This window comes from Mya arenaria, chromosome 13 (assembly GCF_026914265.1).
Source record: "Mya arenaria isolate MELC-2E11 chromosome 13, ASM2691426v1".
Classification (NCBI taxonomy): Eukaryota; Metazoa; Mollusca; class Bivalvia; order Myida; family Myidae; genus Mya; species Mya arenaria.
Genome location: NC_069134.1, coordinates 9,218,642 through 9,290,730, shown reverse-complemented (window position 1 = coordinate 9,290,730; position 72,089 = coordinate 9,218,642). Strand labels below are relative to the sequence as shown.

At 36.0% G+C, this 72,089-nt stretch overlaps 4 protein-coding genes across 14 annotated transcripts in view; 1 reads left to right on the top strand and 3 right to left on the bottom strand.

Moving 5' to 3' along the window:
- The window catches only part of LOC128213870 (FMRFamide-activated amiloride-sensitive sodium channel-like), an 18,900-nt gene extending 16,973 nt beyond the window's left edge, over nucleotides 1–1,927 (bottom strand). Inside the window, exons 1-3 of the mRNA XM_052919940.1 lie at nucleotides 1,501–1,927; nucleotides 1,379–1,398; nucleotides 1–147 (exon numbers count right to left, since the gene is read on the bottom strand). The exon at nucleotides 1–147 is cut by the window's left edge and continues 32 nt beyond it. Of these exons, the coding sequence (XP_052775900.1) occupies nucleotides 1–147; nucleotides 1,379–1,398; nucleotides 1,501–1,927 (594 nt within the window). The remainder of the gene's footprint in view (nucleotides 148–1,378; nucleotides 1,399–1,500) is intronic.
- A 4,399-nt stretch (nucleotides 1,928–6,326) lies between these two features.
- LOC128213415 (uncharacterized) lies at nucleotides 6,327–15,327 on the bottom strand. The gene is made up of 2 exons (XM_052919080.1): nucleotides 13,937–15,327; nucleotides 6,327–8,840 (listed from the first exon to the last, which is right to left on the bottom strand). Exons 1-2 carry the CDS (start codon nucleotides 14,328–14,330, stop codon nucleotides 6,586–6,588), a joined length of 2,649 nt encoding a protein of 882 aa, XP_052775040.1. The 5' UTR covers nucleotides 14,331–15,327; the 3' UTR covers nucleotides 6,327–6,585.
- Nucleotides 15,328–23,857: 8,530 nt separating this feature from the next.
- On the top strand, nucleotides 23,858–53,708 carry LOC128213417 (kinesin-like protein KIF2A). 9 transcript variants are annotated; one of them, XM_052919085.1, is made up of 23 exons: nucleotides 23,858–24,043; nucleotides 29,931–30,025; nucleotides 34,852–34,935; nucleotides 37,230–37,325; nucleotides 38,781–38,813; nucleotides 39,928–39,982; nucleotides 41,356–41,478; nucleotides 41,852–42,002; nucleotides 42,355–42,458; nucleotides 42,767–42,929; nucleotides 43,234–43,324; nucleotides 43,612–43,681; nucleotides 43,883–43,971; nucleotides 44,231–44,448; nucleotides 44,791–44,837; nucleotides 45,294–45,382; nucleotides 46,890–47,003; nucleotides 47,347–47,414; nucleotides 47,738–47,867; nucleotides 48,146–48,247; nucleotides 48,549–48,621; nucleotides 50,127–50,189; nucleotides 50,380–53,708. In XM_052919085.1, exons 1-23 carry the CDS (start codon nucleotides 23,986–23,988, stop codon nucleotides 50,457–50,459), a joined length of 2,196 nt encoding a protein of 731 aa, XP_052775045.1. In that variant the 5' UTR covers nucleotides 23,858–23,985; the 3' UTR covers nucleotides 50,460–53,708. The 9 variants fall into 9 exon arrangements, with proteins under 9 accessions (XP_052775045.1, XP_052775044.1, XP_052775049.1 ...); XM_052919084.1 differs by having other exon boundaries at nucleotides 41,353–41,478; XM_052919089.1 differs by lacking the exon at nucleotides 37,230–37,325.
- Nucleotides 53,709–53,844: 136 nt separating this feature from the next.
- On the bottom strand, nucleotides 53,845–70,572 carry LOC128213420 (asparagine synthetase domain-containing protein 1-like). 3 transcript variants are annotated; one of them, XM_052919096.1, is made up of 15 exons: nucleotides 70,423–70,572; nucleotides 66,115–66,315; nucleotides 64,016–64,138; nucleotides 63,672–63,788; nucleotides 63,251–63,419; nucleotides 62,242–62,393; nucleotides 60,522–60,630; nucleotides 59,535–59,718; nucleotides 58,926–59,012; nucleotides 58,270–58,410; nucleotides 57,695–57,839; nucleotides 56,750–56,817; nucleotides 56,456–56,539; nucleotides 54,749–54,839; nucleotides 53,845–54,308 (listed from the first exon to the last, which is right to left on the bottom strand). In XM_052919096.1, exons 1-15 carry the CDS (start codon nucleotides 70,480–70,482, stop codon nucleotides 54,117–54,119), a joined length of 1,923 nt encoding a protein of 640 aa, XP_052775056.1. In that variant the 5' UTR covers nucleotides 70,483–70,572; the 3' UTR covers nucleotides 53,845–54,116. The 3 variants fall into 3 exon arrangements, with proteins under 3 accessions (XP_052775056.1, XP_052775057.1, XP_052775058.1); XM_052919097.1 differs by having other exon boundaries at nucleotides 59,535–59,694; XM_052919098.1 differs by lacking the exon at nucleotides 70,423–70,572 and adding an exon at nucleotides 69,288–69,395.
- Nucleotides 70,573–72,089: the final 1,517 nt, after the last annotated feature.

Below are 72,089 nucleotides of genomic sequence, written 5' to 3'. Positions count from 1 at the left end.
ATCTTGGAGCACTGACGCCGTGTCCACAGTGCCGTTGAACGCGTCTGGGTTCTCTTCGTTGTCAAACTCGTGAACGTCAAAGTATTCCTGATCATATTCGGTTATGTTCAGACTTTCGTACTCGTTTACGAACCGTTTACGACGTACCTGCCGTGTAAAACGCATGCGTCATGTTTATTTGTTTTTAATTAAATTTTCCCCAAACCGTTTAGTTTTAATAATTCTAAGCACGGTTTTCGCGAAGGTATTTTAGCGTCTTATTCTTCACTCAAATCATGCTTGTGCCCATTATTATGTTTTATTGCTTGAACATTTCCGGTTCATTGGACAAGGGGTGAATGAAATTAGTCTTGAATAACTTCTTACAATGCATATAAGTATATACAAAAACAATGTTCCACTTCCAATGATTGATATGGCAACCTACAATTAGAATGGGGCTTTATAACATAATAACCTTTTTTAAAGTGACACTCTTATTCAAAAATCAATACATACACATGAAAAACAGACATCAATTTTTACTGATAAACCTTTTTCTACTTACTAAATAATGCATTTATGGAAAATATTGAGAACTGATAACAAAATTGTAACTGTGTATTTAATAGCAGAAAGCACAAACATATTAAATGATTGGTGAATGCTAAAAGATTTAGTGTGGTCTACTATGGTCTCATATTGCCTGTTTTATGCATATTTCTTTCAAATTTAACTCGGTATCCTTCATAAAAAACATTTTTTTCGACATTTATTCATCTTTATTGGAACATTAAAACAATATCATTAATAATGGTAAATCCTATTTGGGAGTAAGAGTGCATCTTTAAGGCGCAAGTTCAAAAACTGGGTGAGGTGATCGGTTAAACGAGATCTGCTTCAATAATTTATACTTTGCTCAGTCTATTACTCATTGAATACTGAATAGTTATTTCAGCTTTGAGAAAATATGTTATGATGTTTTATCTTATAAAATAGAGAAATAAAGCATATGTCTTAATTTAGTTTATATGAAACATATCTCATTCAATGTATGATTTAAACATTTTAACATTGTATTGTAAGAATATTATATACAAGATATATTTAAACGAATTAAATCGAAAGCATATACTGTTTCTCTCCTTATTAAGTTTGTGTTTTCAGTTTTTTTCAAATTGTGCTGAAATAATTTGAGAAAAAGAAGGAAATCCGGCGGACGCTTATAGAAAGATAAGTGAAGGTGAAGATGCGTTAGAATGTATAAAGACTTTGAAAAAGCCTTTATTAAACTGTGAGAAACCAGTGACATTATCAAAGTAAAAGAAGAGTAATACAGAAATATAATACATCAAAGCAATCGAACAAATTGTATATTATATGTTTAAAAAAGTCCTACATTTGTTGGATTGCCGGTTGGTGCTGGTTGAGTCTGGTCTCCTGTTGGCAGAGAACTCGTGCTGTTTTGCATCACTGCGGCTTCCCCTGTTGGCCCCGTCGTCGTCCCTCCATCAGCCACATACGGATCATAATCGTCTGTGAATTGGCCAGGAACTAAATTCTCCGGTTCTAAATCACGTATCAGTCTTTTTAGTGGCCCACCACCACTGAAATGATCCAATCTGCCTTTATGGAGAGTGTTGGTATTACAAATGGTTACCTGGGGAAAACGTAAAGGGGAAAAGCCAAGGGCAACATTTGTTGTCTTCGGCCAGCCATACCACTGGTCAAACAGATACCATAGGTGGAGAACCATGGCCGTGATAGCGCAGACCAGCAGCACACTCCAGATCACCTTTGCCCACCAAAACCTCGCTGTATTGATATACGGCACGCCAACCATTGACGTCTTCTCCGCAAACCGCGTCATAAGACGCCGGAAGCTCTTCCTTTTTCCGGTCGAATCAAGGGATGCGCTGGATCCCGTCCTTGGAAGAGGTCGTTCCATGTTTCTGATAGTTATCTTGGTTCACGTATAAACTAGCCGGTATTGTGTTCTTAAGCCATAATAAGGCACAAAATATTATTTCAACTAATTCTATTTTATTTAAAAGCCGTTTCCTTCTAATATATAACCTTACGTTCACACAACTTTAAACTGGTAAATATATATAATATTTCTGAATAGTAGTCCAGTCATGTTTTCTCAAACTAATGTTGCAAAACGTTAATTTGTCAGTCTTAATATATGTAACTTTCAACAATATACATGTACATACTTATACTATGAGGCTGTTACTTGACTAACACTCTAACACGAAGTCAAAAATAAGGTATCGTCAGTTCATCGGACATGGTTGAACAGTTGCTGTAAATATAAAGTAGTTAATTATTTATCAAACCGAATCCAAATTTTGAAAAGGGAACGACTAGTTTGACATCACAAAATCACGAAAGAAAAAAAAATGAATCACGATGTATTCGTTCGGAAACTGTTCGTACATTTGTTTTCAAATCCACGCATAAGTTACCACGGTTAAACAAACATCCCGTCACGAAACTATTCATGCAACGATACACTTTCTTTCAAATGCAGAATAATGATGGCATTAAATATATTAAAGAATGTTGACGATAATTCATTTGAAAGAATCTAAATCAACTTGAAGAATCAACTTGAAGCTAAAAATTTACACTGTATACGCATTTTTTATCTAGTGAGATTTCAAGGTATCACACAATAATCAAATAATAAATATACTATTTAAAAGTAAATTGGCGTTTCTGTCGTGATATCTCTTAATCTTCTAAACAGTTGATTTAGCAATGTTCTTCTTGAAACATAGGTGTATAGACTTTTAAAAACCTTAAGGCCCCCGATCAATGATTCTGGAATTTTCCAAACAAGTTAAGACCAAGGAGAAGCGGGAGCAATATAAATACTTGAACATTACCATCCATTTCAACATAAACACCAATGGCGGAGCAAAAATAAACACACTATAACATTAGCACCAATGGCAGAGCAACAAACGCACACAATATAACATTAGCACCAGTGGCGGAGCAACAAACACACTATAACATTAACATCAAAGGCGAAGCAACATACACACTTTAATATTGGCACCAATGGCGGAGCAACAAACAAACTATAACATTAGAACCAATGGCAAGAGCAAAATAGACACACTATTACATAAGCACTTATGGCGGATCAACAAACAAACTATAACATTAACATCAAAGGCGAAGCAACAAACACGCATTTATATTAGCACCAATGGCGGAGCAACAAACAGACTATAACATTAGAACCAATGGCGGGGCAATATCCGCACTGATACATCAACACCAATGGCGGAGCAATATCCACATTGGAACATTAGCACCAATGGCGTACCAATATACACACTTGAACATGAGCACCAATGACAATGGGGATGAAATATTCACACTGTAACATTAGCATCAATGGCAATAGGGATGGAATATTCACACTGTAACATTAGCACCAATGGCAATGGGGATGGAATATTCACACTGTAACATTAGCACCAATGGCAATGGGGATGGAATATTCACACTGTAACATTAGCACCAATGGCAATGGGGATGGAATATTCACACTGTAACATTAGCACCAATGGCAATGGGGATGGAATATTCACACTGTAACATTAGCACCAATGGCAATGGGGATGGAATATTCACACTGTAACATTAGCACCAATGGCAATGGGGATGGAATATTCACACTGTAACATTAGCACCAATGGCAATGGGGATGGAATATTCACACTGTAACATTAGCACCAATGGCGGAGCAATATACGCACTTGAACATCAGCACCAATGGCGGGGCAATATACGCACTGGAACATTAGCACCAACTGTGGAGCAAAATACGCACTTGAACATTTGCACCAACGGCGGGGCAATATACGCGCTGGAACTTCAGCACCAATGGCGGAGCAATATACGCACTTGAACATTAGCACCAATCGCGGAGCAACATATGCACTGGAACATTAGCACCAATGGCAGGGCAATATACGCGCTGTAACTTCAGCACCAATGGCGGTCCAATATCCGCACTGGAACATTAGCACCAATGGCGGAGCAATATACGCACTGGATCATCAGCACCAATCGCGAAGCAATATACTGACTTGAACATCAGCACCAATTGCGAAGCAAAATTCGCACAGTACCATTATCACCAATGGCGGAGCCAAATACGCACTGGAACATCAGCACCAATGGCGGGGCATTATACGCACTAGAACATCAGCACCATTGGCGGAGCAATATACGCACTGGATCATTAGCACCAATGACGGTGCAATATCCGCACTGAAAGATTACCACCAATGGCGGAGCAATATCCGCACTGGATCATTTGCACCAATGGCGGTGCAATATCCGCACTGAAACATTAGCACCAATGGCGGAGCAATATCCGCACTGAAACATTAGCACCAATGGCGGAGCAATATCCGCACTGGATCATTAGCACCAATGGCGGGGCAATATCCGCACTGAAACATTAGCACCAATGGCGGAGCAATATACGCACTGGATCATTAGCACCAATGGCGGAGCAATATCCGCACTGAAACATTAGCACCAATGGCGGAGCAATATACGAACTGGATCATTAGCACCAATGGCGGAGCAATAACCGCACTGGAACATTAACACCAATGGTGGAGCAATAAACGCACTGAAACATTAGCACCAATGGCGGAGCAATATCCGCACTGAAACATTAACACCAATGGCGGAGCAATATACGCACTGGATCATTAGCACCAATGGCGGAGCAATATCCGCACTGGAACATTAGCACCAATGGCGGTCCAATATCCGCACTGGAACATTAGCACCAATGGCGGAGCAATATACGCACTGGATCATTAGCACCAATGGCGGATCCGCACTGAAACATTAGCACCAATGGCGGTGCAATATCCGCACTAAAACATTAGCACCAATGGCGGAGCAATATCCGCACTGAAACATTAGCACCAATGGCGGAGCAATATACGCACTGGATCATTAGCACCAATGGCGGAGCAATATCCGCACTGGAACATTAGCACCAATGGCTGTCCAATATCCGCACTGGAACATTAGCACCAATGGCGGAGCAATATACGCACTGGATCATTAGCACCAATGGCGGATCCGCACTGAAACATTAGCACCAATGGCGGAGCAATATACGCACTGGATCATTAGCACCAATGGCGAAGCAATATCCGCACTGGAACATTAGCACCAATGGCGGTGCAATATCTGCACTGAAACATTAGCACCAATGGCGGAGCAATATTCGCACTGGAACATTAGCACCAATGGTGGAGCGATATCCGCGCTGGAACATTAGCACCAATGGCGGAGCAATATCCGCACTGGAACATAAGCACCAATGGCGGTGCAATATCCGCACTGAAACATTGACTCCAATGGGGGAGCAATATACGCACTGGAACATAAGCACCAATGGCGGATGAATATTTGTATTCATAACATAAGCGTTCATTGCAATTAAAGCTGCACTCTCACAGATTTACCGTTTTTACAACTTGTTTACTTTCTGTCTTGGAGCACATTTTTGCCAAAATATCTGCAATCCAATATAAGATTGCTGACAAAAGATTAGATCGCAGATTTGCATATTTCCGTTCGAAAATTAATGTTTTATGGCTTAAACCGTTACTAACGGTTTAAGAAAAAAAAGCATAAAACATTAATTTTTGAGCTGAAATATAAAAATCTGCGATTTAATTTTTGTCAGCAGTCTTATATCATGGGTCCATGGATTTTCGCAAAAATTGGCTCGTTCCAAGACAAAAAATCCTATAGTTGACAAAAACGTCCAATCTGTTGGAGTGCAGCTTTAAGAAATAAGTCAAAATATAGAGAAACTCATCCATTTCGTTTTGAGATGAAATGATGACTATTAACTTTTAGAAAACGTTTTCATACAAAAAGTGTTAAATTGAGTTAGAAACTTGAAGGGGGCCGCATTTGTTTGAATTATATACTTTTAAAACATAATTGATTGTAACTGTGTATTTAATAGCAGAAAGCACAATAATATTAAACAATTGGTGAATGCTTAAATATTTAGTGTGGTCTACTATAGTCTCATGAGGGGGGAAAACCCTGTTTTATGCACATTTCTTTTAAATTTAACTAGGTATCCTTCATAAGAACCATTGTTTTCGACATTTATTCATCCTTTTTGGAACATTAAATCAATACCATTAATTGTGGTAAACCCTATTTGGGAGTAAGAGTGCATCTTTCAGAACCAACTAAGATGTGTCCGATATGATATCGCTCATCTAATAAACGCATTTATTCAAAGTACATGGTAACCATGGAAGACGAATACCTTTTGAAGTATATCATTTTATTCAAAATATGTGCTTATCAAGGTTTAAATAATCACGATATGTTGAAATGGGGGTATATATACTTAATGATCAATAATAAATAAGCAAACGTAAAACAGCATGCAATAGGTTTAACATTGTCAATTGAAATACCGAGAATGATCGGGCAGACGCACGATCGTAATAAAAAACTGAAAGACATCATATAATAAGTTCTAAGTAAATAACCACTACTCAAATGACGTAACATATTTCATTTTCATTTCTTTGGTCGCCAACCACTAACAAAGTCTAAAATCTTTTTCACGTCCAATGCATTCAGTTCGGGAAATCCTTCCTTAAGAAGCTTGACGTCAAGCGTCTGCAGCATGTTTCCATCGATCTGTTCCCGCGAAAACCGTATCACAACGCGGTCCTTCATCCCGATATACCGGAGCGACTTGCTCACCTCGAGCACAGACAGGGTGGATATATCGTCGGGCGGGATCCAGCCGTCGTCATGCCATTCTGAGTATTCAGAGTAGCTGTAATCACTCTCTCCCGGAAGAAGTCCGTACTCACCGCGTGAGTTGATCGAAATCGCTGAGTCATCGCCGTGTTTCGGAAACGAGTCGCTCAGCGCGGCATTAGAGTTTGCGCGACTGTATCTTCTAAAACCAGGTTCACTTTCTACGTAATGGTTACCGAGACGTCCGTATGGATTCTGTTGGGCGTACACGTAAGATTTTATACGATCGCTATCAACCACCCTGCCGTACATTGGTTCAACAGGCTGATCATTTCCGTCTAATTGTAATGGTTGACGTAAGTCACGCAGAGAATCACTGTTGCCAAACACGTCCATTGCCGTCCTCATTTTACGTACGTTGTGACTTCTGATGGTAGCGTTTGTCTCCATGTTAAGATTTTTCTGTGACCTTGACTTAAGCTTTGCAAACCCTGACAATGACTTGGCCCCTATTTCAAAGTCGTCATGAAAGACTCTATTGTCATGTGAGCCGCGTCTGGGGATGGAACGTTGGTAGGACCCCGGTGTGTTTGGTAACTGTCGCTTGCCGTAAGGACTGCTTGTAACCGGCGTCTCATCAGCACCCTCCGCAAGGGCATAGTCAAACAAGTGTTCAATATTCTGTACAGTGTCGTTATTATCACAATTAGACCGACTAGGAGGTGATGCATAATCACTTTTGGCTTTTCTGGCACGAGATATTCGAGCGTAGTCGGGTTTGGGGGCTGTAGGCGGTTTCCTCTTAACAACATTGTCGTAGTCTCCCTTGGATTCCTCGTTTAGTTCCCTGAACCGCGCCGGCGTCATGTAGCCGTCGTCATGGTCATGGTTCTCTGAAGTTCCCTGACTAAGATAAAGGTGTGGAGGTCGAGGGGCAAGCGGGAGCTCCTCGTAGTCATTCTCTTTCGTGTACTGGGTTCGTTTTGTTGGACTTTTGGTTTTGCTTGGTATTGGAGGCAAGTCCCTATCTTGCATCGCGCTACGTTTGGTGGACACAGAGTACCCATTTTCTATATCCAGTTCCTGTTTTGATTGAGACACGCCAGCTGCTGGAGATTGGACGGAATCTTTAACAATTGTTTCATCAGATGGTTTAGATTTGGCATCGTCACTTTCGCCATTAGCATAAAAGTCTTCGAACGTGAGATCACTTTTACTGAGTCTAGAAGAAAATATGCCCTCTTCCTGTAATGCCTTTAAACTAGCTCGTTCTTTTCTACTCTTCGAACGGACACTCAACTTTTCTAATATAGCACTTCCTTTTGATTTCTTAGATTCCTTTATTCTAATTGGCAGAACAATTTCAGGTGCATCTACTATGTCATTTGCATTATCAATGAGTGGATCTGAATTTGAAACAGTAGTCAAACTTTTCTGTCTCTTTTTCCGCTCTTTTGTCACTTGTATATCTTGATCAACGGGTAACTGAAACGTCTCTGAGACGTGTTCCACGTATGGATGCCTAGCAACTAGCACCGTTTCTGAGTCCTTTAAACGTTCTAAAAGTAACACTCCACTAGGCACATGGTTATTAGCTTGAGCATCGGAATGAATAAGTTGAACCTTGATTGGTAAATTAAATGCACTTATTAAGTCATGGAGATTGTACACAGCGTCGAAATTAGTATTAGATTGATCGCCAACGGGACTAAAGACACCAGTCATTATCAAAGGTACCATAATTTCACGATTATCAGCATCAAAGCATTGTAAATATTTGAGGTCCTGCTCTTTCTTTCCAGAATTCTTATTAGAACTAAATATCCGTTTAAACAATGTCTTTTTCTTTGTCCTTTTCTGATCCATGTGAACTATACCGGTAGTGAGGACCTCCCCAGGACGAATCTCCCAGGGAACCCAGCTGTTGACGCCGTTTTCCATGCTCAGCTCGTACCCAACTATGGAGGTTCGCACAAGGAACTGTTTTGGCCGGAGACCGACTATGGCGTTGATGGTGTCGAAATACTCAACGGGCTGACCGTTATCTGGCAACACTTCAAACCAGCCTGGAACGATATAATGGTTATATTGTAAAGTTAGAGCAATATTTACCATGGAGGGGCGGGGATCCTGGGTGAATTGTGAATGGTCTTCTTATAGTAATAACAAGTAATAATTAAGAATAAATCGGCATAGCGCATTCTAAAAATTATTAAGAAGTTTTACTTGGGTGATGCTTTTTATGAAATGACTATACCAGTAACACTTATATCTTGTAAATTAAAGCAACCGTCGGTGGTGATTGATTTAACTATGTTGTTTACAAGTCATTTTGAGAGGTGAATGTCTTTGGAAGCTAAAATTTTATGTTACAAAGTATGAGGTATGATTAAAAAGCTGTCCGACAGTTTATGGATAAATGAAAGGATGGGGTCACGATTTATCTATGAACTGTATCTAGAGTATTAATGTATCACATGCACGAATGAGCTTGTCAAATTATTATGCTCGGTGACCTCGAATACGTTTGATTTAATTCAAAAGGGTCTTGACTACTGACGAGTTATTGCAGTTACATATACTTTTTTATATAAGCTGATATTTTATTTAAAATAACCCACTTTGCAAGCTTTCAATGCATAAAAAGCATGCTTGTAATGATGTTAAGGTGTATACTTGTTTCATATCCTTTCTCTGACATCATTTCAAATGATACCAAACTGACCATGTGGGGGTCACCAAAATTCAGGTGAATGTACAATGTATGCCTTAACAGGTGGTTTAGCTGCCATACAATCCTGTTGTACGCATGATTACATTTTTCAAACACTACGAACTGAATGTATGTTTAAATATTAAAGAGCTTAAAATAAAATTTCGACAAAAGTATACGTGTGCTTTATAGATGTACATTAATATATATGCTTTTATGCTGCTTTGATACAAGTTTTTATAGGCAAATCGGCATCTTGCCTTTGAACATTTACACATAGCATTACATATCGATATGGCCAAGACACAAACGTACTTAAACATATATTACAAATATGAAAATAAAAGGCATATGAGAACGTATATATATTGACAAATGAAATAAGTAATATCATAAATTAATTTAACAAATGATGGTATTTGTCATAACTTGCATTTTTCCAAAGAAGATTACTCGATGAAGAAGAACTGGTACTGTACCAATACAAGTTACATTATAATTTCAATGAGTCTTTCAAGTGTTTGAATGATACGAGATTGAAGATTTATCGTCAGTGAAGAATGTGCTACCGTATGGACAAATAATTATAATGATAACTACCATGGCGCACGTAAAGTTGGCGGTATTTCAATCCAGATCATAAATTAATGATATGTACGTATTTCATAAACAAGGGAATATCAAACCACAGTGATCAAATGGGTCACCACAGGTGAGAGCTAATGGCCAACCCTTTTCAACTCCTGGCAAGGAGTCATAATGTTAGATTTAAACTTTAGTTAGTATTGATCATCAATTAACTGGTTTTATAAATACTAAAGTTAAAGGGACACTTTGTGTCATTTTGAAACAAGTTGCAAATAACTGAAATACTGAGTTTGTCAAAATACACGTATGGATCTATGTGAGAAGATCATTCTTCTCCGAGTCCAAAACACTTTTGCAAGTGGTTTAAGAAAACAAACATGTTGTAAATAGTTCACTTCTGTACATAAAAAACATGTATTATTATTATTATTATTATTATTATTATTATTATTATTATTATTATTATTATTTAGCATTTAGCATCCATTGTCTCGATGGCGTCAATCTCTAAGATTTAAGTTTAGCTTAGCCGGCCTCAACCTCATTACGTTAGCTTTTTTTTATTTTATTGCGCCAAGTAAGGGGCCGCAGCGTTACGTGGTGCAGCGACTACTGGCAATCGGATTGTAATGAGATTGAGCCGGACTTGACGTTTCGTCCCCCTTCGCCCAAGCAGGTCATAAGAACTCCCAATTTTACTTATCAAACACAGTTGTTACAATATCACTCCAAATGTTCTTTTAAATAGCGGAAGCCGTGGAAAGTTGAAATTTATTTTCTTGTTTCATCGTTAGATGACAGCAGATTATCTTGTCCTGCAAACACAACTGTCACTGCTATCTTGTCAGACAAGCAACTGTTCAAACACCGCAAAGATACCGGTTGGTGGGCCCAGCCACTTAAATGTTTCATTTGGGGTTTGACCTCTTTTTTTACTTTCTTTAAACGCTTACATTACATGTTCAGTTCCAACCAAATGTCCACATCAGCCATGCAAAAATAGATCCTGAAATTTCCGGAAATTCACTTTATGTTAGCATCTTAGTGAATTATTTAAAAAAAGAACATTGAAGTTATGCGCTTTATGTATGGATACATTGCCTGCAAACAAATACAGATTAGCTGACACCGTATAAAGTTCGTTAAATGATACTTGATCAAAGCTGTATAGATGCTTTAATATTTTGCTAGGCGTCATGGTTAACAGGACACCGATATCAAAGAAAATAAACTCTGTATTGTGACCAAATAACATTTAACCATTTTCTCACGGTAGGCCATACTTAGATGAAACAGGGAACGAGGACATTTAAGTAAGTATTTTTCAATTTCAAGCTTGTGTTATTTCGAAAGAAAATGCACATATAACATGTCTTCAATCACATCGTTTAAAACTAACAAGTGCCCAATGTTTATTTATGACTCCTGGTATTAATGTATGAGTAATATTTATTTTTGGTCTGCTAAACCACCAAGTCAGCAAGTCGGATGCATGCATAGCTGTATGGAACGCCACAACGGCTTTATATTATGATATATTATGCTATTAAGTCAAACTGGCATGCTATTATGTCTAACATATATGTTATGCACCAGTCAATTGTAACCACGGCCTCCCCAGGTCCGGGGAATAGCGAGGACTTTGACTTTCGGTCCAGCCAACCCCGGGTAAAATCTCCGCCCTGCGGGAACGAACTGATGGTCAAATCTGCGCAAAATGCCCCCGCACCCCAGGGAGCCTAAGTAAGGCAAATTCCCCGCTATATTTTGCACAAAGACACAACCACCGCATTCACCCGGCACAGCGGGGCCACCTGAAAGATAATAAACACGGCCCATTTCCCCGGCTATCCCCGGTATACTCACGGACCTGGGGGCCGTGGTTACAATTGACTGGTGCATTATTATAAATAAAGGGAATGTTATTTTGTCTAACTGTTATTAGGTTTAATTGAGTTGTTATTACGTCAAACTGATGTTTAGTTATGTCCAAAAGACGTATTGTCCAATTCCGTCTTATCATGTTTAGAAGACGTTATGTTGTTGTTTTATCATGTCAGATCACAATGTTGTCTTGTCTGATTGATACGTTAACATTTCTCATTAACATGTTACCACGCCCAATTGACGTTGCATTTAGTGATCATGAAATCAAAAACATAACCATATTTTGACAAAATAACATGAAAAATTAACAAGATGGCACGCTCTGTGGACAAGACGTCTAGATGTCAATTAGACAAGTTCACGTAATTATCACAAAAGTCGACATTGTAATCTGATATGATATAATATCGATAAGACATATGTAACATGTCGGTTAGACGAAATGACATTTCGGTTAGGCATAACAACATGTCGTTAAGACATAATCATATGTCGATTAGACATAAATAATATGTCGGTTAGACATGATAACATGTCGGTTAGACAAAATAATATGTCGGTTAGACATAATAACATGTCGGTTAGACATAATAAGTTGGTAGACATAATAATATGTCAGTTAGAGATAATAAGTTGATTAGACAAAATAATATGTCGGTTAGACATAATGATATGTCGGTCTGATATTATAACATGTCAGATAGAAATAATCACATGTCGGTTAGACATAATTTAATGCTTTTGAGGAATAAGAACATTTAAGCTATTATGATAACGTGTCAGTTAGACATTATCACAGGTCTGATAGACATGATAACATGCTAGTAAGACATAATAATATTTCATTTAGACATTATAACATGTCTGTTAGACATATTAGTGTGTCAGTTAAACATAATATCATGGGATGTCACAATATCAGACAGATGTGGCGTTCAATACAGGTGTGTCTGGTGGTTCCATAGTTCACAGTATATGATTAATCGATTGAAAGCGGCAACTATAACTAAGATAATATTGAGTTGATATTAGTGACATTGTAATTTGTGTGCCCCTTGTGGTCCATCGAGCATTGTGTGTATACATTTGTCATTGAACATGCACCAACTCCCATCTATATAATGAGGCATTTTTGTTTTTATTTATTTGGGTAATCAAGTTACATGTATTTACAAGTTTAAAATTGAAATTGTCGATAAACCTGTATTATATCCACTGCAAAAAATATAATGAAAAATAAAGGAGAAAACTTCTCCAAAAACTAATGTACCTGTTAAACCAATCTTGTTTTACATACATACGCGACGAAAATGGGCAATATTTTGAAAAGAATAAATTATTGTATATCTGAAGAGTGCTTTAAATCGTCTTGATAGAGTTTACCATTTCAAATGTATGCGTAAATAGACCATAAATTTGTCAAATACTGGTAAGGACTAGGCAAATATAGTTATGGTTTAATTAAGAAATGCATATTTAACATGTTTTATTTTCTTGAGGAATAAAACATTTGACATACGGCAGTATTTAATATGTTCCCAACTTAAGTATTGATCCATTTACAAATTATGCAGACCGCCTTTATGAAAACAATTCTGACAAAAGAAGTATCGCATTCGTTAAAAGACAATCAACGCTACAGAAATAGCTGAAATACACCCATTCACACAGCTCTATTGTAGTGTCATCAAGAGTTAAACAGATTACAAAGGAATGCCATTCAAAACAAAAAAGGGCAATATAACAAAACATTTTTAAATGAAGTTATTAAAGAGTAGCTATATTCTCATATTGGCATAAGGAATTTGCCATAAATTGATAATTGTTCAATGATTTATGATAAAGGTATTTGAATACTTAGGATAAATAAACTTTCTTTTTGCAATACATAAAAATACTTGTTCATGAACGAATGAACCCAATGACGAACTGACGACCATGACGCTCTATTTCATCTACCCCCGTGACCTTTACCTTTCTGTGCCACGTTAATATCCACATGTTTGTCCGTCCGCGTGTACTCGTTCGTACGGCGTTCCCACTGGAGGCGAGTGGCAACCACCATCTTGTGCCGCCGGAGCTCTATCACGTGAAGAATCTCGTCGTCGTTTGTGGGGTTTCCGGTAAGACCCGCCCCCGGATTCGTGGGACTCGAGCCCGGGGATTTCTGTGGCATGTACTTCCTAATTACGGAGCCTTTCACTTTCACAAGGCACGGGTACTTGCCACGAGTTATGATGTCCCGTAATGAGCGGGATTTCTCTTCCCAACTTTGAGTATCTCCATTTGTGAAAGAAGACGCCCCGTTCCCGGTGCTACTACCGTCGCCCCCTGTCCGTCCGTACGTAAAAATCTGACCGGTATTCATAGTGAAACGTTTTCAGTATCTGGAGTTCAACGTGCAGCCAATGCACGACCACAGTACCTTGCCAACATTGGGCCACAGAACAATCCCTACATTATTTCATCTTCAAGAGACATTGTCATTTTAATACTATCAGGTCAATATATGATACCTTATCGTCACTTTACTTGAGTTCAAAGATACATCCTGGTTAATTACACTTTCAATGCTATACATTCCAGAATGTACAGAACTCTTACCAGTAAAGAACTGCTAGTACCAGTACTTGACAATAATATATCTGATTATCATCTAAAATCATGTCAATTAACGATGGAATCCAGTTGTCTTGTATAAAATGATCATTATTTTCCATATGAGGTGATTATGAAAACAGGTAGCTATCGATCGTTAGATAAAATCCTTCCACTGTATCAATATTTTCCAAATAAAGAACACTGCAACGTTTTCCTATATAAAACCTGGACTACACGGTAGTCTGAAGCATATCTCTTCTTTAAGCCCCTTAAAGCTCCCTGTTATGAAGCTCCTATTGTTCGGCTACATTTCCAAAATGATTTGTATCAACTTGACACACGTTTAAAGTGACAGTTTGTCTGGCGCGGGTATGGAATATACACAAAAGCCAAGTCCCAGGTTCACTGTTTACCGTGTATATTTCTTGTCTTAAAAGTTTTTACTAAATCCATGTTTAGGGTATCTTATGGTTATCATCCGTAATGTTTGCTCAACGACTGGTAACGTGTCTGCGTATATACACTTTAATTCTCTATTCCATACTCGTTTACATTAAATTAGTAAATCCTTTAAGCGTTTAACCTTTTGACCAGTGTCTTATAAACATTAATCCTCCATGCTTTGTTTTCGGTGTGGAATCTGAGCTCCTCTTTTACATATTATTGTATATTAAACCGATGTATCGCATACTGTACATTTCGTATACGTATACATGACTTCCATATTTAATTCATTTAAGAATCAACGAAGCGGGTTAAACCGAACCTTGGGAAATTCCGCCTATAGAACAAGTTAAGAAGAGAAAATCGATTAAATCGATCTGCAAGTAGGTGACGGGTATCGTATCAAAGTGAAATGACATGAAAACAAGCAGTAAACAAAGCGGCGATATATGAAACGTCTAATTGGCGCTATAATTGAATATGGGCTGCAAGGACATGCAACAGATGGGAAAACGATATAAACGGAGAATTTGTAATAAAAAGTACACGTATAAGTGATATTTAAACGAGTTGGTGCAGGACAGAAATTCATTAGAAGGGGTCAATTAATTTGAAGAGAAGCCAGGAACAAATTGCATAAACCAGACTATGTATTATATATAAATTTCTCCGACCAAGCTGGCTTTGCGTAATTTTTACAATTAAACAGACATACGGTGTGAAACACCCCAGTCAGCAAAATCATACCTAGCCGATATCTGATTGATATGATTTACATATACATGGGATGGTTATCCACAAGGATATGGGACCTTACTTTCTTTGCCCATCTGATAGGGCCGATGACATGTTGGCTTCACATCGGACCGATTTTGGACCTACATGTGTATATCGCCGCTATCGAAAACGCTACCGGACCTATTTTGCTTTGCCCATCGGATACAAGTCGTGCCGATATCAGATGCACAACAGGCCGATATCTGAGACATATATCCGACAAATATCTTTCATTCTGTATGAAGACACCTGTGCTAATCCATTCACATATCCTTAAATAAAGCAAAAGATATTAATTTCGTAAAAAGTGGTTTTGTAGCAACGAAGAGTGACATCTAAACGTTACACCATCGAGAAAAGAAAGTGTAGGTCAGCCCCGGTTAAATAAGGGCCAATCGTACTCAGTGCCCGTCACCTACTTTCGGTATTTCGCCAACAAGGGAGGCTCAGAGTCACGACTAAGACTATCATGCCATCCAATGATAATCAGATCCGAGTGAGTCGATAATCAGATCCGAGTGAGTCGATAATCAGATCCGAGTGAGTCTACATCATGATACGAGGATTTTGTATTATAATATATACTAGCAACGTGTATACAGTTTCACTTGCCGTTTTCAGTTATTATTTTATCAGGTTGTTTTCGAGACTTTCAAAATGCTCAAAATGGAGATGATTATCAATCAAAGTAATATCAATACAGATCCTGTAGAATAAATTAAATCACCCGCGTATTGTCGGCCTGACGTTTACTTATAGTTCATAAGATATCGGTTCGACTTGTATTCGATGAGTTAAACAACATACAATAAGCCAGATATTGCTTTAGATATGTTTATGCTTTATAAGTGAACGACATATATCCGATATCGGCTTGATATGATTTTGTGATATAGGTTCGACTTCGGTTCAATGCGTAGCCGACAAAATAGCAATGAAGGTTCAATATCGTCGTCGATATCTTTGCAAGATATCAGTCCCGTGTTGCGATGCTTTTTTCTATTAGTTTAAAAGCACTCATAAAATATTCAAAATACATTAAAAGTCTATTTTCAAAAGTATTCTTAAATTCTTAAAAGTTCTATGTCAGTTATTGGGCTATGCTGTATGGGACTACAGATGATTTAAAGTTAGAATATTATTATATTCTTTGCACCAGAATTTTGTAGCGCTCTTTTCATATGCGTGTATACAATAAATGTTCAAAATATGCCTGTAACGTACAGTGTGCTGTCTCTCCGGTCCGCGCGTTGTTGAGTGTTTGATCTTAGGATGAAAATAAAAATAGGTAGAGTTGTTCCTTGTTCAACGAAAGCTCATCAGAATGTAAATAAGCAAAAAGCCAAAGAAGTGTGTAATTTTGAGCAGACGAGGTTGACTTTCATTTGGAGCTTAGATAAAAAAATAGCAAAGAAAATTTACCAGGATAATAATAATAAAACAGATTTGGGAATATGTTTAAGTCATAACCTTAAATCGTTAACATTTAGAAATGCAATAAACAATACACAAGATACAATATTCATGACATAACAGTACAAAACAATGAGTTGGTGACCTGTAATAAACGCCTATAGTTTAGGTTACACATGGTAAAACATGATTTACAAAAGCCGTTTATATTCATGAGGTAGTTTGTGAACTTGGCAAATGTATTGTTTTGTTTTTTCACACTGCCGCTGTTTGCTCTTCATAGGACTTGTGGCATACATCTCAAAAGGGCTGAAATCGTTATAGTATGCTTGTTTGTTGTTTTCTCCCCAATAATTGTTGCTTTTTTCCTGTCTGGTAAGTGGGTTTTGAAATTGAGCCTGGTGCAATATGACGGTGACAGTGACAACGTAATCAAGACGGACAATGGTGGAGCCATGTACGTACTATTACCTTGCTTAATGTCTTCGGTAGTGTTAATTACACACAAATATAATGATAACGTTTATGGTAGTCTATGCTGCATTGCCTATACGGCAAAACAGTTTTTATTTGTAGAGCCCGGGGCATACAACAAAGTACGGCGACCGGTTATGACTATGATTAAGTTTTATGTTGAGTGACCCCCCTTTGCCTGTTATGATTTTAGCTGTTTGGTCTTAGGATCTCAGGCTACGCTAAAAATGACGAAGACAAGAAGAAAATGAGATACTCTTTTATGTTTTCCCTGTTTTTGCTTTTATATTAAGTATTTGTATGTCAACGAATAACTTTTATAAAGTTCTATAACGACACTTTTAAACTCCGATACTATTGAAAAGTTACGGTAACGTTTCTATTTAGAATAAAGTAATTCATTAATAATTTCGCATTTAAATAATTCATTTAACTTTTTTGTTAGGGCCAAGTCAGACTCTAAGGTCTCCGAAAGGAACTGAGAGACATTCTCTCGCCTTACGTAGTTCCCCACTCGCACTACGGCCCTCCCAGGCTAAATAGTACCACCCGATTAACGCATGGATTGTGAAGTTCTTTGGCTAATTCTTAATTTTAATCATTTAGGGTTCTTATTTTGGAATGTTCTCCAAAGGTCGCTTCTATAAGGAAATATGTTAACGGTTTTCAGTGGATAAATGAATCTTTATTTCCTCCAATACATGAATAGTTGAACAGAGTTATATTTACAACCATGAAATGATATATACATATAAGTAGTTATATACAAACCAAGAGTACACAATCACTTACTGTTACAGTAACATAAACGTGTTTTAATAGAGTTATATACGAACCCGGGCTGTCCGATTAACAGTCCAACGCTTTACCGACTGAGCTAACCGGGCGGACATACGGGGTGATAATAATGTCCACACACTTACATAGTTAATCTAGCTAGAAAGCGAAACCCTAAAATAACTAAGCGTGTTTTGCATTGTACCTGAGGTTCAAATAAGCATGAGTTCAAATATTAAATAGAAACTATATAACATTACAGCCCGAGCATATTGCAAATGAGTATTGCAATATATACGTTTTTCATTTCGTGATTATCGTTGGTAGCCGTGGCTATACCTAGTAGGTTTTGGCATTGATTTTTCACACGGTGGAGAACCTACGTGACTTATTTGGTAAAGTGCACGGCAACAAATGTCAACAAGTCTCGATTCAGGTAAGGTTTTTAAAGATAACTTTCTTAATATTTGGATATTTTTTGTGAAATAAAGACCATAAACCCCACAATTAAGAGCTCTATCCACGGTAATAAAGAACTTTCTCTAATATCCCAAAGTTTTCCTGAAAATCTTGACCAACTGATTTTTCAGAGTTGAAATCTAAGGCAAAGTACACGGCTTTTGACAAATCTATCGCTTTACTTCATGTTAGCCGTAAATAATTCATACACACATCTTAATTTAAGCAAATTTTATGTATTTTAAAGTTTTCAGCGTGTATTGTTGAACTTCTTATAGTTATTTCAAAGGCGAAAATGAACTAAAACCAAATTGATAAAGTACACGGACATTTTAGGTTTGATAAAGTACACGGTCGTTTACAACCTTCAGTGTATATATTCATTATTTCACTGACTGGTGTTAAAATGAGTTATTATAAATTAATTTATTATTTCTATTCTTCAAATTCATTATTGAACATTGCTCCATGTTTGAAAAGACTCATTGTAATGGAGTGACAATGAAAGAATGAACGCGTTTTAACAGTTAAACCGACGGAGTCGCCTAAATGATGGGCTCATTTTCATGAATCATGGAAACATGTGTTATAACACTAAAATTCAGTCCCGTATTTTAACAGTTTATTCGCAATTGACATATAAAGGGCTTGAAGTTTTTGTAAAGGGTGTTCCTAATCTTTTTCGTATCGTATATGTAAAACGTGTTTGTATTCATTATACATGGTAAACAGTAACACATAACTGCTTAATAACTATTCATTTTGTCAATTTTGAGAAAGAAAAGTGTTCTTGTACTTTTAATGTCTTCGATTGCTAGCTGATTTGATAGACTTATGATTTTGTGACATTTGTTTCATTTCAGAATATGAATATGATTCTTTATGCAAAGAATGCAGAATGGCATTTCAAAAAAAAAAAAAAAACATCTAGTAGACCACGATAGAAGGCATTCTGGTCAATTGCCATCGTTTTTACGGGAAAGTGTTTATACAGACACAGGTTAGTTTTTAGCTTTATTTTTTCGCAGAGAAATAAGAATATACTAACAGTTATACTTTTATTATGACTCCCCTCGTGTAGAGGTTAAGATTTGCCGTCGTCTGACTGTGTTTTCAACGTTTTTTAGGGGTTACGTTTTTCACATAATAATGTGGTCTGTGTTTCAGTGGACTGGGTCGTTTAGTTTTATGATGCTGATTACACGATCAAACACTGATTGCGTGGCAGCACTGACATTACCAGCATTTCTCGCTAACTTGTGACAGTACATGTCTTTTATATAGGTGCAGCAATCACGGGCGAGACAAAGTTGCACGTTTGCAAATATTGTGGCAAAACTGCTCTTGCAAGACTTGAAGATACACGAAAGACGCGAAAGCGGCCAATTGAAGCTAACCTGTGATGTGTGTGGGTTCAAATTGGGTTACACGACCAATCTCAGTGACCAGATTTCTACTAGACACAGGGGAATGACACGTCACAAATGTCTACAGTGTCGCTCAGGATTCAAGTTTAAATCTGGACTCAGCAGGCACGTTAAGGCGAAACACACCTAATCAGGACACATTGAAAGATCACAATGGTCTAGTTAGAAGTGCATTCCAGTATGTTGCCGAGTTAAAATAACGTTTTGATGAGTTTAACATTTTATTAAGATAAATAGCAAAACGTACTGTTACCAAATGGTGCTCTTTCAAAATGTTCGTTTGTCTTACAGTACTGAAAAAATTGCTGTGTAAAATTAATATGAAAACGGATTGAGCATAAAACATTTTCACAAGGTTTAGAGATGCATTGTTGTCATTTTCCCATTGATGTCCTATAAACTCTTAACTGCATGTATCTTATATAGTTCAGCAAGCTTTGAAACACAATTATTTTGTAATCACATTTCAGCCTTTAGTCTAGAACATTCTAATGTTCCATGCAGAGCTCTTATCTAGATGTTCAAGTCTTAGTCCTAGCCTGTAAGTTGGTAATATAGTGTGCTCTCATTCCTCCTTGCTGTTTCCCATCTAACTCCGAGCGTCCATCTTTACAATGAATTCCTGACTGTATTGTTCGAACGACCGCAGTTTTACTGATGTAGATCAGATAATATTTGTTCAGACTGAACCAAATAAAATATTCAGCGTTACCTGAAAGGTATGAACAATATGCTTTAAATGTGTAAATATGTATAAACTAATTGTGATGTGCCTATTTTATTGTTTTATATCACATCAAAATATGAACATTCATGAAATTTATAATCACCACAAACGGGCCGCTAACTACTGAGACGTTTTATTCGCAGTCAGTCCAGATTATAATTTATAAGTAAAACTATCTGATTTTTGAAGAAATGTATGTATGATTCTGTATTGATCTGTATATTTAAAAGTAATCGAACTTATTTTGGCAGACTTTCTCTTAAATTATCCCATAGACTATCTTTCAACTCCTCATTAAATATGATTTCTAAATATTTAGTTATTTAGGTGTGCGTTATAATGCAAAATTTATTGATACAACTTAAATAAAAACTAAACAATATACATTCTGACTTCACGAATAGAAAATGCTTATATAACTATTAGTTTGTAAACCGCACTCTACTTTTAAACATAAACTAAAATGACCGTGTACTTTATCATCCGAAAATGTCCGTGTACTTTATCAATTTGGTTTTAGTTCATTTTTACCTCTGAAAAAACTAAAAGTTAAACAATACACGTTGAAAACTATAAAATACATAAATTTTGCTTAAAATAAGATGTGTGTATGAATTATTTACGGCTAACATGAAGTAAAGCGATAGATTTGTCAAAAGCCGTGTACTTTGCCTTAGATTTTCAACTCTGAGAAATCAGTTGGTCAAGATTTTCAGGAAAACTTTGGGATATTAGAGAAAGTTCTTTATTACCGTGAATAGAGCTCTTAATTGTGGGGTTTATGGTCTTTATTTCACAAAAAATATCCAAATATTAAGAAAGTTATCTTTAAAAACCTTACCTGAATCGAGACTTGTTGACATTTGTTGCCGTGCACTTTACCAAATAAGTCACGTGGGTTCTCCACCGTGTTTCAGAGAGCTAGTTGATAGTTCCCTGAAGTTGGTGTATCCGTGCTGGATTATAATTTGACCCCACAGTTTCTCTCTGACTGTGGTAATCTCGGGACAGAAACACAATTTCTGTATTATGTTATTGTCGTGATGTACATAACACTTTTCACACATTTGCATGAGAGTTGAGCCGAGCGCACCAATTGAACGCAGTAACTGTCTACTTATTAACAATAGTCGAGGATGTTTTCTCGCTGAAAACCAAACGCCAGCGGCAGTATTTTCCCTTAGTACATGCGCCGGTACAAAACCTAATGATGACGAACGTTCAAACTGTTTCCTGACTTTCATATCAAGTAATTTCTTCCAGGTACACTTCGAAGGAAACTTTCCATTGTGAATATAGTCCCACAGTATATCCTCAAGATTGTATTTCTTTATGATTCTATGTATTTCAGGCACAAATCCCTTTGATTGGTTGTCTATATTACAGTAGCTAACAAGTCGGTAGTTTAAAGCATGTTTTGCGAAATATTTATTCGGAAGATTACACAATTGTCCCAAAAATTGAAGCTTCTTTAAGTCTACAAGAGTTTCAACGGAAACGGTTCCGAGTGCACATAATGCAAAATCAGTATTTGTGAGACCTTGTATTATTTTGACACAAACTCTGTGAGACCTTTCTATTTTAATTAAATCCGTTGTAGACATTGTCCAGAACTCGCAGCCATATAAACCTTTTGGAATAACGATATAATTGTATAAAGTCAATGATGTAAGCGGATTGAGGTTCCCCGGGTATAACCCACTATTGCAGATGTTAAGAAAGGTACTACGCATTTTCACACAAGCGTCTTCGACATTCGCAGTGCAGGACAAGAATGGGTCACACTTTCTTTATTTCGAGGTTAACATATTCCTTGGCTATATGTACTATATCGCACATTTGTAACCGTCCGCTGTGGGCGGAAGTGCGTTTGAAGTACAAAATGTACTTGATTATAAGCAAATGTGAATACTGTGACCAGGTCCCGTGTGGATGGAGAATATATGTATATACAACACCGGTCGGGTTGAGCATGCTTTTCTCTGAAGGGATCAGTGTTGGCCTTAAATTGTTCAGACTCACAAGTTACACATTTATTTTATTTCTCCTAAATAAATATTGTAAAGGTACCGTTTTGATGTCCGTACGGTTACGTAAATAGTCAAACAAGCTATATGTAATTTATTTTATAAAGAAATGTAAGCGGCTACAATGATAGTCTACAAAGTTATTCACTGCCTTTTCATTTAGACTGGTCAGACGCAGTGGTATAGTTGTCAAGGTAATTCGCTACATGTTCACGCACAAACGTGTCGGAATTATTGACGATATGAAACACAGGGTTTACAGCAATACCAGAATCTATTATAGGCTGCGGGGAGACCTTGATATCCTGAAAGAAGGCAATAACGCAGTTAGATGTATCAACCTTATGTGTATGGAATACTTTTCTAGATATCTCCTTAAATGTCCCGCAGACAATCACTGCGACATGGCTACATGTAATTGGCTGCCATTTGGATGGTGGGGATACATCTTTTTTTTTACCCTTTATTTTTATTTTTTGTTCCTGAGAACATGGCGCTCACTTGGTTTAATTGTACATTAATTCATGTCATCCCTGCTTATTTCAATCACTTATAACAATGTTTTAAGTTATGTTTACCCTCATTCGAATTATGATATTTCTTTGATATGTAAACACTTAAAACTATTCAGCCAATCTTTGAGTTTTTGCATCAAAAGTCGTCTTGTTGTGTAATGGTAAAAACAATCTGCCGTGGGATGAAACTGTTGGCTGCCTCATATCTCTTAGATTCGTTTGAGAGACCGTACTCAAACAAGTAGGTTCTACATCCGTACATGCGTAGTGACAGTTTAAAATTACTAACGGCGCTCGGCTGATTAGAAATGAAAAAAGTTTATTTAAATCTGTTATTTATATTGTAGAAGATTGACTGCTATTACTCTCAAAAGCTTTTGACATGATGGATATGAGCCGCATGAAAATTGGAATAAACGTTGACATCCAACGTACAGATGGTGGGTAAACAAAACAATTTGTGACTCCATTTTTGTTGCCAACATAAATAATCCAGAACATTACTCATTAAAAGTGCATATTTTGGAACTTGTCAATTGCCATTCTGTAGTGTTATGAAATATTCATATGAAAATTAATCAAAATCATACTCTTACTCAGTGAAGTGTTATTTATTTTATCTGCATTTACAAAGACAAGACATGGGTGGGGTAGGGCACCTGTCAACATGTGAAGTTTGAATTTGGAATGCTGTAACAAAATATTGAGTTGTCAGTATATGCATGTAGTGTATATTTTAAATAAATATTCAATAAATCGTGGCTTTTTATTTTTTTAGACTATTAAGCAAATGCAATACAGACATTACGTACCTGATATAACGGATCATATTTTGATACATTCCCAACCATCTGGAGTATAATGCCCCCCCCCCTCTCTCTCTCTCTCGTTCACTCCTACTTCCCAATTTCAATAATTGCTTATGTTAACCAAATCCATAGATAAATATTCGAAATGGATGTAAAATCACGGACCTATAAACCATGGATTGGCAACACTCGTCTGTGTTAATGCGATTAGCTCAAACTCACGTGTGCAGCGTGATTTCATTCCGAGATCTTAATGTGTGGTTACCTTCGAGACGTCCCATATCGGCAGAATATATACATGTAGGAAAACATTAATTAAAATTTACTCAAATGCGCGGTACTTTCATTTGAGTTGATAATAGTCCAATGGAATCTGATTAAAATCACAATTATTAATTAAAATTAAATCTATAACGAACAAGGCATAACTGTGAGGTTGATTATTAGTATCTCTGTTTAAAGACGAACTGGCTATCTGGTCTTTAAATATTTGATACACTTGAATGTATGTTATGCCTTTGAATACTCAATTTGAGCCGCTGAATTGTATTGTCTTTATCAATTACCTTAATTTTTTCACGTTGTGCATGAATTTTGAGTGAATAAATGTGTTGATTTGACTTGTTGACTTGCTTTAAGAGGACGACTATTTGATCTCTAAATAATGATCAATATATCAATTATCCTAACTAAAAATTAATTTAATCAGGTGCATATTAGATCCTGCTGATTAATACTTCGATAATTGGAGAAAATACAATAACGACAAACTACAAAGATATTACATGCGACATGTTGGTGTTAAAAAATAATTATCAGCAGAGCTGGCGGAAATAACCGAAGATCGCCGTTTATCACCGATCGGAGATTTGGCGGAATTTTCTGATATTTGCCGAGCGTGGTCAGGATTGTGGGTAAATTATTATTTCTTATGGGGCAGTTGCCAATCCATGGCCAATTAAGCTACTTAGCTAGAAGTGTAGTCCTGGTGGGCTGAATTATTCAGAATATCAGTTTTGTATTCATTGCCTTAGAAGATGGTGTTTTGACAAAAGCACAGGTTCTAACTGTGCCCCACTCTTGAACACCAACACTTTTAGTATGTGGCACGCAGTAGACCATTTTGTAGCGTAAAATTGTAGCAGAACGTAGAATGGCAATATGTGAGCTTGCCACTATGCAACAGGCTCATTTTAAACTTGTTTTTCCTACCCTAAAGCATCCTTATATCTATCAGGTATGTCTTAGCACTTTTTAATTGTTAGCTTTGGGTGCAAGAGGTCATGAGTTAAATCCCTGTTTTTCTTTACACATTTCTTTTAAGAAAGCAGGTGCTAGTAAGTTTGAAATTTTACCTTGCCAATGGCGAATCAGTCTGAAGAAAAAATCCCGAAACTACAAAAGCCTTTAATATCCACTTTGTTCCTTGTTCAGAGTTTTTTAAACAGTGCCATCAATATGCTTATGTGGGAACTTTAAAGTTAAAAAAGATTATGTTTACAAGCATTGAAATTAGATTTTAATATGAACGAAGAGTGACAGGCATAAGCTTATTTTAACCACTGTTTGAAAATAAGATCAATAATTTGTAATCAGTACATAGCAGCAAAATTGAAAGTTTGCAATGCTCTATTCTTATTTAATGATTTTAATATGAAAAAAAATCACAACAAACTATCAAGGCACATAACTCATTGTAAAGCCTGCTTTTTTACAACTGACTTCAAAGTGTACTTGTAGCATTTATAAAAGAAATCGGACCTTGTAAGCAATTTTTAGCTCTACTGGCCAAAGGCCAGAAGAGCTTATGCGATGGTAATGTGTACTAGTATGTGCATCCGTGCGTCTGTAAACAATTGCTTGTGAACACGATGCAGTCTTCAGTTTTGATTGTATATTGATGAAACTTGTACAGTATCTAGATATCCATTAGAGCTGGGTTCCTTTCGAAAACCAGCCGGATCCGCCCATGCATGCCTAGATTATGGCCCTTGATAGTATAAAAAAATGCTATTGTGTAAACAATTGATTGTGAACACGATACAGTCTTCAGTTTTGATTGTATCTCAATGAAACTTGTACAGTATCTAGATATCCATTAGAGCTCGGTTCCTTTCGAAAACCAGCCAGATCCGCCCATGAATGCCTAGATTATGGGCCATGAAAGTTTTAAAAAAATGCTTTCTATTTTTAGCCAGGTCTACATGTACATGTAAATTCAAGTCTAGAGTTAAGGTAGACAATTTGCAAGTCTATGATTTTGAGAGACAATTTGCTTTTGGCTTCTGCAGTTGATTTTGTGAATTACTCTGCCTTGTTCTTGTTGAAAGCCCAAAGGCCATTTTTTAGCTCTAAGTTCTGTAGTTTGTGCATTCATCTTAACAAAATTGGTTGTAAATGTTTAAGTTATGCATCTGGTGTCGTTACTGGCCACACCCAGGGTTCACAGGTTTGGTAAACATAAATCTGGAAAGGTTTGAAAATCTTTTTGTGTGTTCGTGCATCCATCTCAGCACAATTGATTGAGAATGTTTGTTCAAATTGATCAATGTTGTCCTAGGATGCCCTTGACTTTGACCTTTTGACCAACTTTTTTATGCCCCCCTTCGAAGAAGAGGGGTATATTGCTTTGCACAGGCATGTCGGTCGGTCGGTCGGTCCGTCGGTAGACCAAAGCTTGTCCGAGTGATAACTCAACAATTCCTGGACGTATGGTCATCAAACTTGACATGAAGGTTGGGCCTGACCAGTAGATGACCCCTATTGATTTTAGGGGTCAAAGGTCAAGGTCACAGTGACCTTTAATGATAAAATAATTTTAAGCTTGTCCGAGTGAAAACTCAACCATGCCTAGACCTATGGTCATCAAACTTGATATGGAAGTTGGGCCTGACCATTAGATGACCCCTATTGTTTTGGGGGGTCATCGGGCCAAAGGTCAAGGTCACAGTGACCTTGAATGGTAAAAATATGTCCATGTGATAACTCGACAATGCCTGCACCCTTGGCCCTCATTCTTGACTTGGAGGTTGGGCCTGACCAGTAGCTGACCCCTATTGTTTTTGGGGCTCATCGGGTCAAAGATCAAGGTCATAGTGACATTGAATGGTAAAAGGTTGTCCGAGTGATAACTCAACAATGCCTGCACCCATGGCCCTCATAATTGACTTGGAGGTTGGGCCTGACCAGTAGATGAACCCTATTGTTTTTGGGGGTCATCGGGCCAAAGGTCAAGGTCACAGTGACCTTGAATGGTAAAAGGTTGTCCATGTGATAACTCGACAATGCCTACACCCATGGCCCTCAAACTTGACTTGGAGGTTGGGCCTGACCAGTAGATGACCCCTATTGTTTTGGGGGGTCATCGGGCCAAAGGTCAAGGTCACAGTGACCTTGAATGGTTAAAGGTTGTCCGTGTCATTACTCGACAATGCCTGCACCTATGGCCCTCAAACTTGACTTGGAGGTTGGGCCTGACCAGTAGATGACCCCTATTGTTTTTGGGTTATCGGGTCAAAGGTCAAGGTCACAAAGACCTTGAATGGTAAAAGGTTGTCTGAGTGATAACTCGACAATGCCTGCACCCATGGCCATCAAACTTGAATTGGAGGTTGGGCCTGACCAGTAAATGGCCCATATTGATTTTAGGGGTCATTGGGCCAAAGGTCAAGGTAACAGTGACTTTTAACGATAAAAGGTTGCCCGAGTAATAACTCAACAATGCCTGCGCCCATGGCCCTCAATCTTGACATGGAGGTTGGGCCTGACCAGTAGATGACCCCTATTGATTTAAGGGGTCGGAGGTCAAGGTCACAGTGACCTTGAAAGCAAACTCGACAATTCCTGGACCTATGGTCATCAAACTTGACATGAAGGTTGGGCCTGACAAGTAGATGACTCCTCTTGACTTTGGGGGTCATCAGGCCAAGGTCAAGGTCACAGTTACCTTTAACGCAAATCTTTTCCCAGTGATCTCTCAACAATGCCTGAATCTATGATCATCAAACTTGACATGTAAGTTAGGCCTGACCAGGAGATGACCCTTATTGATTTTAGGAGTCATTGGGTCAAAGGTCAGGTTCACAGTGACCTTGAATGCGATAATTGGACAATGCCTGCACCCATGGCCCTCAAACTTGACTTGGAGTTGTGTCTGACCTGTAGATGACCCCTTATGATTTAAGGGGTCATTGGATCAAAGGTCAAGGTTACAGTGACCTTGAACGAAAAATGCTTGTCTGTGTGATAACTAAGTGTCAATGCCTGCACCCATGGCCCTCAAACTTAACATTTAGATTTTTGGTGACCAGCTGATGACTACTATGGATTTTGAGATCATAAAGTCAAAGGTCATGGTCATAACACACTCTATCCTCAAACTTTGAATGGTCATAATCTTAAAACTGCCTCAACGGCATACAATGTTAGCGACAAATCAGCTGTCATTTCGGTCCATGCATATTTCATTCAATTGTCCATATAATCCTGACAACATGGCGCTCAGGGGGGGCATAATGTTTGACAAACATCTCTTGTTTAACTTTTAAAACTACAGAAATTTTTACTATGAGTACAGTTTTGAAAGCATTTTTTTTTTTGTCAGATGACTTTTACTTGGCACATATTAAAATAGTTCATGCAACTAATCTGCTTACAATACTTTCTGGGCTCAGATGTTGAACGTGCTACGTTTTCAGGTAACCCAAACACAAAACATAAACTATATGTCTGTTGGGATTGAGATGACCACAAAAGCCATGCCAGCAGAGCATAGGCCCTTTTGGGCCTCTTGTTTAAAATGCCACGATCACTTTTGACTCCTTTCCTTGAAACCAACCGTGTACAATAACATTTCAACTTTTATTCCCTAAATGAACGGCCTTTCAGCAATTGCGATTACCATCTGATGTACGCAACCTCTTATTTTATAATTGTATTTATTGTGTCAGCAGGCCACGAAAAACTGAAATCAACATGTTGAAAAGCATTAATTTATGATTTGTTAAAATAGTATTGTCACTTGCGTTTCAATTTCACGTTCAGAATCAACTATGAAGTTGTTAAAATTATGACGTTAATGACAAACTACTTCCAGTTACAGTTGGGTCATTCTATTTACAGAATGGGTGAGAACAAATTGCTGAAAGCTTTTCTTAAATGCAATTATTATGTTTTTTAACAATTCTAGAAACAAATAATTAATAATGGTGTAAATATAAGTATTGATGTGCATGATTGCTGTTATTATTGGGGAGATGAACACAGTTGGGCTGGTTAAACACTTTAAACCAGCCCAACAGTGTTCATACCATGATAATGACATCATTCACGTAGTTCATTCCTTAAATTATCATTTACAGATGTTTTCCAATTCACATTCACTTCATAAAAGACATCAGCTACATAGACCTGTGCATGTGCATCAGTTTTATTAATATGGGCACAGTTATAGCGCAAGGAATCATAATCAACATTTGAATATAATTTATGAATCATGTATTTTGTTTCTGTGTTGTAGGTCGAATCCACTCTGCTGTAATAAGTGGTGTGAATCCTGAAGCCAAAAGTGTGACAGTTGAATGGTTTGAAAGAGGAGAAACAAAGGGAAAGGAGGTATATTTACTTACCCAGTGTTCTTCTTCTGACCAACTCCTCTCTGAAGGACTCTTCAGGGACTGTACATGTATTTTTTATAATGAGGACAATTATAAGATAGAGATTTCATTTAATTATTTTGAGTCATAGAGTGCTGAAACTTGAGAAGGTGTCATAAACTATTTTATGTGGATGTTTATTTTCCATGTCATAAATACAACATTTTTTATTCTATCTTCATGAACAGTGGTCAGAATATATATTAGACCCATGTGTAATGTAAATATGGATAGTAGTCTGGTCAAAAACTGGATCACTAGGTCAAATATTATATTAATATTTCTCAGCATATTTAGGATCATATGTGAATATGGGTCATCTGAGGTAAAAAGTTAGGTCTCCAGGTCAAATCCAAAGTGAGTATTCACTCTTCGTGAAACACAGAATATTTGTCAACATGATACTTAAGACCAGTGTGATTATGCGCTTTGGTTAAAAAATAGGTCAGCTTTAATTTTGTGTTTAAGTAATAGTTCCTTATTGCACTCATAAATTCAACAGTGTTTACCCAATCTTAAAGAAACTCCGTCAGAATATTTCTCAGCATGAGATTTAAGTGGTTAAGTATGAATATGGGTAACTTGGGTCAAAAGTTAGGTCACTAGGTCAATCCAGTGTGGGTCAGCAGCATTTACTTTTTCCTTGTAAAAAAGTACATCCTGCTGCAACAAGGCATTTGTCAAAATGAAATATTTGGCTGTTTCTGAATTAAACCATTTTCTAATATAGACTAGAAAAAGATTTTTAAATAATCTGCAGGCTTAAATGGGCATGTTATGATATATTTTACTCTCTGTTAGGAATGAATGAATAATTCAGGTCTAATCTGCAATTTTACATGTTTTGTTTTTGTAAACAAATAGGTTATCATAAAACACAGGTTTCTGAAGTAATATTCTTGGCTAGTTACTCTGCTGTTTAAGTTGGTAAAACCTTCATCATCAAAGGATAAAGTACAACTATATATGTGACATGAAGGCTATACACTAACATTTGAATTTTAAAATCAACAGTATATTCTGATTACAACTTTTGAACTGAGTCATGACAGCATTGTACTCCACCTAGAATAAATAACCTCTTATTCTGATTTCAATTTAATGGTACTTTTCTACCCCAATACTTTAAAACCATTACAAACTGTTGAAAGCTTTCAGTACAGAAGATGTTATCTTTAAGCTTGTGTAATAAGAAGATTTGAATTTCTTCTACAATACAGATCAGCTTTGTGAATTGTTGTTTGGTTGGAGGGTATATTTCTGACAACATATAAGTTTGGTTTTGAACTGACTTATATAACTAGATGTAAGGGTTTATTCTGACCCTTTGAGCTCTTTCTCAACATTCTTGTATCTGGACAAAAACATTTTCATATGGTTTTTAATTTATATATATCTTAAGTGATTACACTAATGGTCTAAGAAATTGAAAGGAATCCGTTTAAAAACAGATTTTGTAATTTAGACATTTATTATCAGTAGGTGAAAATTGTAATGTAGAATGAAATATTGGAGAAATGTAGTCATCATCAATGTCAGGTGTTGAAAAGTTTATACTATTTAACTATTTTTTCGGTTGATTAAAAGTCTTTGCTCTCAGCCACACTCTGTTGACCTCCAATGTAAAGTATCCACCTAATGAAACTTGATCGATCCATCACAGTGAGCCATTTAAATAATTTTCCTCCTTTAAACTGTATGTAAACATCATCATGGCCCATTTCTGGACTGTCCTCTTATTTGTATGTTTTGATATTTAGGCCAATATATAATGATTGTCCCTAATAAACTCCCTATATGCTAAAATAGTATCACTTTAACTGTTCAAGTTTTTTATAAAAAAAACACAACATGCACAGCATTTTTGTAAATGCTATTGACTGTGAAGTTGACCCCATGCACCATCTGGGTAAATTCATCCATCAGCCTCAGACCCAATGAGAATATTAGCCTTGTAAGGTGTGGGCCATAATGAACAGACAACATGTACCAGGTAACTCTAGTTAGAGCTTGGGAAATTGCCATTCATGAAGGTGTAGGTTTGTTGAAAGAAAAGGTAGAAAAACAAGTTTAACATTATATAAATCATGTTAGTGATTCTCCCCACACTATTTTTTCCCTGTCAAAGGGCCCTTCCACCAAGTGGATAAAAGCAACTGCACAGGACCCCTGTTTACCATCCTTTCTGAAAGACTTACTTTTGTTATTGCTGAGGTCGAGGATCAAACGTGCTACCCATATATTGACAATTTTAAAAGAATCTTACCATTAGACCACAGATCTACCAATGAAAAGTAGATATGGTTGAAATATTATTTAATAGTTCCAAGCAAATTATTACATGCAATGGTTACATTTGAGCTACAGTGAGTCTGTGAACAAATTTGATAAGCATTAATGGCTTGGTACCGGTGTAAAAGATCTTAAATCTTAATATCATGTGTACATTTATGAAATGCTGTTAATTATACCCCCCAAAACAAAGTTTGGGGGGGTATACTGGAATCGGGTTGTCCGTCTGTCCATCTGTCTGTCTGTCTGTCCGTCTGTCCGTCCGTTTTTTTTTTGTCCGGGATTCATCTTTGTCGTTATTGAACAAATCTTTTTCAAACTTTCAAATATTAATGACCATGATGTAAACCTGTGCCTCCGTGGATTTGGTCAGAGTCGCATGATCCTGAGTGGAGTTGTGGCCCCTTAATGAGTTAAATTGGGCAAAATTAGCTTTGTCCAGGATTCTTCTTTGAAGCTATTGAGCAAATCTTTTTCAAACTTTCAAATGTTAATGGCCATGATGTAAACCTTTGCCTCCATGAATTTGGTGGGAGTCACATGATCCTGAGTGGAGTTGTGGCCCCTTAATGAGTTAAATTGGGTAAAATTAGTTTTGTTCGTCCTACTCCTTCGTCATTTTTGAATGAATCTTTTTCAAACTTTTAGCCATGGTGAGAACATTTGCCCCTGTGATTGTGGTTGGAATCACATGATCATGTCTCCAATTATGGCCCCTGAATAAGTTAAAATAGGCAAAAATTATACAGCTTTGTCTAGCCTAATCCTTGGTCATTTTTTCTCATTTTTTCTATAAATCTTTTTCAAACTTTCAGATGTCAATGACCATGATATGAACTGTTGAATATGTGATTTGGTGCACCTGTATTAATCAGAATGTTTGCATGGCCTTAAAAAGACCTTTAATTGATTTTGTCCTTAAAAAGACCATCAAAAGTCCTGAAGTTAGGTGCATACAGGCCTTAAATTTGTTACAATATTCGCTTTGGTGGCCTACTCCTTTGTCATTTTTCAATATATTTTTCTCAAACTTTCAGCTATCCATGACCATGATGTGAACCTTTGTATATGTGATTTTGTGCACCTGTATTATTTCCTTGGTACTCATGTGTGGGGGGGAGGTGGTGGGGGTGGGTAAACAGAAAGTGGGTTGGCAGACTGTCAAATTCACCCGTCCACCTTCATTTTGGAATATCCTGTCAGGAGTCATGACCCCTTTATGGTGAAAATGAGAGAAACAGGTTTGTTATCTCCCCTGAGGTGGGTGGGAGTGGGGTAATATTCGCTTTGGTGGCCTACTCCTTTGTCATTTTTCATCATGACCCCTTTATGGTGAAAATGAGAGAAACAGGTTTGTTATCTCCCCTGAGGTGGGTGGGAGTGGGGTAATATTCGCTTTGGTGGCCTACTCCTTTGTCATTTTTCAATATATTTTTCTCAAACTTTCAGATATCCATGACCATTATGTGAACCTTTGTATATGTGATTTTTTACACCTGTATTATTTCCTTGAATAAATGTATTGCCTTGTGCTTTCTAATGATACCATAACTAAGGCCAGGGCAAACAACCTAGACAGGGAAGGGTTGGGGGGTATTCGTTAGCCTTTGGCTTACAGTTCTAGTTATTCATGTACCAGTATGTCAGAACTGTGTGGTATTTAATTATAAATGATGAAAATAATAGGAAGTGGTTGAATGATCTGTACAAAATGACAAAGTATGCTTGCCATAAATTTTGTGGCTTACTGTGAGTCATCAACATATTTAATCAAACTTAAGTTCACTGTCCTTTTTGGGGGCCTAAATTGCATTACCTTGAGTGAAAATATTGCTTCACATAAACATTGTAATTGTGTTTATATGTTGAACTTGTACATACCACAGCAATGAGATGAAGATGTTAATTGAAATTGCCACTTTAAAAACATTATAATGTTGCTCAGATTTTAAACTTTGTACAAATTGATATTTTTGTTTGATGATTCACCTCTAGTATACTAAAAAATTTGATCATAAAATGCAATTTTAACACACAGAACTATGATAATAGCACATGTCACAGGGTTCTGAATAAGTTTCGGTTGAACTGTCTAAAAGATAATAACCAACTTATTATATATTAGTTATTGGAGTCAATACGGATGGAGTTAGGGTCTCTTTACTAAGAAATAGTTTCATTCAGGGATATTTGTCACTCCTGTGACAGCTCTAGTTCTACATAAAATTGCCTTATTTTCCCTGATTTGAAGTGGCCAAATTGCCATTTGAACCGTTCATTTTGGTTCTTATTATGAACACTGACGTCATGTGTTTGCCCTATCATTGATAAACAATGCAATAAAAACTATTTCAGTTATGAGAATGTACAACTCTTCATCAGATTCACATTATTAATATCATCATGAGGTTTGATAAAAAAGTCAATGTTGAAGCAACTTAGATATCCCCTTTTGTGCATTAAATGTTTAACTGTCAAACATCTTAATTGCAGATTGAGGCTGAGGCAATATTTTCCCTGAACCCTCACCTTGGAGAGGGCAGCAAGCCAGGAGGCCGGGAGACACACTCCTCACAGGTGGGTACAGGAATGGGCATAAGGAAGTGGTGGGGTTGGGATGGGTATTAGTCCAAGTGAGTGCAACCCTCATCTGGGAGAGGGCAGCAAGCCAGGGGGCCGGGAGACACACTCTTCACAGGTGGGTACAGGAATGGGCATAAGGAAGTGGTGGGGTTGGGATGGGTATTAGTCCAAGTGAGTGCAACCCTCACCTTGGAGAGGGCAGCAAGCCAGGGGGCCGGGAGACACACTCCTCACAGGTGGGTACAGGAATGGGCATAAGGAAGTGGTGGGGTTGGGATGGGTATTAGTCCAAGTGAGTGCAACCCTCACCTTGGAGAGGACAGCAAGCCAGTGGGCCGGGAGACACACTCCTCACAGGTGGGTACAGGAATGGGCATAAGGAAGTGGTGGGGTTGGGATGGGTATTAGTCCAAGTGAGTGCAACCCTCATCTGGGAGAGGGCAGCAAGCCAGGTGTGAGGGGGTTGGGGGAAGACACATTTTACTGGTGGGTACAGGAATCAACATTATGCAGGGGTGGGGTTGAGATGGGGATAGTCCAGGTGTAACCCTCACCTGGGAGAGGGCAGCAAGCCTAATTGAGGGAGAGAAGATGGGAGATACACTCCTCACAGAAAGATAAGGGAATGGGCAATAGGCAGGGTTGGGGTTTTGATTGGGGTAAGTGCATGTCAAACATTCACCTGGGAGAGATAAGCCAACTAGGAAGCACATTCCTCACATGTGGGTATGGTTCTGATCAATTGGCAGAGTTGGGATGGGGGTAAGTCCAGGTGTAACTCTCACCTGAGAGAGTTGCAAGCCAGAGGGCAAGAAACTCAGAGGTGAGTTCTTTTCAGGAGTGGACTTTGGATGTAATGAATTCAATTTGTTGTCTCCAAAAGAAAATTTTATGAGGGAGGTATAAAATGTAGCTGATTCTTGACACATTGGATGGTGTGGGCATAGAGGCCAGGGATACTGAATAGCTTTTAATACATGTAAGTGCTGTTGTGCGTAATGGCACGAGTTCCTAATGGACAGTGTTGAAAAGAAATGATAAGAAGATTTACATATATACATGTTGCTAGACACAAATGGTGTTTTTGTAATTAACATTGGTTTTGTTTTAACGCTTTAACTGGTTCATTCAGGTTCACCAACAGAGGCAGCTTGTCTGGGACCAGCATAATGTCTGTGTTAATGTAGTATAATTCATATAATTATTTAGTAATTTTACATTTAATGTCTTTTTAAGTATGCTTGCTAGTGAGCGATCTTGATAGAGAATGTTTTTTGTATGTGAACAAGTTAATGTTTTAATGTAGACATCAGTATTTTTGCAGTCTTATACAGCAATACTGCTTCAATTAATCACATTAGTAAAAAGTACATGTATTAGTAAAAAGTACATGTATTAGTAAATGTACATGTATTAGTCAATGAAACAGAAATTTATATTGCATTTTAATATCGAATATAAAGAAAGGTTATGCTTATTGTGTGTTTGTGTAAATTTTTTACATTCAAGTATTCTTGGTTTACATTTAAAAATTTGCCAGTGACAACAATAATTCATATAGCATTTACAATTTCAAGATCATGAAAATATAATTGCGTCAATATAGGCAATAGTAAATATTTTGATTGAAGACTGAACATTGACCTTAGTGTAGAAGGCCCCTGGAGAGATTGTATATTTGAAGTGTCATTTAGTATATCTGCATTCATTTCATGCAAAGATTGACAGGTTTATGCAGCACCACTGATCAGCTTTAATCTATACATGGAAAGGTGGAGAAACAGCTGTGTTGATTCATGCTCTATTTGGTTGATAAATAATCAGTGCTTATAAACAAGGTCACTGAAATGTTTTACTTTGATGCTTCAACATGTATTAACAATAAGGAGGCTGTTAAATACAGTCTGTTGTTATTCAAAACTCTCATCATTTACATTCGCGTTCAGAATCAATGGCAACAGAAAGTTCTGAATTTTAAAAGTTTAAAAGTTTCTTACTTAGCATTTTGAGTTGAATTGTATTTAGATCATTTATTTACATATCTTGATTTAAAAGGGATTTCAGCAGGTGGTCCAAACTTTTTGCTGCCAATAAAGATGTATTACTGTGCTTTTTGTGTTTAACAAAAGACATTATTCCATGTCCTGTAAGAAATTGTCATAAATATTCAGAACTTGTAAGTGGTTGAAGTCTGAGTGTAATCTTTTATGTTGCGTGTTACCAGATTTATTTAGAACTGCATACAACATAGTTCATTTATAATAACCCAATTACTCATCTGCACACAGAGCCAGCTGAACGATGATGACGATGAGGAATACACTAATGGTAGCGTCAGTCCTACCGAGCCGCCCCCACTAGCGGGGAAGGGGCGTGGCAAAAAGGTGGCCCCATTCTCCTTTCTTGTTGTAACCCACAGTTATCTACCCTCAGTGGTCATTATAATCATAATCATTTTAATGTGGTGTTGTGTTATGGCCTAAATAAACTTATTTTGTTTCCAGAGCAAAAAGGTACTATAAATTGGAAGTTTTCTGATATTTTGAATCATTAATTGTTATAACTATGTTATCAGAACTGACTTAAGGCATATTATGGAAACAAACCTAAGTTTATGACTGGTTGCTTGCGTTGTGTTGTAATGTAGGGCTGTGTCTAATATTTATAATCCTTGTACTATTGCTGTAAAATGATCAGGAGTTTTAGTCAAAATCAAAAAGTTTAACTTAATAAAGTTAGTGAACACATATTCCGCTCACATTTTTGTACGAAATAGAACACTTAGTAGAATATTGTAAATTACGTTGCTTTGTATTCTCACTATAAGTGGGCGAATTAGTGAGTGTTCTGCATCATTAATTGTTTGGTAATGTCCTTGTTGCCTTAATGTTAACGGTCCTTTGTTATTGATTTATACGTTTTTATTATGTTATAATTAGTATTTATTAGCTACTTTCCTGCTGCTTGATGCTTGATTTCTTGAAAACTCCCCATTTTACAGCAATTAAATTGGTTTTCAGCTAGTGCATGCATCAATTGTGCTAATAGTCAGTTATGTTTCTGCATGATAATATTATAAACTGGAAGGGTATTATACCCCTACTTCACAAAGTCAAGTGTGTGTGGGCTTATAGGAATCACATGTTTAGTCCTGTCTGTCTGTCTGGCTGCTTTCTTTTTCTATCCATAACTTTGTCATTCATGGTGGGATTTTGAAATAAATTGGCAGAAGTGACCACCTACAGAAAACGACAAGTCGCATCTAGACCAAGGTCCATAGCAACCAGGTCCATAGTTTCAAGGTCAATGTTACTAAGTGCTTAAAAACTTTGTCAGTTTTGCGATGTAGGACAACTTGATGATAGTGGTTCTTGTCTGTCCCATGACATTGTCATTCAGGGTGCTATTTAGAAATAATTGTAAACTAGGGTGACCACCAGAATAGCCACACCATTGTCTGCATGTGACAATGTCTGCCTTCAAAAAGTAGAATACTTAGTAAGACCAGTGTGTATGCTTGGGAGTCTATTGTTGATGACTTTATTACCCAGGGTATGCATGCGTCTGTGTTACTCTTAGCCACAATGTTTTGTTTCAGATAGGAGAGGTCTGGGTGATTCCCTACTTCTGTTTCAATAATATCTTCTGCATTGGAACTTTATTTAGTATACCTGTATGGTTGTAGTATTTATTTAGTGATATGTTTTGACTGTTTGTTATCCATATTTTTATGATAGTATGGTTTTCATTACATGTATAATTCACCTCAGTTTTCATTAAAGACAGCATAATCGAATATGATGAAAGTAAGATATTGATTATCCTGTCTTACGTTAAAGGGTGGTAGTGGTGGAACTGTCTCGTACAGATCGGTAAGTCCAATGGAAATACCCGCCTGCTAACTCCCCCCTCACATACAGCTTTCTTGTATCAAAAACTAACGTAAACAGAAAAAATATATGTTCATATACATCTTCAACAGTACATTCCTGAAACCTTTAGATTCAATAAAATGTAGTTTTCCTATTATAGTTTATCTTACAATTTGCCGTTGAGCACCATATTTGTGTCGCCTGTGAAGCATGGCAGGCACATAGGGATTACTTTGGCCACGTTGTCATAACACTTTAGATGCAGATCAATAACTTTTGAACAACTTGTTGTAATTTTCAAAGTAAGTTTTACATTGATCATGGTCAGTAGATGAGCTCAATATTGGTATTGGGGTCAATGCTGTAAGTCAACCGTCAAGCCCAGGGTGACCTTGACCAGTAAAATGCCAGGCCCTCTCGACAGACTACACATTGAAGGATTCGGGGAATTCAAGTCTTACAATATTTATTCTTAGTATATGTATATACAACGTTGAATATCTTAAAGTACTATCAATGTAATGATCAATATCTTAAAAATATATATTCTTTGTACTTACCAGTGGTTAAGGTTTTATAATCCAGAATTGATGCAGCTATTTGCTTATATATACACAATAATTTTAATTATCAATTTAAAAACTTTAGAGCCTCAAAACTTCAATTAAAGTAAACTTTTTGGTATTGGTATTCTGTATTGTAGCTTTGTATTTTCCATTGTTTCCTGGTGCTATATAAGTAAGCTTAGTACGGCATTTATATCAATGCAACAAGACCGCTTTATAGGTGGAAATGCAGTATAATTAGTGTTTTCCATGCATATTTGTATCATATTAGTGTACGCTACATTTTTATTCAAATAAATTGTATAGCAGATTGCACAAACGCTAAAAGTTGCTTTAAAAATAGTTTCCATGGTAATCTTTGAAGAAGTTATTAGTAAAACAGTTCTTTTACATCCTGTAGGCTACCTTGCAATACTAATAATACCATACTTGCATAATAATATGCAGTAAACCATACTAGTAAACTTCACTTGAGTGTAATATGATGTGTGTGATATATTAAACTATTAGTATAAGAAATGGTTATATTATGTTTCTTATACTTTCAGAGTAATCGAGGGACCGTAAGCAATGCCCAGGAAACTCCCCGCTTCAGCAACAGAGGTACAAAAAGCTTTTATCAAAATGTGATCCATGATTTTTAAATTAAACTGTATGTGTCTATATTATATTTCTGTTTCTATCAATGTCGTTTATTTGCTGCTTAACACTTAGCTCTCATTTAACAATCTGTGATAGTGGTGTCACTTCCTCTATTTTATATTGTATTTTAATCTCCTGATGAAAGTGTAACGCCAAATAATTAAGATACAAAAGTTTCAAAAATATACGTGTTTGTGAAAAAATATATATATTTTTTTATCTAGTATCAATTTTATATTTGAAAGATATAAAGGTTTGATGATTTTGCTTCTGTTTATTTCACAAGGAACACCAGGGCAAAAAGCAATATACTAGTTTGGCATTGTTATATTTTCATTGGTTCTAAATTTTCTCTTCCGTATTGAAAGAAACCATGTATGAAACATGTCCAAGATTATAATTATTTTCTCGAATATCTAAAATAGAAAGATGCTGGGATAAAGCAAACATGATTTTGTCTTTTGTCATAGTTTCCTCCGCATCAAAAGGTAACCATTCTGTGATGTCCATGTTCTTTTTTGAGTTTGATCTCGCCATTGTTAAGAACTTGCTTGCTTTCGGATGTTTGCCCTTGACAATTCTATGTTTACTAACAAATGTTCTTACATTTTTGTTAAACGGCTAAAATCATTAAAACTTATCTTCCCAACCCTCTAAATCACCATCGCTTTGTGATTATTGACGCACATAAATTGATTCACTGTTTCTTCAAGTGTGGATCCACGTACCTGCTTTTTCTCGGGAATATATAAATTATTCATGACAGAATTGCTTATTTCTTACAAGAGTTAATAGAATTGTGCAGATCTTGTGGACCATAAACTGTGTTGGACTGTTGCTAAACATGTTGTTTATACTTGTGTTGTCACTGTGCATTAATTATAGAGAAAAGGAATGCCTATGGATCTTGGCTTAGAAGTTGGTAAATGAAATGTGTTGACAAATCAACTTTTTCCTTGCAAATGTTTCATGTTCTTATAGACTTTAAAGTTTTCTTTCAGATTATTTTCAAAATATAATGGCCTTATTAAAATATTATGACATTTGTGCAAAGCTTAATTGTTTGGATGAATATGTTTTTTTAAGGAGTGTCATTATGTAAAGAAAGTGTTAACCTGAAACACAAACTCCCATCTTCAAAATGTCTGTCACTGAAACAGGCGTTGAACATTCATTTGCTTCATTTGCTTCTTTGTTACTAGTTGAAAGTCATTAAAAGTTAATAAAGAATATATTAACAGTTGACGATTTCTACTTCAAGAAATTACTTATATTATTTATAGTACAACATTTTAAATAGCTTCTATTGCATGGTATTTCCCCTTTTATAGCAGGATCAGCGCGTTCCCGTCAGAGCTATGCAACAAGGCCTCCAGCCACCCAACAGAATGGCCAGGCGTCTAACGGCCAGGCAGAGGTGGCAGAGGTAGCCAAGAAGCCAGGAATACCAGTACCAGGTATGATTTACCGGTCCTATTGAATAATTGGAGAAAGTTCTAAAGCTTAATATTCCGTTGCAAAATAAACGAAAAATGGCTTAAAAAAAGATCCTTCATGCCATATATTAGGTTATCACAAGGGGACAGTTTCATTGAAGGATGTATTCTTTAGGTGAAATTATTTTGTTACATGTTTTTTTTATTTTTGATATTTTGCTGTATACTTGAGGGGAACTCATTTTTGTCAGTATCAAAATTCCAAACAATGTCAGTGAAATGGAAAAAAGAATGTGTTGCTGTCTGTGATGACCCTTTAGATTTATTTCTAACATCTTTTAAATATGAAACCATTTATGTCAAACATTTGCACCTCTCATTTCTTGCATTAAAGCTGACCGGCGGAAATCCAATTGCGTGAAGGAGGTTGAGCGCATCGAGCAGCGTCGCAAGGAGCGTCGGGACAAACAGGTTGCGATCAAGGAACAGCAGGATGTTGAGTATGACACCGGAGACCCCAACTGGCAGTTCGCTGCAATGATAAAGTATATCACACTGTGATCAAATTCTATTATAAATGATAAGATTAAATTATGAAACTATTTCTGAGAAAGTTCTCAATTTCTTCATGGAACTTGATTGAATTAATAAAGAAAACTTCAGTGTTGCACTATATATACTTTAATTCCTATGCTTATAATTCCGCATAAATATAATCATACATTGTACATTTGTTGTGAAGAACCAGCTTTATTCTGACAAAGAAGAATTTGAATATCCTGTGATATAAAAAACAAATTGAATAAGGATACCATTTTGAATCTTTAAATATTTAGTGAAAAATCACTTGTATTGTATATTTTTTGATTGTCTTAATACACTGAGTTTGTATATTAGGGAGTTTCGAGCCCACCTGGAGTACCGGCCCCTGACATCCTCAGACCCCATTGTGAACCATCAGATAAGTGTCTGTGTACGCTGTAGGCCACTGAACAAAAAAGGTAGGTAGAAGTAATACATGCAGAAGTGATGTATGAATAATTACCAACTTCTTAACCTTTACTTTAAGGCAATGCAATTTACTTCTTAATAGAAGAATAAGGTTGGAAGAGACAAACTGTATGAACTCCATACACAAATAAACTGAACTTAAAATGTCTTTGCATTTTGTGACCTCTTTGCCAACCCTAAGAATAAATGATAATTTTGAAATAAAAGATTTGTATAACATGCCAGTTACAGTCCTTGTGTGTTGTTATTCAAATTATTTTAAAAAAATTTCACAGAAGTGCATGTTTCTGTATTTCAGAATGTGCGAAGAAGGAAGTCAATGTTTTAACTGTACCTAACAAAGAAAATGTGATAGTCCATGAACCCAAAACTAAAGTGGACCTTACTAAATATTTAGAAAATCAAAACTTCCGTTTCGACTATGCTTTTGATGAAAATGCTACAAATGAAATTGTATATAGGTAAGTCCAAACTGATGTTATTTTATTTGTGCAACTAAGAATTAGCTTACTACAAACATAAAATAGCTATTGTGAAATAAGAATAGTAATTTATTTATAATTATATTCAATGTAACTGCAATGGATGCCTCAGTTGTAAGATGTATGAAAACCTCTCGTATGAAGTGATAGCTATACGAGGAGATATTTTAATACTGTGAAGGGAACAAGGAACATCAGCTTGTATTGAAGGAAAGTCTTACGGTACATTGGCCACAGTTATGTGCACTTTCATTAGAGTTACCAATGGTTGTATGATTTCCAGGTACACAGCAAAGCCGCTTGTTGACTGTATCTTTGAGAGCGGGATGGCAACATGCTTTGCTTATGGCCAGACTGGTTCTGGTAAAACGCATGTGAGTACTGACTGGTTATATGATATTTTGAAAGATACAAGAGCAAGAAACTAATACTAGTGAGACTTGTTTAAGTAAAAAATATAAAATAATAAATGTCAAGTGGTCTGTCATGACATTGGAGTAAGTTGTTCCACTTATTCATTGTCAAAAGTCAATTGTTAACACCAGTGTTTCGTTGAGTATGTGAATTTTTAAAGCCACATATATTCATCATGTAGATGAAATGCTGCTGCTCTTACTTCTATTCTAGGATATGCACATTGACAAGGATTGTTCCATTTCAGACAATGGGAGGGGAGTTTACAGGGGGCCGGGGTCAACAGGAATGTGCAAAAGGCATCTACTGCCTCGCCGGTATGCAATATATAGCAGTGAAGAGATCTATTGTAAATGTTGTTGTCATTAAACTGAAATCTCTTTCAAATCTTGTCTAACTTCTACTTTTCAATAATAATGCTTAAGAAATTTATTGACATAGACTTTTAGCTGAAATTTGTTGACAAAATACTGTGTTATACCAATTAGATGATTTTATTTTGATTTTATTTTTTCCAGCGAGAGATGTTTTTAAATTATTACACACAAAATTTAAGAAGGCAGATTTGGTTGTTGGGTCAAGTTTCTTTGAAATCTACAGTGGAAAGGTATGTGCGCTGATGGTCTGCCCTACATTACAATAAGTAAATGCTTTATTTAAACGCAGTTCCATCTAAAAGTCATAACATTTCAAGACATTAAGCTTTCTGTACATTCAGCATTTCTTTGTTTAACAACCGGAAGTGTCCATCCTGTCTCATATTCATCCATTATCAGCTGCATTTGTTTAAACTGCAATACATTTAGGATTCAGTATGTTTTGCCTTACTGTGTCACTTGATCATTTCCATGAATTGTTGCCCACAGGTGTTTGACCTATTAAACAAGAAGCAGAAGCTGCGTGTTCTTGAGGACCATAAAGGTCAGGTACAGATTGTTGGCCTGAAGGAAGAGGTGATCACGAGTGCAGACGACGTTCTCCGCCTCGTTGCGCATGGCAATAACGTACGCACATCTGGTGTTACCTCCGCCAACCAGCACTCATCTCGCTCACACGCTGTGTTCCAGATTATCCTACGAAAAAAGTGAGTACCTTGTGACTGACCATACATCAAATGCAATATGACCAAAACCTAAGATTTTTTAGACATGTGAACATAATTTTTAGACATTGTTTTCTAAGGAACATAGTCAATTGATATGTTCCCGAATTGCCTGATAAGAAAAAATATGCCGTTTACACTAATAATTAAAAAACAGTACTATACTTGCATCTTTTGTTTAAAAACCACTAGCATTGAAGGTTAAATTAAATCTGCTATGATGTCCATTATGCCTGTAATTAATGTGTATCTAGTATGTGACTTCCCAGTTATATGAGTATAATGATATTTTTATAACATGGGTATACAATTGATTTATTTCAGGAGTACGTCCAAACTGCATGGAAAGTTCTCCCTTATAGATCTTGCAGGTGTGTATTCATTCAATTGCTGCTATATAATGTATTACTTGCTAACAAAATGAAAGCAATAAGTAGCTAGACCATGTTAGGTGTGCATGCCCATCATGTTAGACAGTCTGTAGGCATTCTCCCCCTGGAAAACATTTGATATTGCCCAGAGAAGTGTTTTCCAGCATTTCAAATACTATAAAATAAGGTGCCTTCTAAGGTCTGCAGTGCCTATGTAATGCTATCAAAGAACTTCGTCTTGTTCTTAAATCTGACCAAGATCAAAACAAGGTGTTTTGGTCACTTTAAGAGGAAATATGTGTCTGAAATGGATTCTCAACACATCATGATCAAAATGATACTATTCTACCATAGGCATTTCACCCAAACTATGCCTTTTCTTCTGTAGGTAATGCAAAGGATACTATATTTTCATACTGAATTCTCCAAAATAATACTAGATGTGTTTTTCTAAAGGTAATGAGAGGGGTAAGGACACGAACAGTTCTGATAGACAGACAAGGATGGAGGGTGCAGAAATCAACAAGAGTCTTCTAGCCCTCAAGGTACATATGAATACATGTACACCATAGAGTGTGGGCTAATGTGCTTCTTATACCTCACACTATAAACAGGGTCCATATCGGTTTGAGTCTGATTTCAGACTCGCGCTCAGAAAACTGAATTCTTAAATGATTCAAAGTATCTATTATATAACTAATTTTGACTGTTGGTAGGACAGATTATTTGTAATATATACGTTGGTACATCCTTTTTTACAATCTTTGCTTCTATCATAGCATTTTTATGCCCCCACAAAGTGGCGGCATATAGGGTTGCCCTTGTCCGTACGTACGTCTGTCTGTCTGTACGTACGTACGTCCCGAAGATTGTTTCCGATCTAATTCTTGAAAACCGTTTGTCCAATCCTCACCAAACTTTAAACACATGTTTGTGACCATAATATCTTGATCAAGTTCGATAGTCATGGAAATCGCTTTAGTCATTTAGGAGTTACGGCCCTTTTTTGCCAAAAATACTTCAAAAATATATGTTTCCAATCTAATTCTTGAAAAGTATGTGTCCAATCCTCACCAAACTTTACATACATGATTGTGACCATAATATCTTGATCAAGTTTGATAGCCATGGAAATCGCTTTTGTCATTTAGGAGTTACGGCCCTTTATTTGCAAAAAAAGACTTGAAAAATACGTCCCGAAGATTGTTTCCGATCTAATTCTTGAAAACCGTTTGTCCAATCCTCACCAAACTTTTAACACATGTTTGTGACCATAATACCTTGATCAAGTTCGATAGCCATGGAAATCGCTTTAATCATTTAGGAGTTAGGGCCCTTTATTTCCCAACAATACTTAAAAAATATCTTATCCGATCTTATTTTTGAAAAGGATTTGCCCTTGTGCAGATTATCCTGAATAATCATTATGGCTTATTTTCTGTGACAAAAAATCGAAGTGGGGGCATCCGTGTCCTATGGACACATTTCTAGTTACAACATATTTTAAATTTAGCCACAAATTTAGACTAAAGACCAAAGTGAATTCTCTGCTCTTGTTGAAGCTGCACTCTCACAGATAGACTGTTTTGACAAACCTTTTTTTTCTATTTGTCTTGGAATGAACCAATTTTTGCGTAAATATCTGTAAACCAGTGGTATAAGACAGGTGACAAAATATTAGATCGCAGGTTTTCATATTACGTTGGAAAATTAATGTTTTATGGCTGAAAGCGTCACTGATGGTTTAAGAAAAATGCACAAAACATCAATTTTTTTAACTTAAATATGAAAATTTGCAATCTGATTTTTTGTCAGCAGTCTTATATCACTGGTGTCCATGCACTTTCGCATAAATTGGCTCGTTCTAAGACAAATAATTAAAAAAGTTGTCATAACGTTCAATCTGTGAGAGTGCAGATTTAATCCTTTCATTGTGTTTTAAGAGTTCCTTTTATATTCCAAATTGAAATTAGCTGAAAAGATTGAATTAAATGAAAAAGATGGAAAGACTTGTACATATCAACTAACATAAACCTGACCTTCTTTTCCTAGGAGTGTATAAGAGCATTGGGCAGAAAGGCTGGAGCATACTTGCCGTTTCGAGCAAGCAAACTCACTCAAGTGTTACGAGATTCCTTCATAGGAGACAAATCCAGAACTTGTATGGTATGTTACTGTTAATCATGTTTTTCATGGAGCCTTTTCATCTAGAACCTTTACATATTGGAATAAGCAGAGATGCAACAGTGCTGCAGGACATTTGAATGTGACAAACTGAGGGACAAATTCCCCATGTCTCTATTTCTTTACCCAAAATGGGGATTGAGAAGTATATGATAATTGCTCTTATGGTATAAGTTGGTCACAGTAAAGCATGGTTTAATTCACTGATGTAACAATTTTTCTGTTGTTTTAAGGACATTGAGTATGAGCTGTTTTATAAATTCATGTACACAATATTAAATTCTCATTTTGTCAGAAATTACATACTATTAATATTATGTTTCAGATTTCCATGATTTCCCCGGGAATGGGCTGTTGTGAGCACACATTGAACACGCTCAGATATGCAGACCGGTGAGAATACTCATAAGTTGCCTTTTATTGCAACTACCTTAGACTTAAAATAAAGTAAATTGGGAATGTCCTTTGTATGGAAGACATGATTAATATACAAAGACATAGGTGGAATACTTGTGCTTCAGAAATATTGTCTGGCTTTGAGCAAGACCTTTAAGACCTGCACTGCAGAAATATTGTCTGGGCTTGCTCAAACTCTTATTTTGTCATCGTTGGGCTTGTTACAATTTCTTAAGTGGAGTAGAAATATGAGCATTCTGGTCAGATGATTCAAATGTATGGTACAGTGAATGTACAATCATGCCTTTTTGGTGTTTCAGAGTAAAGGAACTGGGTCCAGGGGGACGGGTGGAGGGTAAGCCGGCAGAGATTGACCTTTCTGACAACTACAACAACATGGGGGCCATGTCACCACAGAACAGTGCCCTTGCACTACTCAAAACTGCTAATGTAAGTAGCTGCATCAGTTAGGGTTAGGATGATTTTTGTTAGTACATCTGTAACTAATAAAAAAATGTCACTGCATTTTATTTGGTTTCATCTTCAATCACATGTATACATTACTGAATACTTACATGTTTGGTGTCAATTTTATCAAACTTAAGAAAATACTTTCGTAAGTGATTTTGTCAGTGCATATGTACATCAATATCTCGCATGTGTTTGTAGAGTGAGGGAAGCTGGTAATATATTTTTAATATAAACATATTTGTTTGCCTCCCTTGCAGCAAGATGAGGTAACGGATGAAATGATGACGTTCCATGAGAAGGTGAACCACATGCAGGAACTGGAAGAGGAGATCATTGACGACCACAAGTCTCTTATTGATGTAAGTACAGTTTATCCACTCGGTCTTAAAGCCCTACACAGCATGTGGCTGTCATTGATGTATCCCTCCCCGTGAAATTAAAGCCTTTTGATGGTAAAAAATAACTTGAAGCTTTGAATGACTGGAGAACTCAGTGTTATAGAGTAGATTAATTGAAAGTATTTCAGTTTACATCTCATTGTTGGAAATTTAATACCAAAATTCTGATTGCAGCCAGCATTTACTTGCTGTCTCCTCATAACGCATTGTTTTACATGTGTATATTATCACCAATTCATGAATGAATTACTGTATTTTCTAGAGCTCTCAAAAGTGGCTGACGGAACAGAAGAAGTTACTCAAACAGTCTGATGAAGTGGACTACGATGTCGAAGGTAGATGCCCTTGTCTTCTTAAAAAGATTTGTAATTCATGCCAATTTGTTTTTGCTTTCATTTAGATGAAAGATGAACATTAGATTTGTCTACATGACTGATGTCCATTGTGAAGAGCCTTAATAAGAGCTCCAGGTGGAGCTGAATCAGGGTCCTCTTACATGAGAGGCACACAGCTACATGTATACTACCAGACAACTCATCTTCATCTTCTTTTTTACTTCAATGGTGAATGTAAATAAAAACATGCAACTTTAATGGTAGTTTTTAGCTCGACTATTCGAAGAATAAGGAGAGCTATACTACTCACCCAAGCGTCTGAGTCTGCGTTGGCGTCACACCTTGGTTAAGGTTTTGCATGCAAGCACCTTTAAATCAATATCTCAGTAAATACATCATGTATTGCATTGAAACTTTAGATATGTATTCCCAACTATCCAACCTACTAAATTAATGAAGTTAGATAACACTTCTTTGAATTTAATGCAAATAATGGGCCTTTATTATTTGACTCAGAAATTCTGGTTAAGGTTTTGTGAAGGTTAATATCTCAGCAACTACTTGAGGTATTTCATTGAGACTTTATACAATGGTACTCAACCATCCAACCTACTTATTTAACCAAGTTAGATAACTCTAGTTTGCATTTAATGCAAATAATAGGCCTTTATTATTTGACTAAGAAATTCTGGTTAAGGTTTTGCGTGCAAGCACACATAGGTTAATATCTCAGCAACTGCTTGATGTATTGCATTGAGACTTTATACTATGGTACTAAACCATCCAATCTACTTAAATAACCAAGTAAGAAAACTCTAGTTTGCATTCAATTCAATTATGGCTCCTTTTTTATTCGACATAGAAATTCTGGTTAAGGTTTTGCATGTAACCACTTTTAAGTCAATACCTCAGGGAATACATGATGTATTGCATTAAAGTTTTACACACAGGCTCCCAACCTTCTTATTTAATCAAGTAAGATAACTCTATCTTTCATATTATATAATTTTTATATTATGAAACTTAGAAATTCTGGTTAAGGTCTTGCATGTTAGCACACATAGAATAATATCTCAGCAACTACTTGATGTATTGCATTGAGACTTTATACAATGGTATTCAACCACCCAACATAATTGAATTACCAAGTTAGATAACTGTATTATGCAAATAATAGCCCTAAATTATTATTAGACTTAGAAATTCTGGTTAAAATTTTGCATGTAACCCCATTATGTTAATATCACAGCACACCATGTCTTGCATTGAAATCTAATCTAACAGTGATCCATTCATGTTTCACTAAAACTTTTCAATCCTTACACCGAAAAGCGGCGGAATAGACGAGCGCGCTGTCTCTGTGACAGCTCTTGTTTTAGGTTAAGATCATTTGAGGACTTGAAAACACACATATAACTGTTTATCACATATAGGAGAAAATAATAATTTGTATGGCTAGCTGAAATTGTGTAACCATCTTATACTTAAGTGTTTTTTTTCTGCAGCATATGCAAAGCAGCTGGATTCCCTGCTTGGAAAGAAAATAGATGAGCTTGTTTTATTGAGAGGTTAGAATTTAAAAAAATTGCTTCGATTTAAAAGCAATGTAATTGCCTTGTGAGTATATGGAAAATGATAAATTATATCCCAAAATCTTAGAAGAAGGTATTTTGATTTTATTTGTGTTCTGGATTAATTTCTAAATATGATTAACTGCTTAAATTACTGTTTCTTTTAACTGCTGTGTGCCTGTTACAGAGAAGGTGACCAATTTCCGTAAGGATATCCAGGAAGAAGAGACACTGAGTAAAAACATGAAGGCTGGCAAGAAGAAGTGAGAGAGGCATACATGCCGCCAGCTGACACCTTCCATCGTACCCATGCACAATCCACACAGCATAATGTGATCGCCTACTGCAGTGTATTCTTGCCTATTGGTGTCCTACTTGACGCAAGGTTTTGTCTGAAGTCCATGTGATATATATATATACTGAAACTTTGAGTTTTCTGTATATACTGGTCCAATAGGATGTTAATGAATGAAAGGTATTTAAATGTAAAAAGCAATGTTGTGCATTACATGTTCTTAGCTTTTTTAAGAGGACCAACTGATTATGCTTTTATTGCAAACCTCACAGCAATAACATACATGTAGCAATTGTCTGTACAAGAATCTCTCATGTAATCTTGCATCTGAAAGTTTGTTGCAGATTCAGAGTATGATAGTATTTATATTTGTGTGGATTATATGAGAACTGTTTATCAAAGAATGAAAATGTACAGATAGATTTAGTAACTGTAAAATGCACCATGTAATGGTCTCTTTCATTGAGACTTAACAAAAAAATGTCCGTGTTCCTTTTACATGCTGAAAAAATAAATCAGGCCAGGTACGTAAGGAAGGGACAACATTTTATTTTAGAAATTATTTTATTCTGCACAAAGTATTTTGTATTGTTTACATACCTACACATTCTGACATTGTTGCTGTCAAGAAAGTAACATGATCAAGTAAATTGTATCACTTTGTTCAAACAATAGTGCCAGATGGCTTATACTTCCAATAAGAATTCTTATTCTTATTTTATATACTTTCCAATTTTATTTATTCTCGGGACTTAAAAACAGTCTGGTAAAACCACAGTCATCTTTGTTTTGCCTATCCAAAATACAAAGCAAAGTCCCATGTTGAATGATATACAAAAGATGATGGTTAACTGATAGGAAATCAAATAATTAATTTGAAAGAAATCTCTAAAATATGAATAATTTCAGTGTTGGTCATTTGATAAAACAACTTGAATTAAATCCTTTGTTCATGTTCGCTTTAGATTGATGTAATATGTGTTTTGAATACAGCCCCTCTTCCAAATGAATGATCCAATTCAGGGCCTTTTACTCTTCTTTGCCGTAGCCCATATCTGTCTACTACCCCAAGGGCCAGACCCTGGGTAATTTCCATAAATAGCCTCTGAAACCCCTATTTTCAATTATTTTTTTTATGAATCTCTGGACTCATTAAATTATATTTCTAAGTGATTTATTTACAGCTTTATTGATATTTTCCTCCATTTGTTCTCAAAATGGTTGAAAAGTACTCTTTTCCTCAAAACTGAAAAAATCACTTTTTTCCACACGAAAAGGGCTAGGGTGTCTGCCCATAAGTGGTAAAGGCCTTGCAATTGTCGCCTTATATTAAGATTAATGTTTAGATTAATGAAATATGTGTTTTGAATACAGTTAATGGCCCAATTTCGAACATGATCAAAGTTTCTAGAAGAAAGAAACACATTTTTTTCACTGCTGATTGTTTCCCTTAAAATTGTTGTTTAACAAATGTCTCGTATATATAAAACACAGATCTTTGGGTGGCCAGTTTTTCTTCATGTACTAATGTTATGCTTCTGATATTCAAAGTAATTTCTGTGTCCATACAATCTAGTGTAGACCTCACTCACTTCAGTATTATTGTTGTAATCCTGTATATACGTTGATCATTCATGGCCTGTTGTCAAGGGTACTGTGATATTGAAACTTGCTGGTGAGATGACTTAATGCTCGCCAGTTAGCTTGTACCGTAATAATTTCCAAGATGCAAATGTTTAATTTTAAAATATCTTAGTTTATTCTATTGAATGCCTCTGTCATATATGATAAAACAAACATTTCAAGATTAAATTGTTTGAAAGAGAACAAAAATAAACCTGGCTTTTCTTACTATAAATTTGTGTATGTTCTAACTGCACTGATAGCGATGTGCATTTGTTTGGACCCCTGTACTTCCATTATACGACAAGTTGTCTGTCTTTAGACATACTAACACATTTACTTATTGTATTTATTAAGTGTACCATATTGATGGCTGAACTTTTTACCATAGTATAAGTTAATCTGCGTTTTCATGTAGGAAAGATGTGAGATATATTGTGTTTTGTTTATAAATGGCACTTATATATGTGGTGTTGACAATAGTGAGCTTTGTGTCAGAGAATGAAATGGTAGCTGCTTTGACATATACAGGCATTTTTTTATATTGTAGATAGATGAATATTTATAAGTATGTCTGTAAGCACATGTCTGTTCATGTCATTCTCACATTTATATTTACTTTAATATCCTGTAAATATATTTTATGCGGTCTGTCATTTAGATAAACAACATGTTGTCTGTCTGCCATGGCTTGCTCACATAAAAATGTCTATCTATATTTGTCATAAAGATGATTGATAAATGCTTCAAAATAAAATTCATTTATTTTAACCAATATTTGTTATTTTTAATTAGATTATATAATTAAACCTCATTCACAGTGCTATTTATCTATTCCATAAACTAACCTGCAAGTCTGATTTTACTGTCACTATTAAGTAGTCAATGACAATTAATGTTTTTTTTTCATTTCTTTTTGTTTCAATTATCATATATTTAAACAATTAATGATTTCAATCTTTAGTTAATTGTGTTCGAGACAAATGTAAATGTTTGGTTGTGATTAACTACCCAGTAGCTTATTTAGGGCATTTCTCTCATTACCTGTGGCTAGATCATTCATCACATTTTCTCGCTCCTTTGTACAGGTGCATTTTAGGTTTTGTTTTGTAATATTTTGATTTTTTAATGACACTAGATCTGCTTGTTGACCCTGCCTTACATGCATACCTTTCAGATTATTTCTTGAACAAATGCTTTGACATTTTACTATGTATTATAATCTGATTACTGTTTCTTGTCCATGGTTTTACAGTGGTTGATGCCTTTTAACTAGTTGATTCAACTAGACGGTGAAAGTTTTCTTTGAATTTTCAACAATCACATAGTGTTGTTCCCAAGAAACAGAAGATAATATTACTCGACTCTCAAACAGTGGAGTGTCCTTTGGTAAATTTTGTACCTTTCGCACATGTGACAGTAATCAGATTAGTTGTAACAATGAACTAAACAGCTAAAACTTTCTGTGATTGTATGTTCTGAGCTTTTGATTTGGTTTTATCTGCCATTTGAACTATGATACTGTACTTCTATGTTGCCTGCTGATAGTCCTGCTTTCCTCCGGGACCAGCTCTAAGAATAATAAAATACAAAATGTCCTAGAATGTGTTGTTGTGTTATCTTCTCATCAGTAACAAAGCAACCCGGGAATGCATAGCAGTTAGTTGTGAACCCTTTACAGACAATCAATAAATCATGATGCAACTTGGCCACAGGTTTTGGGCATAATGTCTCCATTAAATTCGATGGTTGGCTAAATCATCTGTGTTACTCCAGAGGTTTTCCCCTTTCACGTTTAAAAAAAGGTTTTTGTCTTGTGCTTTGTATTAAGTGTTTACGGGCACAATGTCAGATAAATCGCCAAAGAAACGTCTTTTACATTAAAATACAGTTGGTTTATTTCTTATGCAGACACTTGTGTAAGTAAATTTCAATTGACATTTGTATAAGTTTTCAAACATGATAATATTGCAGAGTAACTCAAAATTCTAATGTCATTAAACAATTTATGTATGAAGACTAGTGAGCCTATTGCATATATCCGAGGCCTTTTCCCTGTTGTTTTCCAACTTAGCAATCCGGGAACCAAATTGAATTGCTCGCTTAGCGAGGGTTGCTGTCTGGTGAAGGCCCAGCTCTGTGGCACATAGTCGTAGGAGTAACTTTTCCCCTATACCTCGTGGTAGCGCCAAGTCGGCCTGAAATGTATAGTAAATTAGTTTAGTTTTTATGAATACTGTTTCTGATCGAAAGAGATATTTTCATTTAAAATGCCTAATACCATGTAATGTGTTGTTAACACATCTGGATTTCTTATTTATTGAGTCCACAACACAGAACAAATTTAAAGCTTTCACAGGAATGTGACAAATGCCCTTGCCGTCTTAGAGTGACAGTCAATTGATAACTAATGTAACTTGGACCTTTGAGGTGAGAGCACAAATGCTATGGCAACACAGCTTCTGATGCTGCTGTACATTGCTTTGAAGTTTGATAAAAATTTGAATAAAATTTTGCTAGCTGCAGCTGAGATATGAACGGTTAGACAGATGGACAGTGCAACTACTATATGTTTCCCTTCTGGGTCAGAGAAAATAAACAGATAGACAAAAGGGTTAATATCAACATGGACAATTACCTTGTGATGAATTGGCAAGCTGGAGAGGAAGGTTACAACTCTCTCATCCAGGAACGGGAACCGAGACTCCTTCCCGTGGTCGGTGATTATCCTTGGGAATATAGAAAGGGCTTAATGGGAACAGGACAGGTATTGTGATGGAAATAACAAATCATTCAATTATAGATATCATTGTAAAAGTTCTTTGTATGTGGAATATCATACATTTAACAACAAAATCACTAAATGAATAATTATGCAATGTATAATAATCGAAAATGCTTACTGGGTTTCTAGTTAATAAAGACAACTCAATAATAATTTTTAAGACATGATTTTAGGCCTTTCATATGAGTGTGTCTCTTTCAACATGTGTACCAAGTGCCATTTGAATATCTTGATCGGTTTTTGAGTAATTGCCAAAGTTAAAGTGTTTACACTAGAATAAGATCCACACCAATGACGACGGCACCTCGGCTATGACAATACCTCAACTTTTTATTTAAAACCCCCCAGAAGAGCTTATAACAAGAGCCGTCGTAAGACAGCGCGCTCGACTACGCCGCTTTGACTTAAAATACAATAACTGTAATAATACCAAGTTTGGTCTCTTTATGTCAAACCTAACTAAAATTATTCGATACATAAAGTGACTTTGATGCTGCCCTCCCACCAGCCCGCCCAAACAATGACGCAAGTCATTCAAATAACTTGATTTCCCATAATGAAAATGTGGTTGAGAATATACAAATATGCTTTTCAAAGGAAATTAAAAAATAAAAAAAAATTAAGGGCCATAATCTGTATTTAGGCTTAAAACAGAGTTATGTTTCTTGTTGTAAGATGGTCGTAAATAATTTTGAAATTTATTAAGTGCATTTAATGAACGGTATAGAAGTTTTTTTTATAAAAATCCCAACTTGCCCTTAACTTTTACTTGCCTAAAACTTTAACCTAAGTCAATCAGGGGCCATAACTTGTATTAAAGATATGGAGTTATGTAACCTCAATGGGTGATGATCCTGAACAATTGTGTGAAGTATTAAATCAATTGAATGAAGGGCATAGAAGTTATTAAACAATATCCCAACCTGCCCTAAAACTTTAACCTAAGTTCCATAGTCAATCAGGAGCCATAATTTGTATAAAAGATAATATGGAGTTATCTAACCTCATTATGTGATGACTCTGAACATCTGTGTGAAGTATTACGTCAATTGAATGAATGGTATTGGAGTTTTAAGTGAAAATCCCAACTTGCCCTAAAACTTTAACCTAAGTCAATCAGGGGCCATAACTTGTATTTAGGATAATATGAAGTTATGTAAACTCATTTTGTGATGGTCCTGAACAACTGTGTGAAGTATTAAGTCAATTGAACAAAGGATATAGAAGTTATTAATAAATATTCCAACTTGCCCTAAAACTTTAACCAAAGTTCCATAGTCAATCAGGGGCCATAATCTGTGTAAAGAATAATTTGGAGTTATCTAACCTCATCATGTGATGGTCCTGAACAACTGCGTGAAGTATTAAGTCAATTGAATGTAGGGTATTGGACTTATAAGTGAAAATCCCAACTTGCCCTAAAACTTTAACCGGACACCGACGCTGGGGCGTGTAGTATATATAGCCCACCTATTCTTCGAATAGTCGAGCTAAAAATGTTTCATTTTAATTAACATGAAATAATACACCCTAATTTTACCTAATTGTTTTGCCACTTACCGATCATCTCTGCCGAGGTTACGCGCTGATATTCGAGTTACCTCAAGCTCTATCTCTTCAATCAGGCCGGCCCAGCCTCCCTCCCTGTAACATAATACATTTTCAATAAACAGTTTTTGTTCATATTCATGTTGTTAGTTGTCCTGCTTAAAAGGAAATTTATGTATTTAAAAACAAATAGGTTTTTAGTACAACACATTTAAACATATTAAAATGACTGTTTCTTTATAAATTTTCCATCCGATAATGATGATACACATAAAAAATGTAAGTTGTGAACACAGAATGACTTACTTAAACTTGTTCCTATGGCGCGAGTATCCAACCAGCTGTTCATCCGCACCCATACCACACAGAATTACCTGCAATATTCACCATTGCATCTATTTATAAATACTAATATCGACATATTTTACTGTAAACTAATTACTTTACTCTTTGGAAGTGATTCGATCCGCTCATACAACCAAAAAAAAGTTATGTTGAATACAATGGGAACCAGTAATTTTATGTAAAATCCATATCAAATTCAGTGAAAACAAGAATTGCATGTGTCACCTGCTTGTAGTAAATTGGGAACTTTGTTTAATCATTATAGCCACTCAATAAGTAAACCAAATGCTAATATTTAATGAAAGGGACACAACTGTGGTGATACCTCAGGATTGAACTTGGTCAAGACATTATGCCTATGAACACATTGTGATGTATTTCATCTTTAAACATAAAACATATTTTTGTATGCTATTTGTTTAATAAATAAAGTTTAAACTAAACATTATCACATAGTTCAATCCTGTTTTTAAACTAAACATTATCACATAGTTCAATCCTGATAAGATGATAATTAAATAAGTATTTTTAAGTATTTTTCTGCATATCCATAAGTAAAAAGCAACTTAAAAAGGGTCATTAAGGAGTTACAGAAGCAATTCACTTGACTGAGACACTATCTGCCCACAAAATGTCACCAAGTCTCATGATGATTGGATAATAAATACGGTATTATCTCCACAATATAGAGACCAATTTTATACTGAAAATGTGGCTTAACTTACTGGGTTGATTTTACCCAACAATCAAATTAACCAAGATTATGGCCACAAACAATATTAACAAATTCCATCATGATTGGACGTCATCAAAAGTAATGCATACATGTTGTTTTTTCATACAGTAGAAAACTTGAACAATGCTTTCCAAAACCATAAATAAATAAATTGAATGTTTGTTGCCTACCCTGGCAGTACTGTGTACAGGGTTCCCCTTGTGAGGCCCAACTCCATGGACACCCTTCCCCCTCGCTGCAAACCAAACAGCACAGCCAATACTGTCATCCAGTACCGTCTGAAGGGGGTAAACAAGGCCTTGGATGTGGGCCTGCCTGAAAAATATGTAAGAATTCTTAGATTTGATCAAGAGAAAAACTATTGCACATTGTATTCTAATTCTGTAAATCGTGTCAATGGGTCTTATTCAGAAATCTGTCCACCCCAAATGTACCCAACAGAAAGGTAAAACAATCTCAACGTAGAATTACATTCAACCAGTCATATTATCCCTTCAAAGAGAAGGTTGATACCGGGATGTCAATGTGTTGCAGTTTAATGACACAGCTGAGTCAAATTGCACACAGTGACTTTCCTTGACCCACTTTTAAGATACCATATTGTTATGTTTTCTTTAAATTGTCAGTCAGCACACTTACAAAATAAAGAAATTTGTCTTGATATAATTTAACAGAGTTGGGAAAACATTTCATTTATGTGTTAGTTTAAATTAATTGTAAACACAACAATGCTCAGCCTTCCCACCTGGCCTCTTTGAGTTCTTCCTCTGTGACGTTGACCTCGATGAAGTTCCAGGCGCGACTTGGGTTGAGCTCTGACAGCGCAGTGTAGCCTGTCAGTCTGTCAGGGACGCTCCATCTATCACTGTCAGACACTGGAGTAGGTCTGAAATAGGATTATTAATCTCTATTGTGTGTTTCCAGTCCAGATCCAACTCCTGGGCACATATGTAAAATGTATCATGTGTTTCCGGTCCTGATAAAAAATCCAACGCCAGGGCACATATGTAAAATGTATCAGGTGTTTCCGGTCCTGATAAAAAATCCAATGCCAGGTCACATATGCTAGCTATTAAGGAGGCTTGCTGAGCTACCTACAATGAAGCAAGCTGGAGGGTCTGATTTTTCTGTCTAGACATGAAATACATGATTGATCTTTTTTCTCACATACCTTATTTTTGTATATTTGTGTACAAAATGTCATAGAAAAATGCAGTTTTGTACATTTCATAAAATAGGGAGCGCGATGTTGTTTACTGACATCATAACACTTACTAATTTAAGTTCAATGTTGATGTAAATTAATTCACACTTGTCATATCAGAGTGAAGCAAAACAACGCACTAAACAATACATGTAAACAGCTAAAATTGTACAGGCAGAACACAAATGTAGACATACTTGCCCTTCTTTGGCTGGGCAGGTTGTTTAGGCTTCTGTTCGAAGGCAACATTTATCAAGTCTATGGACTCCTCTGATGGTAAACATCTGAAGATTGGGAAAAAGTCTTAGTATTTACAACACCATATAGAGGGTAATTGTTTGCAATATATTTCATTAAGTTCTGTATTTTAAAGTGGCTAAGCCATGTTTTTGTGTTATAAGTTTAAATACACATCAATCTTACACTGCAAATAACATTTCAGCTTATTTTTTTATTTCATGCTTGGAATTCATTAAAATCATAATCAATTGTCATTTCATTACAAAAACATGCAACATTTTAGACTAATGACTTCATATTCAGCACTGCATGTAATTCTCTTTGTTTCTTACAATAAAACAGGCTAACACTTCAGAAACAGTGAATCTTTTTGATAAATTCACTGTTTGAAACAGTGTTAGTATAATCCACCATTATAAAGCCACAGAAAAGCATGAAATACAATTATGTCACTTGATATATTGAAAAAGATGAGGAACTTTTTTATAAACTTCAACTTTATAACACACCTTACTTATAACATTTGGAATGCTTTCATGAATTTAAAATATGAATTTTACTCTTACTTGTCCACCAAAGCAGCTATAACAGTGGAATCAATCCCTCCAGAGAACAAGATGGCCACCTTGGCACAGGAAGTCATGTTCCTACCATGTGGCTCACTATTGCATTCTGGGTAATTTGAAGCACTCTGTTGCGGGACATTTGGAATGTAGCTGGCACTGTCTGATTTTCCAGCATATTTTTTTTCTATTTACAAAATAAAGACAACCTATACAAGTACAAGTATATAATTTGCCGATTAAAACAAACTAGAGCTGTCACAGGAGTGACAAATACCCCCGAATGCCTCCAGGGCACAGAAATGCAGGGTTCAATGTTAACTTTTTTTGAGAGCTGGACCAGAGGTCCAGTAACTTTGAAAACCTTCTAGACTTGACCTAAACTTAACTAGATCAAAGTGCAAAACACATAATACCATACAAAACATACAAAGTCTTACTTAGATTAATATTTTAATTTTAAACTGATTTCAAACATTTTGTAATAATATACTGATAAAAAATATTTGGAAGTAGTATTATCAGTATATTATTACAAAATGTTTGAAAAAAATTAAAATCAAACCCTTTTCATACTCCTTCTTTGAATGTTTTTACCCTTTTGTTTCTTACTGCCATGGTAATTTTTTGTCAGTAGTAAACCAGAATTTAAAGAAGTTGTTTGACATTTTCCAGTCGGCTGCCGTTAGTGCTATGTAAACAAACCCAAAATTGATCAGTTGTCATAATATTTGGGATCTTGTAGTATCTTTTGAATGAAAAGAAAATACTCACATTCCCCAGCATTAGTAACTTGAGTACATTCAAGAACATTGCTGTATTAGACTAGTCCACATTTTGAAAAAAATCAATCCAAGATGAACTAATTTTATTTTTACAAGTGGCATTTCAGACTATCAGGACCAGTTAAACAGTTTCAATGTCTACAATTAGTCTAATTTTATGGTCTCAAAATCTGTATAAGTAACAATTTCTTGTAAGATTACAAACCAGTGGGCCGGTGATGTTGATTAAAAACCCTGGTGGATACAGCCTTCAGCAATACATCAGCCAGTTGTCGACTCAGTGTTTGCAGGAGTTCACTCCCTTCTAGTAGATGCTGAAACATGTACGGTAAAATGCTCATCATTCCTGTTTTTAGGAATGAACTTGTGCACAATTTTGACAAATTCATATAATATACCTTCAATCTAAGGTCACAAGAAAATTATATTACCACACTAGATATATTTCCTACAATCTGATTGGTCAGCATCATATTATTTGCTAGGGTAAAAAACAACAACAGTAGAACAGAAACAATTGTTAATTTTGACTCTGTTGTATTTATCTGTGACAAATGTTGTTTTTTTTTTCTTTAATTTTGAAAATGTTTTTCATACTGACATAAAACATAACAGCTTAAAACTCTTTAATAAAAAATTAATGAATCTGAAATTGTCAACTGTTATAATGTTAAGTTTACAAGATTTCTGATTTAAAAAGAAGTACCAGCAGAAACAAAGTCATAAACCAACAAAAGAATATCAATGTTACAGAAAGTTTTCATTGGAGGCAAAAATTGATGACTGCACAATATGGCATTCATCAGTTACCCTCATAATATTCCTGACAGTATTTTTCAACATTAATATTTCACCCGCTCAGTAAGAGAATATTTAGTCAGTGTTCCTGTGGCAGTCACAAATTATTTGTGGCAGGGCGATACCTTCACCATTAAAAGTATTTGTCTTTGACACAGACATAATCTTCTTTTACGGAATTGCAACACAGAATAACATGGTGTTGAAAAATATGTGTACCTGCAAACTAGGCCTCAGCATCAGGTTAAGCACCATGGAAAGTTTTCTGTAAATCCTATAATGCATGGTTAAGATAGAGCACTGCTTTTGAAATTTTACCCCTGGAAGTGTGACCTTGATCTTTAAGTTGCAGACCTGGATCTTGTGGGTGACGCACCGCCTCAACATGGTCAACCTTCATGGCAAGTTTAAAAAAAAACTTATAATGCATGGTCAAAATACAGACCGGACATTGATAATTTAAGCCTTGGTTTTTTAATCTTGTCCTTTGTGGTACAGACCTAGGTCTTGTGGGCAACATGCGTCTCATCATGGTGAACCTTCATGGTTTCCGTTCTTGATAGAAAAATCTCGCCATGTTAAAGGTCACCTGAAGGTCCGATTTTTGTTTTGTACCGGCATTGAACATGATTGATATTTTTTCCTGCACACCTTAAGGTATTCATTTGTCGAAAATTGACACAGAAACTCATTTTTGTACTTTTCACCAAAAAGTGTGTGCAACATTGTTAACTGACACCATAAAGCGTAGTTATCTATAACACTATTGATGTAAAATAGTTCATCTAAAATCACATTTTTGATGACTATCTATTTTCAATTTTAATTAAAAAGTCTTGCATACTTATATATTTGATTGTACGTTATTGAAATGGCATAATGTACATTTCATAAACCATACAATAAAAGAAATAAGAAGTGGCACATTGATGCTCGTGACTCATACTATGAGGGGTAAAAGATGGCTATTTCCAGCACCCTTCCAGTATGCAAGAAAAAGCATACCAAAAGGCTCAACCAATAAACAATACACACACATATTTAATCCACATGCAATCATTTCTGATGCATCTCTTTACAAAACAGCAAGTACACTTACTTTCATTCTTTCATTTTCTGACCTTTACCTGCAAGTATTGTATTGGTGTAACCTCAGTTGTGTAATCAGGGAGGGAGTAGTCCCTTGGGGGCAAGGCCTTGTTGAGAGAGGGCATCTGGGAGCTAACCTCAGTCTCACCCTCAATGATGAAATGGACCAGGTCACTGTCTACACTCTGACCTGGCAGAAATGGAAGCTGGAAGTGCTATTTCTGGACTAATACTTTCTTACTCATGTTATCATATAGTGGATAATGAAAGTCAGGAATTGGTCTGCTTTTTCTTGTATTTTTCATATGTTGTCTAAGAGTAGGCCTAACATAAATCAATACTGTTTACAAATGAACTTAGCAAAACCTACTTCCCAATCAATTAAATAAAGCATAATTGCAAGCCAATGAGACGGCCAATTTGCACCCACCAATCAGCGGCTTCCTACAGTCCGTTTCAGCACTTCAGAAACACATATTTTATTCAGCAAAAGTATGCAACATGTCAATGTAATAACATTTTTATAACCATCATTTGACTGATTTGAAATAAACTCACAATTGTCTGTGTGGAGTTAGGAGTCCACATCTCAGTAGTTAGTTCCTGGTTATATATGTCAAAATATATGCCAAATTACTGATGGATGCAGTCAGTTTCTTTGATGTGAAAGGTTCAAACCAGCTATAGATGTTGCACTTAATTTGAAATGAACTTGATGGATAATGGGGGACAGAAAGTCACTATCAGTCAATGCTTCAAATATTTGAATGCCAAGTTCATTTGCATACAGTATTAATCAGCAGAGTGAATTACTTTTCAAAATATCATTACCATATAATTACAATTAACTTTATAATTTCAAATTAACTAAATCATATTTGTTATAGAACCCTTTCAATTCGTAGAGTTGCATTTCAACATGGGTAATATAAGTTCTTTAACTAGGATAATTCTAACATCTATTTAATCAATACAATTAGGTGCAATTTACAATGTATAGTAAAATCCTAACAATTAGCTTATACTCATAATTATCCATACACACACCTTGTGAAACTTTCTCTTGGAAGTTGGGATTGTCCTTCACTCTGACTAGTGTCCCAGGCCAAACAATATGTTGCCATGGAAACAGAGTGAAACCATAGCAACCATCATCTGCTGTTGAAGGGGTCATCTTCCATATGCCAATAGAGGGAACTTCTGTGTATACATCTTCCTGATGTAGATATATGACATATTTAAAACACAAATTCCATTACATTTTATCTTAATATAAAAATTATTATTCTAATGTAGAAGTATGTATATGAAAAAGACAAAGCCACTTAATTGGTTGATAGACACATTACAAGTAAAATATGTTGCCAACATAACATTATGAGAAACAGTCTGGTTTATAATAGTACAAATCAGAAAATTAACATATTGAGCAACTTATAAAATCAAACCAATGAAAGGAAAACAACACCTTATTAAGCTGTACTGAGGATAACGCAAACATGCTGTTGTTCTGAGTTGGCAGGTGCCATAACAGACTCCGCCTCCCAAACACGTCTCTCCCGAACCACAGGGTATGCTTACATTCCTAGGATATATAAGTGTTGCATGTTGTATTAAAACATCTAATGGTATTTATGAAGCATTGGATAAGTTCATAAAGTCATGTAGTTTACTTACAAAGAATCCTTCAAGTTCATTTTAAACACATTCATTACCAACAGAACAAATGTAAAAGACTTTAATTCATGACATGAAATGAGCATCTTTCAAAAGAATATTTACAAATATAATCACTTTAATATGTATACACACCTGCCAATATATAACTGACCAGGGTCCTGAAATCCTTGATAAAGTGTTGAGAATTTGGGCATCTGAATTACACTCTCCCAGTTTGTTCATGAGAACTGTTGTGTCGCTGATTTCTTCAGGTACCTGATGTGTAACAGAAAATGTATGATATTCAGCACGGCTGATTATAACTCACAAAAAATCTTACCTGTAAGTCATTTCTTACCTTAAGTCATTTTCCTAATTTAATTAAGAATCTCACTGGTCAATAATATAATTCCTTTGTACATGTATGTCCTTACTTAACTTGTTCATTTTTTATATTTCTTTAAAGTGCACAATTTTCTCATTTAATTTTAAGGCACTACCATGTTTAACCCATTTAATTCTATGATCAAAAGAAAAAAGTCTATGATTTGTGTACAGATACAGTCCAAACTCGCTATGTCGACGTCGGATATCTCGACTTTCCGGTTGTGTCGATTTTTTTTATTTTTTCAGTCCCGAATTTATTCCTTCTTATTCTAGATAAAATAAATCTGCTTGAGTCGATTTTTCTATCTTTTTTTTTCGCTACGTTGACCTCCTATTTCAGACCCTATGGTCGAATTTCACGCATTTTCTTGTTTTTTTTTATGTCTTATGTCGAACTGTTCATCGCATTGTAGGTGTGAAATTATTAATGATGGTTTGCGGCATGTCGCTAAATGTTTTATTAAACGTCTTAATTTGATAAATAGTATAACTTAATAACGCAAATCACAGTCCTGTCAATTGTATTTGTTAACGTATCGCTCTCAGCTTATTTTATGTATGTTTACTATCATGCACTGTCTTGAATGTTTTCGTTAACTTTGTACATGCATTCACATTGTGTATATTTATTTGTACATTTCTTGACGTTATGCCTAAACTTTCTATTGAATCATCGATATGCTGTATATGCATAAGATAATAAACATTCTGTTCTGTTCTGTTCTGCTAAATTACCGTGCTCGTCAAATTAACAAACTGTCATAATAAGAAATTTATTGGTAAGTGTGAATAATTAAAGTTTTTGATTAAAGGACATTTTTTGCCCAAGCTATTCATTGAAACTGCACAGATGGCGATGACATCCTTGGAAAATTCGACAACGTTGAAAGTTATGTGACGAATCACGATAAATTTCTTTACACTGCATGTAAATGGTAAAACATACTTGTTTTAACAAGTAAAATTGACACAAATAATTCATTTTTATTTCAGTTTAATTTTAATAATACATATTGTTTTCACAACGGTACCAAGACCGTTCAATAGCAGAAGTCAGTGTCGGACATAAATCAAACTCAAACGTGTAGGGAATGGTGATATGTTTTTGTAATTTGTTCCTTATCTCGACTTTTTTCCCTAGGTCCCGACAAAGTCGACATATCGAGTTTCAACTGTATTTTTTTTTCCTGGAGATATATTTTGGCACTTTTTAACTAGGGAATTGTGGTCATGCAGCTATTAATTTTACTTAAATTCTATGCAGTACGCTTCAAGTTATGCTCCAGACAAATAAAAGTGACAAAGGGCAATAACTCTAAAATTGATGTGATTTTGTTCAAGTTATATTTATCTTTTGTAAGGTCTGTCAATGTTTTAAGATCTCTCACTTCTTATAATATATATATATATTAAAATAAATACAACTAGTGTAATAACTATCCAAAAAGTGTAATGTTACATCATTAATAAATAGCGTTGAAAATGGCCCTGCTATATATAGCAATGTTTTGTGTATTCACTATTCAGCTCTGGAAATTAAAACATAAGCATTTATGATATAAATAGGTCTCACATTCCTGGAGATTCATTTATTTATCTCATTTATCGCCAACGCTTGTTGTTGTTTTTTTATCAATTTCAGAAAACTAGCTTCATGAATTCTATATTGAATGACCACTTATTTGGGACCGTCTATGTGTACAAGTCAATATTGTATAAAAAATATACAACTCAACTTTCTTCATTATAGTTTTTAATGGTACTTTTGCATTGATGGTTTGTACACCCATCAAGTTCTAGAGAAAGATTGTATTATCTTTTGAAACATATATTTAATCTGATTCTGTGCAGACAAGGTATTTTACCTGTATTCCTCCAAAGATTTCTCCATTCCAAAGCAGTAAATTGCCAGCCTCATCCCTTGTAGGTTGTTCTACAATCTGTTTTCCTCTTAAATGAAGCACATGACCAGAAAACAAGGCTGACACATTGTTGGACACACATGTATGGACAGTGTTGCTGCTGTCTGGACCGCGATTGGAGAGTCTTCCCTGTTCAATTATGAGCTGGAAGTATTTGACATGTTGTCATTTAATATAAGTCAGAAATCAAAAATATCAAAGTTCTGTTTTATTTAAAGAACAGAACAAAAATGGCCCTTTAGCTGCAGTAATGAACAGATCAAAAAGTACCAAAAATTAATGTAAAAATTTTTTGTGTCGGAGACCGGGTTCAAACCCGTGTCGCCAGAATTGCAGTCCAGCATCGTATCCACTAAGCTACAAAGGCTTACTCAAATCAGGTGACATAATTAAGCTATACACCAAACTCGATTATATCACGTGATAACACCGACTAGCCAATCACGCATAAGGAATGAATTCTACTAGGAAGACATACTCAGTAATCTTTTGTAATGGAAAAATACGAAATAACTGCTAAACTTAAATAAATTGTAAACTACTTGATACTTCAGTTAGTAAGTTTCAATGCATCATACACATTAATACCAAGTTTATGACAGTTTTCAACAATTTTCTTGCAAATTGATCATCTGGTGCACAGTTGCTTTAATATCAAACATTAACACTCATACAAAACTGAATTGAGCTAACATTCCTTGTGATCTAAAAAAATAAACTTCTAAAAAAGTTTCAGAGTTGAGAAACAAATGAGCATGAGGTCACACACATAAGGCCAAGATAAAAATTGTGTGGTTAAGGTAACATCTTGTTCCAAAACCGGTATGGCAGGTAGGCTTTTTATTTTTGTAAGGCTTTTTTGTAAGAATGTTATTGTCCCATAATTGCATGCTTGAACTTTTATCTACCAACGTGAGTATTGCAAGGGACACATTGTTTATCATGGTGATTAATTGAAACATAAATGTTAATTATAAATGCAATGTTTTTTAAAAACAGTTTTTAATAGTTGAAATATACACAAATGTCTAAGATTTATAACAACACACAAACTTAAAGGGAAAGACTTTAGCTTGCCATACCTTTTCAAATAATCCTGTAATCAATGACAAAGTTAATGCCGATGAACTAGTTAAAATTGACAAAAGACAAATACCTAAAAAAACTATCCCTTTTCAATGGATATTGATGTGTGGCCCATTTACCAAGGTGACAACTGTTTTAGAAAGTGTAGCTTGGTAAAAAAAATCATAAGTAATGAGGTCAGAGCAATTTCAATAAACAACTGTTTAAAAATAAATGAGGCCAAAAAAATAAAATAATAGTGTGTGTGTGTGTGCGTGCGTGCGTGCGTGCGTGCGTGTGTGCGTGCGTTTGAATATGTTGTTTAAAAAGCTTTATACTGATAAATACTGAAATACTCATTACTTAAACCCCCTTCACAAATGATGACATTAACGTTCTACCATAAAGCCTTTTGAAAAAAAAATAAATAAAAAAAACCTTGCCAATATCTTTAATACATAGTTGTCTTCTTTATAAAAAATTAAACCCTCCCCCACCCCACGCCTGAATTTCTTACGATGTTGGAGCTTGAGACCTGGGGCTGTACTCATAAAGCATTTTAGTGAAAAAATTCAACTTAGGGAACAGGTTGGAATTATGACAATAAATCAAGGTTTTGAAGCTGAATGGTTTGTCAATTAAAAAACTTGATGAACATGCTGAACAGGTTACCTCAGGGCTGGGGAAAAGCGGGTCAACTAGACTTTCGGTAAAGACCCCAGTGTACGAAATTCGAATTGGAATCCACTAGCCCATTTGGGCTACCAGATAGGAAATTTTACTAGCCCGAACCCAATTTCACTAACCCAAACTTAAAACACTATAAAGTATTACACGTTCGAAATAATTTTTGGAAGTTAAAATACGATTCTGCATTGGTTCTGATCATCTTATTAAACAAGCCCATACAGTTTCAATAAATGTTCCCCAATCTGAATAATGCGTCAATAATAAATTATAGTCATAACGTACATATCATTTATCAAAAGAAAAGAATTATGCATGTACTATAAGTTTTGTTATTCAATGCATCCTTGTCAAATCCGATATCCACCAGCGATTGTGCAATGACATGTTGCCCTTTTCAACTTTCAGTTTCACTTTCAAGTTTCGGAAGTTACGACAAAATGTTCTGATGTTTATATTGCCAATATTCCTACAATTGTTCTTTAAAATAAATGGCAAAGCAATTCAAAGTTGTAAAATAGAACCTTACTGCACTGTACACTGGCAACAAGTTAACTTTGTCCAATAGTTCTCCGTTCACTTTGATTAAATTTGTCAGGAAGTAAACGGGCACCTGTTTCCTGCGCATTTAACTTTTGTAGAATGATTATTTCCTGTCCGCATATAAACTTAAATATCTTTCTTTTTATTTTAGCTAATAAATAAAATATATTTAAACGAAATAAATAAAATATCAATGTTCATATTGCTACTTTAGCATTGTTGATTTTCATAGCCATCACAGTTGTCGAAAACTGCCGACGTTATCCGTTAATTTACATAATGGGCGGAGTCAAGTTATTGACGTCATAGAGTTTGACTGCTGCTAACAGACACAGCTACTGGTTAGAAACTGATCGATAATTACTTGTCACTTCGGGCGTTAATTAATCTTGACATGTGTTTATGTTCATTGATTAAACAAACAAACATTCACCACATGGCTTGAGACCTGAATCGCAGAGCAATTAGTTTTTTATCATAGTAAATGTTGGCGAATCCGATTTCGACGTTGTCAAAGCACTTTGTCGATCAAGTCGCCTTGAAGGACGCATTCTTAAATTATAAGGCTTTGCGTATAAAAACACAATGCGTTACGCGTTGTGTAATTGACATGTTTTTTTAAATCACAAATGGAAAAAACGGTAGCCCGATCGGGCTAGTAGCCCCAGTTGAAATTTGGTAGCCTCGGGCTATCGGGCTACTGAGAATTACAAACACTGAGACCCAACCAAATTCCCGCTCACCCTAAGGACATCGTTGGTTAGTCCCATTCCCCGCTATTTTCCGCGTAAAAACAAAAACATTTGTCACGGTACCGATACCTAAGCAGGTGTTGAGTCGTGAAAGCGGTCCGGTAGCTCAGTTGGTAGAGCACTTGCCCTGATAGCGAGGGGTCCTGGGTTCAAGGCCCGGTCTGGCTGCACACTTTTTTCACCCTGTGACATTTGGCGCCCAACGAGGGACCGTGGCAGCACTGTTTGGCAGCATAACGCGCTCTCAGTGTTAATTATGTGCATTCCTTAGCACTGGTGTTTCACAAATTCGAGGACGAATTCCAACTTGGCAGGGGAGTATGTCAAGGTTCAGATACCTAAGCAGGTGTTGAGAAGGTGTGTAAGCGGTCCGGTAGCTCAGTCGGTAGAGCACTCGCCCTGATAGCGAGGGGTCCCGGGTTCGAGCCCCCGGTCTGGCTGCACACTTTTCTCACCCTGTGACACATTGAAATCACTCAGCACTGCGGGCCACGTGGAAGGTAAAAACACCGCCCATTTCCACCACTATCCTCGGTATACCCCCGGACTTGGTGGCAGTGATTACAATTGACTGGTGCACAAAGAACTTCAGTGAACAGATTTTATTTTTAGGGACATGTTAGCTAACACACTAAATATTACCTTCACGGACAATGCTAGTCTAAAATAATAGACGTGTTATACGGGATTCTTCCAATCCCTAACGTCTAAACAGGAATGTGCAAAAAATGGGGGTGTTTTAAAAATATTGAAATTGTTTTAAGTGAAGTATTTAATGGTTGAAATTGATCATAAAGAGTTATATTCATATTTTACCATGTAAGTGAAATGTTATTTTGCACTAAACAAGCATTTAATGCATTAAAACAAGTTGTTTACCTTTCCAATAAAACAAAAGTTGACTGACACATACAACAATCTTGCGAAGGGGAACAACTTGATACAATCGGCTTGATGTGTAGTAAACATAAAAAACTAAATACATTTTTTTGTATCTTAAGTAAAGAAATGGGAGCCAGAACTTGAGATAATGGACACATTAATCTGTAAATTGGTGTATTTGATCTAGAATAAGGAGAAAATTATTTAGTGGTCTGTAACCATGTACGACAGTCAACGTCCGAATCCAACATCCGAAAAAATCTACCACTTTGTAAACATTATGGAATGTTACTGTTTAACCATTTATTGAATTTTGACTTACTTCATTGGAATCGTTGGAAAATCCCTTATTATTGTAAAAAATGCAACAAATACCACACATTTTGATGTGTAAAAACACAACGTGATACAAAAATATTTACGAGAGGAAAACATTCAAGTAAGGTAACTCCTCACACCCATTTAACACAAGCCAAATTTACCAAAAATAAAATATAAATCTGTCTTTTAGGCATCTGGCTCATTGTGTTTAAATTGTTGATTAAAAACATTTTGGGTACATGCAAAGAGATTAACAACATATCTGCAGATATTTAATGTCTTTGATATACAAGAAAGAAACGTAATAATACATATTTTGTAAAAAGTCCCCATGACCAGGCCCCAGGAACGGCTCCAGGATATGACATTAGAGGGGTGTAAATTAGGTTTGTTACCTTTTGACTTGTGCCTTTGCGTGAGGACAAAAATCTATTTCATTAACATTGTTGGCAAGTGAGGGTCCTCCATAAAAAAGCAAAAACAACAAACAATTTCTAAGCCGAAATGGTGCATTTAAGGTTTGTTTGTAAAATTAAATTTCTTCTCCTTTTTTTCAAATAAAAAGCAATTTTGACGATTTAAGCGGGGGAGGGGGCAACTATTACCAGGCCTTTTCATACTATAATTATACTGTGATTTCGGTATCAAAGAGTAAAATGATGATATTTATTATAAGTGGTGTTTTCAGATGCATTGGTGCAAAAACATAAGCGAGTCCCTTTTAAAGCTAAATCACGTATTGTGACGTTCCTTTTCTAAACACGTCATTTTCCCTCCCGAATCAGCACGTGTAATAACAATGGCGACGAAAAATATAGTGACATTTTTCATCTACATTTTGTTGATTTTCTGTGCTGTTCCTGGGAAAGTAAAGCCGGATAGGCTTCTCCATAGAGGTGACGTGCCTTCGTATGATTTTGTGAAGCAAAACACTCAAACTATGCATGGTGACTCGGATGAAAAAATGTTGAAAATGATAAAGCAAAGGAAACTTTGGATTGTAGGTATCTATATCGCAGCACACAAATATTTTGGCATCGATTTTCGGTACCAAACAGGGGTTGACGACACAAGTGATAGACACTTCTATAAGAAATTCCCTTCCCCAACGCTTCGTGATCTTGACAAACGCTTGGATTCGGTGTGCCAGGACGTAGAGGCATGCTTAGAAGAAATTTATAAAGTTGCTCTGAAATCGGGAACAATGCAATATTTGGTTGGAGATAATGATATCAAGCCAAAGCGTCCAAAGCTAATGGAGCCTCCACTGCCACTTTATGCTCCTTTTGACAATACTTACGACATGTTTCAGTTTCGCCAAACAGCCATGTATTATCTATGTTGGCATGTGATGTTTGGTACGACCAAGTTAGTTCTTGACCTATATGATGTCACTTGCCTTTATGGTTTAAGCATGGTTGCTGAACTACCGAAAGGTGAACGCAAGCGTCTTTATAAGGAAAGGAAATTGCCTATTACCGACTTGCGTGATATAGACAGAGCGCCCGGATTCGACTGCCCGACCATGTGGTTTTGTTCGGACCCGTGCTATGGCCGTGAGGACGGCGGGAATTTTCGGAGGCGTGATTTCAGAGTAAAAGGTAATCCATGCAAGGATTTGAAAAACGGTGAATGTAAAATCATGTACAAAGAAAACCAAAATTTCGA

Bases quoted from the DNA above. Each gene is read 5' to 3' on its own strand.
- LOC128213415 (XM_052919080.1), bottom strand. From the start codon at position 14,330: ATGAATACCGGTCAGATTTTTACGTACGGACGGACAGGGGGCGACGGT. The intron at 8,841-13,936 runs GTAAAGGTCACG...ATATCGTTCCAG, and splicing joins TATTAACGTGGCACAGAAAG to GCTGGTTTGAAGTGTTGCCA.
- LOC128213417 (XM_052919084.1), top strand. From the start codon at position 23,986: ATGATGGATATGAGCCGCATGAAAATTGGAATAAACGTTGACATCCAA. The intron at 43,972-44,230 runs GTATGTGCGCTG...TGTTGCCCACAG, and splicing joins TTGAAATCTACAGTGGAAAG to GTGTTTGACCTATTAAACAA. The intron at 44,449-44,790 runs GTGAGTACCTTG...GATTTATTTCAG, and splicing joins CAGATTATCCTACGAAAAAA to GAGTACGTCCAAACTGCATG.
- LOC128213420 (XM_052919096.1), bottom strand. From the start codon at position 70,482: ATGTGTGGTATTTGTTGCATTTTTTACAATAATAAGGGATTTTCCAAC. The intron at 63,789-64,015 runs GTGTGTATACAT...TATATATCCTAG, and splicing joins GGTCAGTTATATATTGGCAG to GAATGTAAGCATACCCTGTG. The intron at 54,309-54,748 runs GTAATTGTCCAT...TATACATTTCAG, and splicing joins GCTTGCCAATTCATCACAAG to GCCGACTTGGCGCTACCACG.